Here is a 72,089-nt window from a genome sequence, read left to right as displayed (position 1 = left end):
ATTGCAGAATGGGTACAATACAGTACAGCTCAATACACACAATTGTTAAGGGGATGCAGACCAGAGAAAGACTTTCCTCTTGTTTACATCAGGGTCCCCCATTTCCAATTCATAATGCCATTTATGATATACACAACATACAGATATATATCATGACATTTATGACATGACATACAGATAGGCAGTACTGTATACATAACGCATATTTAGAGATCGTCTATATCAGTGGTTCCCAAACTTCTGTTATATGCGGACCACTAGATTGTTATCAAGAACATTTGCGGACCACCTCGTATGCAAACAGTAAAACCTAAATAAATAAACAACTGACTTAAACCCAGTAATACACGAGACCCTCTTCTTGGACCAAGTAAGGTTTTGTCGATAACCCAATGTACGGTTACCCCCACCCCGCCTACCCATCCCCCCCCACCCCACCCCACCCACCTCCAATGTACAGTCCCCCCCCCACACCCCACCCCACCTACCCAACCACCCCCCCCATCTCCTCCAATGTACAGTTTCTTCGTCAAATGTATATACTCTTTTTTTACTCTTTTTGTATCACAAACAGTACTGTATTTGTAAATCTGGTATGTGATAAATGTATAGATGTAGCAGTACTGTATCTGTATGTCATGTATGTCATATGTTATGATGAATTGAAAATGGGGGACCCTGATGTAAACAAGACGAAAGTCTTTCTCTGGTCTGCATCCCCTTAACAATTGTGTGTATTGAGCTGTACTGTATTGTACCCATTCTGCAATCTGTTAATACAATTTTCGATCAATCAATCAATCAAGACCCGCGTCGCGGGCACTGCATTCCGTTCTCAGAATGGATTTGACTCTAGAGAGATGTCAGTCATCAGCAGGCTATATATGCGGAGATATTCAGACTCTAGATCTATTTGCAGAGCCAGATGAGATGAGGCAACCTGTGGGATTGGCTCTTGACAACGCACAGTCGTTCAGTATATTGACAAAGCCTACAGTACTTTGCTGGAACGATTCATTTTGCACGTACTGTATACAGTACGTGTGTATGCGCGCACTGCGGGAGGTGGCCAGAAGCACGCAACTAGCCAACTACTATTATATTACTACTATATTAATACAGTTTATTCCATTATATAGCTATAGGTGCTGTATGATGACAATGCATTTGATTCCGATCTAATTTTGATCAATCGCAAAGCGCTCCAGCGCTTGAATATGGACGGGGGATCCGCTCAATACAATGCAGACCCACGGCTCTCGTATTATAATGAGCCCGCGAGGCATGTCTCTGTATGCAAATGACTTGCGCGAGAACGCGCATCCAGTTTAGAATGAGTGGAATTCACCATTAAAAAAACCTGGGTAAGAACAGATTTCGACTTTAAGAACAGCTTGATGAATGTGGCGGTGTCTTTTCTTATTGTTCTCTTAACAGACAGGTAAGCAAGAATATAAGAAAAATAATAAGAGAGTATTGTTGAATGAGGCCCATTGTTTCTGACCAGAGAGACAGCGCTGAACTCTGTCTGTCTTCTGTTTGCTGTGTCTTTCCTTTCTCTGCCATGTCTGTCCTCTCTGCTGTGTTTGTCCTCTCTGTCATGTCTGTCCTCTCTCTCTCTGCTGTGTCTGGCAGCGGTTTATTCTATAACAACAGGATACTGTAACTAAGTAAACAGAACACACAGTAGTACTAGTAGTAGTACACACTGATTGCAATGTGCTTGCATAAAAACATTATATAAAATCACATTCTGAGGTCAGTGTTAAAGTGCCACATGGAAGAGGTCTGGTTAGTGGTTAGAGTTAGAGGTGGTCTAGGTCTGGTTAGGGTAACTTAGGGGTAGTTAAGCATTCATTATAATTTATTATTATTATTTAGATAGATGGATGTAAAGGGCTAGGCCAACTCTTAACCCCTATCCAGACCTAGACCACCTCTAAGTCACAACCCTAACATAGGGGTTAAAGTTAGGTGGTCTAGGTCTGGTTAGGGCTTAGAGTTAGAGGTCTGGTTATACTGATCCGATACCAGTGCATAAATAATCTTTTTTTTAATATTATATAAATTATAAAACTTTTTTTTCTTTTCTTTTTTACAGCTACTGTTTTATATATACTGTTTTTGAGTAATAACTAGAAAGTAATGGTATTTATTCAACAACAGGTGATTGTATAGATTAGTATTAGTATCATTAATTGACAACTAAGCTCAATGAGTTTACCCACGGAAAAGTTGTTGGCACATTGGTTCCACACGGACGTTACACGTTGTTGCGCACTTCCTCCTATCCAGTCGGCTCCGTTTAGGTTAGCTACTGTAGTAGCAGAGGCTCTGTTGTGATTTTTAATGCTAAATAAATATTCAACATTCTCTTTTGAGACTCCGCCTCAGACTCTTATCATTTGGCACTAAAAGCTAAACATTGTCACCGGTATGGCTGTCTGCATTATGTCATTAATTGTGTGCGAGAAGTCGATCAGTGACCACGTTAGCGTGAGCTATCTTAGCCACTAGTTAATGCGAGCTAGATGGAAACAATGTAACGTCACTGGTGAAAAAGTGATTTACCTTGGAATACTCCTTTGCCAACTTGCTGTAAATTGCTTGTAGGTCTGCAGCTGGATTATGAATAGTCCCAACTTTAGCCAAGGTAACGTTAAGATAAAACTAGCTTTGCTAATGCTAATAACAGAGCTCCCCGTCACACTGCTCTACTCGGGACGATGGCATTAAGGAAAGTTATAATTATTTTGTCTCGTCTTGTTTTAGTCAACAATATCAACATACATGAAGAGAAATTTCGTCCTGGTTTTTGTAAAATAAATTTTTGTGTCCTCAATTGTGGTCTGTACAAGAACAAGTTACAAGACACTGTACAACTGTACAAGCAAAACTGTACATTGGAATATTGACAAGACCATACTTGGTAATTTACTGTACATTGGAAGTGGTTGTGTTAGGACATTTACAGGGGCCAGTTTCGAATTGCAGTCTCCCGTAGGTGTTTTTTGAGATTGTTTTTGAAAGTGGGTAGTTTTTCACATTCCTTTACAGCTTTGGGTAGGGCGTTCCACATTGATGTGGCATAATTGCGAAACGTGTTTAGTCCCTTGTTTGAGCCGAATCTGGGTTTAACATGATTTGTGGAGCTCCCTCTAGTGTTGTGATCGTGGTATTCACTGACCTTTGGGAAGTATTTTGACATGTACATGGGTACCTTGGTCGTGTAGTGTATCTTGTAGACCAGGCCCATTGCAAGTTGCTGTACTCTGTTGTCTACTCTAAGCCATCCTAGGTTGTCAAAGTGGGCAGGGGTGAGGTGGGTTCTAGGAGTAAGGTCAAGCAGTAGTCTGACCAGTTTGTGTTGAGATGTTTGTAATTTTGTTTTTAAGCGCTTTTGAGGTGCTTTGGTAGGTACCATGAGGTGCAAGCATAGTCGTAGTACCCTTGAATGAGTGCTCCTGCCAGAGTCTTCAGGGTATTCTTGTTTACCAGTGAAGAGATCCGGTACAAGAATGTAGTTCGTTGGTTGACTTTTTGTGTGTGTGTGTGTGTGTGTGTGTGTGTGTGTGTGTGTGTGTGTGTGCGTGTGTGTGTGTGTGTGTGTGTGTGTGTGTGGGCCTATTATGTTCTCACACATAGAAGAACCCTAACTCTAACCCTAAAGAACATGTACACGTGTAGAGTACTGGCGGGGTGGACCTAGCACATTTGGCACCCTAGGCGAGGTTCACCACTGCACCCCCCCCCCCCCCCCCCCCCAAAAAAAATCATTATAATTATTTATTTTATTTTATTATATTTTATTTTAAATTTAAAAAATAATTGCTCAGCGCAGTTTTGGCGCCCCCCTCTATATCTGCAACCATTATTTTTACATACAAAAAATTCTAACATAAGGGAAAATGAGCCAAAAATCTAAAACGGTCGGTCGGTCTGAGCCTCCCCCCCCCCCCCCCCCCCCAAAAAATCAAAACATCGCAGCGCTACCAACCGATTAACCCTTTTCACTGCAACAATACACCGAAGGTCAACCCTTTCACGACCGTTGGTTGTGTGATAGTAAAGCGTTAACCCTCCGTCGTGTGGCAGTGAAAGGGTTAACAGTTATTCAGTAAAGTACTGCACCTTTATTTTTTACAAGCAAGAACAAGAGCTAAGAATAAATGTAAAGTGCACACTAAATTATTAAAACAAATAAACAACTTAGCTAACACACAATAATAATAATAATAATAATAATAATAATAATAATAATAATAATAATAATAATAATAATAATAATAATAATAATAATAATAATAATAATAATAATAATAATAATAATAATAATAATAATAATAATAATAATAATAATAATAATAATAATAATAATAATAATAATAATAATAATAATAATAATAATAATAATAATAATAATAATAATAATAATAATAATAATAATAACAAACAATAAAATAACATGCAAATTTGCTTTAAAAGAAAATTATGTATTGTAAAATATGTTACACATATATAATCAAAATATAATATGCTAAATAAACAAACAAATAAATAAAAATTACAAATTCACTTTGTCTAAAGAACTATTTACATTCCACTCCCTATCATCACACTTCAAGGTTAGCCTGTAGCTCCTACTGGTTTCCATTTACAGTGCAATCCTTCTGGCCTTCCTCGCTGCAAAGTCATCAATCACATCAAATTGTCCAACTCCTGAGCCAGCTCCTTCCCATCCAAATCAGATTGCCCTCCATGGTTTAAGGCAGGGGTGGGCAACTTTGTATATGGTGAGGGCCACAAAATGTCCACAATCAATCTGGGGGGCCGCATTGTTTATCGGCAGTCCCGCCAGTAGTACCCCATCACTCAAATAGCCCATAATAGTCACAGATGTGATAAATAAGGTATATAAACAATTATAATGTGTTGTAACTTTGTTTTTATTCCATTTCAAATGCATTTAGTAATGCAATTTCAACTTTATGAATTTATAAACAGCTGAATTTAAAAGTATTGCTGTAACCCCAAATATATACAAAAATGATCAATTATAATTAAGGCTTCTAATAAAATAAATGTATGAACTTAAAGCCCACTGCTCAACAAACACAAAGCAGCATTCCTGCTGCATTTCACTACAACAGTAAATCAAAAGTGCAATAATAAATGATTTTGTTAAATGTATAAACGTTTATCCTGCTACTAAACAAAACATTATAACACTGAAATGCATGTTATGGATATGAAGCACTCAGGAATGTTTTGTTTAGTAGCAGGATACAAGTTTATACATTTAACAAAATCATTTATTATTGCACTTTTGATTTACATGCCTCCCATTGACCCTTTATCAAACTGGCATGACATTCACCCTCGCCCCACAGTGGGTCAATAATGGTTATAATAATAATAATAATGGTCCCCTCTCTACACCTCTCCATCATCTCCCCCCCCCTCTCTACACCTCTTCATCATCTCTCCCCCCCTCTCTACACCTCTTCATCATCTCCTTCCCCCCCTCTACACCTCTTCATCATCTCCTCCCCCCCCTGTCTTTAATGAGACACTTGTGGTCTCTCCATTTGGCGCACAATAGCAGGAATGTCAACTTCAATGTTTGTGCATGCAATCTGTATCAGATGAAATAATGTTTCATCCGACAGCCTGTTTCTCTCCTTTGACTTGATGTGCTTCATGTTTGAGAAATTGCTCTCACGTATGTATGTGCTCCCAAACATACTGGCCATAGAGAGGGCAAAGTCCCTGAGGAGTGGGAAGCGGGGCTCAGGTAGCAGTTTCCAAAACGAAATTCCCCTCTCATTTCTCTTTGCTTGAAAAAAAGGATCTGACTGTAGCTCGCACAGTTCAAGCTGCAACGGTGGGGGCTGCTCTGACACCGTAGCGGTGAGGGGGCCGGCAAACAGCGCTATCCGTGACTGCATGCCGTTGAAATCTTCAAACCGATCATTGAATTGCATTTGCAGTGTTTCAATGTCGCTCCTGTACTTTCCGACGGCTCAGCCATCGGATTTCTGTGTGTAGCTGCAAGTCGCCATAATCAGTGTCCATCTCTTCCAAAAAGGAGACAAACTTTCTATGGTTTAGTGACCTGTTGCCTCCACGAATTAGATTGGTAACCTTGGTAACCAAATCCATAACATGGCTGTATTCAAGCTTCTTGGCACAGAGAGCCTCCTATATCAGATAAAAAAAAAAGAAAAACGATTTAACGACTCTCGCATATAATTTGACTACACTCGACTCGCATTGGTCATTATAGTGACGCACAATAGATGGAAATTATGTTAGCGAACTTACCTGATGTATAATGCAGTGCAGTATTGGACACTCAACGCCACTCTGCCTTAGAAGCCCGGCGAATCCATCGGTAACAACAGCCGACAGTTTATCAAAACCCCCATATTGCTGCACGGCACTTTCAACAGCGTTGAATATGTGCACACTAGGGCTGACCCCTATTAGTCAAATAGTCGACTAATCGATCGAAAGGAGCCATAGTTGACTGCCAACTCTTCTTAGTCGAATACAATAAAAAAAAATAAAAAAAATAAAAAAAATAAAAAAAAATTATACTTTTTTTTTTTTTTTTTTTTTTTTTTATATTGGCCTGGGGCCGCATGGAACGTCGGTGAGGGCCGCATGCGGCCCGCGGGCCGCCAGTTGCCCCTCCCTGGTTTAAGGTGTGTAAAAGTGCCTCTGCTTGCTTCATCAGCTCTTGGTGTGGCAGGCCTTGGAAGTTGTACAAAATTGCATACGTCTTTAGTTCATCCTGATCAGACTGGCTTCATAAGAGGCCGCTTGATCACAGATAATATAAGACGGTTACTACATGTGCTAGATGCCAGCAAGGATGACACCACACCTATAGCGATGCTGTCCCTGGATGCAATGAAAACCTTTGATAGGTTGGAATGGTCTTATTTATGGGCAGTTTTAGAAAGGATGGAGTTAGGAAAAGGATTCATTGATATGATTAAAGTATTATACAAAGACCCATCGGCCATGATTACAACAGGTATAATCACCTCCGAAATCTTTCCGGTATCGCGCTCTTCCAGACAGGGTTGCCCGCTTAGTCCCGGACTATTCGCTTTATCATTAGAGCCTTTAGCACAATATATAAGACAATCCCAATCCATAGAACCAATCGCAATTAAGGGCACACAACATCATATTAGTTTATATGCGGACGACGTAATATTGTTCATGCAAAACCCTAACACCTCAATGCCTCATCTTCTCAAGTTGATTGATGACTTTGGCAATCTATCGGGATTTAGGATAAATTGGCCAAAGTCGGCTTTCCTTCCACTTAATGCCCTTGCAAAGAATTATACTCCTTCCAGAAAAAATACCAATGGTTAAACACTTCAGATGTTTAGGAGTTGAAGTATTCCCTACTATAAGCCAAACGGTGAAGTACAATTACATAAAATTCCAAGATAAGATCAAATACGACTTTGACAGGTGGTCCAAACTTAAAAACTCAGTACAGGCACGGGTATCAATAGTTAAGATGGATGTTTTACCTAGAATCAACTTCATTAGCTCAATGTTACCGTTACCCCCTCCTGATGGTTACTGGAAACAATTACACTCCACCGCATATAAATTTTTTTGGAATAACAAACATCCACGTATAAAAAGATCCACCGCACAGAGAAACAAAGCCGACGGAGGTATGGCATTTCCAGATTTTTACCACTATTTTAAAGCGTACTCTTTAAGACCACTGACAACCTGGTTTGACTCCCAAGCATCTGTATCCTGGAGAAACTTAGAAGTAAATATAGTAGCACCACATAGACTGCAGGACATAGTATACACCATATTATCAATTAAGCAATGCGAATTGAAATTTGGCCCCCTTATTACTCATGTGATCCGAATATGGCGTGAAACACAAAACAAATATTCTAACCAACATAAATGGCATAGTCATACTCCCCTATTCAATAACAATGCACTCCTGATTGGAAAACGACCTATAAGATACCCTAAATGGGAAAAGCAAGGCATACACACATTAGGAGATGTTTTCAACAAACAGGGTTTTTGTAGCTATAAAGACATACATAAACATTTTTATCTCACCAGTTCCACATATAATTTTTACGCACAGTTATTGGTTTGTTTGAAGGCTCATGGAGTCCCATTAAGGATACCAATTGAGCACCACAGATATCACTAATTCTTCTATGAAAGAGAGACATCGAGAGGTTTCGTATCTGATTTTTATCATCAATTACTAACGTCCTCGTATGGAATCCTCCCCCTAGACTCAGTCTGGAGGAGGGATATACCAGACCTGGAAATAGATTTTGATTGGCAAGAAGTCTGGGCAAACGTTCGAATTGCTCACGTAACCCGGACCATCAACAAATTAATCTTAATTATATTCATAGGACATACCTGACTCCTATAAGATTGAACAGAATGCGACTTAAACAAGATTCCAGATGTTCCTTATGTACAAATGGAGATGAGGGTACATTTATGCACATGTATTGGGATTGCCCACCAGTTAAGATATTCTGGAAAGAAGTGGCCCAGCAATTATCAAATTTCTTATTTCTGAACATACCTGTACACCCCTCTGTATTGCTGTTGAATGATGTTTTTCAGTTTGCAGCCCCTATACAGCTAAAGAGATTAGTTTTATCTGGTCTCACAGCGGCTAAAAAGCTGATAGCATCACGATGGTTTCAACCGGAAACAATTTGTCGGAAGGTATGGATTCTTACATATCTCGATGTGATCTATCTAGAAATATCTACAGCAAGAATTTTAGGTGTCAGTGAAACCAAAATTGCAATCTGGTTAGAAGTGGTGGAGAGAATAAAAGCTAGCATATGAATTGTAGTGTCTGGTTAGGAACGAATGATAATGGATGGATTATCCAAGTGGGGGTCCGGGGGGGGTGAGCGAGCGAGAGCATATGTATGTAGGATATTAGATAGCAAGTATTAGGTGTATATCTCGTATACTACATTTTTTTTTTTTTCATTTCATTAAAAAAAAATTATTTGTACATGGAATTTCTTTTTTGTATTTTTTTTTGTATTATTTTTTAAACAAACATTAAACATTAAACAAAGATGACAACACACGATTAGATATACAAGCATTGTAAAACAGTGTACATCAGTTAACTCATCGTTTGGATAAATGTCTTATATAAGATATACTGTGGTGTCACATTATGGGAGTCTTTCACGCCAGAGTTGACGCGTCACAGGGGAGGGGATATAGGGGAGTAGTAGGTGTGTGTACGTGGTTGATTCTGTGAATGAATAAAGTAGGAAGTCACTGAAGGACCTGTCACGCGCGTTATTGATTCGCCTCTTCCTTCAACTTCCCACATTGGTGACCTTGATCGTTGGATTATTATTGTTATTGTTATTATTATTATGAGTGATAACGAAGAAAACGCTGTTCGGCCCGCTGCGGTGGCGGCTGCGGTGTCTGTCAAGTTGCCCGAGTTTTGGCAGCACGACCCGGACCCATGGTTCCAACATGTCGAGGCTCAATTCCATCTGCGAGGTGTCACAGTGGACGACACGAAATACTATCATGTCGTCGCTGCATTGGATGCACAGACCACCCGTCGCGTCATGGGATTTTTACGAGAGCCGCCGGCCATGGGGAAATACGCCGCTCTCAAACAACAGCTGTTACGGCTGTTTCAGCTGTCAGATACGGAGCGGGCGGAGCGCCTGTTGTCACTGAACGGTTTAGGTGACAGTAAACCAACCGAGCTCATGGAGAACATGTTGGCGTTGCTCGGCTCAGGTGACGCATCATTTTTGTTTATACAGTTATTTCTGCGTCAGCTCCCACCTCCAGTACGCACTGCCTTGGCCAGCTCGCCGCTCGTGAGAGCCAAGGATTATCGGGGGATGGCAGAAGAGGCTGACAGGATATTGCTGGCAACCCGCCACTACAGCGTTAACGTTAACGCTGCGCTGCCGGCGGGGGAGATGACGGGAGCTGCGGTATCGGATCGCCGGAGGGAGAATGAACTTTGTTTTTTTCATCGGCGTTATGGTGCCAAAGCCAGGCGATGTGAGCAGCCTTGCTCTTTTTCCGGCCAGGGAAATGCCAGAGCCGGCGCTCATTAGCAGCTGTGAGTGCTGGCGATACGACGAGGCTGCTGTTCATTGAGGACACGTTGTCCAGTAGGCGCTTGCTGGTGGATTCGGGAGCCCAGCGGAGTATCCTGCCAGCTTCAGCTGCGGACGGCTTGAGTGGCAGTCACGGCCCCCCGCTGGACGCCGCCAATGGAACTCCGATTCGCACCTTCTGCACCAGGTCAGTGACTGTTTGTTTCAATGGACATGCTTTTAATTGGGATTTTGTGATCGCTTCTGTGTCAATGCCTATACTAGGCGCGGATTTTTTATGTGCTCATAGACTTTTGGTGGATGTGGCGAACCGTCGCTTAATTGACGCAGTGTCATTTGCCACTTACCCCTGCACTCTGGGGGGGGGGGGGCGGCTCGCCCTCGCCAACATCCTCGCCACGGGGGACGTGTACCAGCGGCTTCTCGCTGATTTCCCCGCTCTGACTGTGCCCACGTTTTCTGCTATGGTCGCAAAACATGGGGTGGAGCATTATATCCCCACGGCCGGTCCGCCAGTTTTCGCGCGCGCACGCCGCCTTGACGCCGCTAAACTGGCCATCGCTAAAGGGGAGTTTGACACAATGGAGCAGCTCGGCATTGTGCGGCGCTCCGACAGCCCGTGGGCCTCGCCTTTGCATATGGTTCCGAAGGCTGATGGGAAGTGGCGCCCGTGTGGAGATTTCCGGCGCCTCAATAGTGCCACGGATCATGACCGCTACCCTGTCCCGCACATCCAGGACTTTTCTGTTCACCTGGCCGGGACCACCATTTTCTCCAAGGTGGATTTGGTGCGGGGCTACCACCAGGTGCCAGTCCATCCCAGAGACGTGCCCAAGACCGCCGTTATTACCCCGTTTGGACTTTTCGAGTTTTTAAGGATGCCTTTTGGACTCAAGGGGGCAGCGCAGACCTTCCAGCGGTTGATGGACTCTGTGCTGCGAGGGTTGTCGTTTTTGTTTGTGTATTTAGACGACATCCTGGTGGCCAGCACATCTGCTGAGGAGCATTGTTTGCACCTCCGACAGCTGTTTCAGCGGCTGAATGAACATGGGCTGATTGTTAACCCAGCCAAGTGTCAGTTCGGCCGGCCAGACATAGACTTCCTGGGCCATCACATCTCTTCACAGGGAGCTGTGCCTCTGCCCACCAAGGTGGAGGCGATCACTGCCTTCCCACGTCCTCGCACCATCAAGCCCCTACAGGAGTTCCTCGGTATGGTCAATTTTTATAACCGATTCATACCAGGAGCGGCTCTCTTGATGCACCCCCTGTACGAGGCACTAAGGGGCAAGAAGGACAATCAGGAGGTGGACTGGTCCCCTGAGAGGGTCCAGGCGTTTGATAGTGCTAAGGCTGCTCTCGCTAACGCTACTATGCTGGCACACCCGTACCCGGCCGCTCCAATAGCCCTCACGACCGATGCCTCGGACTATGCTGTGGGGGCGGTGTGTGATCAGTGGGTGGCTGGCGCCTGGCAGCCTCTGGCCTTTTTCAGCAGGACACTGCGGGACAATGAGAGGAAATACAGCACGTTTGACAGGGAGCTGCTAGCCCTTTTCCTCGCCACGCGTCATTTTAGGTTCCTGTTGGAGGGCCGGGAGTTCACCGCTTTCGTGGACCACAAGCCTCTGACCTTTGCCATGGCTAAGACCACGGAACCATGGTCGGCACGGCAGCAGCGCCAACTGTCCGCCATTTCGGAATTTACCACGGACCTGCAGCATGTGGCGGGCAAGGACAACCTGGTGGCTGACTGCCTCTCCAGAGTGCGGGTCAACACTGTGCACCTGGGTGTGGACTACGCAGCCATGGCAGTTGACCAGTGCACGGACATGGACATCCAGGCATTCAGGACAGCCACGACAGGACTGAGACTGGAGGATGTGGTGTTCCAGGACAGTAAGGCCACGCTCCTCTGCGATGTCTCCACAGGCCGACCTCGCCCGATGGTCCCCGCTGGCTGGCGCCGCCGCATTTACGATGCTATACATGCTTTGTCGCACCCGGGGGTGAAGGCATCAGTTAAGCTGGTGGGGGCTAGGTTCGTCTGGCCGGGCCTCAGGAAGGACGTCAAGGGGTGGGCTGCCTCTTGTGTAGCGTGCCAGCGCGCCAAGGTGCATCGGCACACTAAGGCCCCGCTGGGGCCATTTCTCATCCCGGAGAGACGGTTCGATCATGTTAACGTGGACCTGGTGGGCCCGCTGCCCCCCTCCCAGGGGTTCACTCACCTGCTGACCATGGTGGACAGGACCACCAGGTGGCCGGAGGCTGTGCCCCTGTCATCCACTACATCGGCGGACGTGGCTCGGGCGTTCATCTCCACCTGGGTGGCCCGTTTCGGTACCCCTGCGGATCTAACTTCGGACAGAGGGCCCCAGTTCACGTCAGAGTTGTGGAGCGCCGTGGCGGAGAGTTTGGGGGTGAAACTCCACCGCACCGTGGCATACAACCCGCAGGCAAATGGTCTCTGTGAGCGTTTCCACCGCACTATGAAGGCTGCTCTCCGGGCGGCTCTTACGGACAGTAATTGGGTTGACCGTTTGCCGTGGGTCATGCTAGGCCTGCGCTCGGCCCCAAAGGAGGATTTGCAGTCTTCTTCGGCTGAGCTCGTGTTGGGTCAGCCGCTGAGAGTCCCTGGGGAGTTCCTCCCAGGTGCCACAGCCCCCTGGTCAGCTGCGACTCATCGCTTGGCCATCCGAGACGCCGCCAGCACTTTCGCTCCCGTGCCCGCACATCACTGTCTTCCCCTGTCCTACATCCCCAAGGACTTGATGTCAGCCCCGTACGTGTTCATCCGCCGCGATGCCCACCGATCTCCACTCCAGGCTCCATACGATGGGCCCTTCCGGGTCCTGGAAGCGGGACCCAAGAGCTTTATGGTGGACAGAGGGGGGCTTCAGGAGCGGATATCGGTGGACCGTTTGAAGCCTGCACACGTGGACCCGGTCGGGCCGGTGGAGCTGGCTCAGCCCCGACGGCGCGGCCGTCCACCCAACCCCACTCCTGCCGCAAGTTTGCGGCCCATGTCTGCCTCTACCCCGGCAGCAGACCCGGACTCTCCCCCAGTCCAGCCTCGCCGCCGGCGCGGACGGCCGCCGGCTCGTGCCCTTCCCCCTTCCCCCCTGACTGTTAAGCGCAGTCGTTATGGTCGGGTAGTCAGGCCTCCTACGAGGGGCTGAGTACTTTGGGTTTTTTTTTTTTTGGTATGGGTTGGGGTTGCAGGGTATGTCTACTCTGGGTGTTCGGGGGGGGCCTGTGTGGTGTCACATTATGGGAGTCTTTCACGCCAGAGTTGACGCGTCACAGGGGAGGGGATATAGGGGAGTAGTAGGTGTGTGTACGTGGTTGATTCTGTGAATGAATAAAGTAGGAAGTCACTGAAGGACCTGTCACGCGCGTTATTGATTCGCCTCTTCCTTCAACTTCCCACAATACCCCTAATACCTGCTATCTATTCCCCTACACACATATGCTCTTGCTCGCACCCCCCGCCCTGGACCCCCCCATGGATAATCCATCCATTATCCTTCGCTCCTAACCAGACACTACCATTAAATGCTAGCTTTTATTCTCTCCACCACTTCTAACCACATTGTCAATTTGGATTCATTGAGACCCAAAATTCTTGCTGTAGTTATTTCTAGATAAATCACATCGAGATATGTAAGAATCCAGACCTTTCGGCAAATTTTTTCCGGTTGAAACCATCGTGATGCTATCAGTTTTTTAGCCACTGTAATACCAGATAAAACCAATCTCTTTTGTTGTATAGGTACTGCATATTCAAAAACATCATTCAGCAGTAATATAGAGGGGTGTACAGGTATATTCAGAATTAAGAGATTTGATAATTGCTGGGTCACTTCTTCCCAGAATATCTTAACTGGTGGGCAGTCCCAATACATGTGCATAAATGTCCCCTCGTCCCCATTTGTACATAAGGAGCATTTGGAGTCTTGTTTAAGACCCATTCTGTTCAGTCTTATAGGAGTCAAGTATGTCCTATGAATATAGTTAAGATTGATTTGTTGATGGTCCGGGTTCCTTGATGCAAGTCGAACATTTGCCCAGGCTTCTTGCCAATCAAAATCTTTTTCTAGGTCTGGTACGTATATCCCTCCTCCAAACAGAGTCTAGGTGGAGGGTTTCATACGAAGCCGTTAGTAATTGATGATACAAATCTGATACAAAACCTCTCGATGTCTCTCTTTCATAGAAACATTTGTGGTATCTGTGGTGTGCAATTGGTATCCTTAATGGAACACCGTGAGTCTTCAAACATAACAATAATTGTGCGTAAAAAAGATATGTGGAACCGGTGAGATTAAACTTTTTTTCTATTTCATCATAGCTACAAATACCCTGTTTGTTGAAAACATCTCCTAATGTATGTATGCCTTGCTTTTCCCATATACTACATTTATTTAAATGGTGATTTCATTGGATGTTTACTGTTAATGCTTGTATGTTAATGCTTGTTGTTAAACTTGCTAAGAGGACATATGCTGATAAACTGGAGACACAAATGGCACAAAACGACACAAGAGGCTTGTGGCGGGGACTGAAGACAATAACTGACTACAAAGTCAGCGCCCCCTCAATGGGGAGCGACGACGCCTCTCTCGCGGACAAACTCAACTCCTTCTACGCTCGGTTTGGTGTAGACAGTGGCGCTGCTGGCTTGCCGGCTAGTGACGTCACTGGCGCGCCGGCTGTTGTGGAGGGGGGGGGGGGCAACCGCGGGGGGGCGGGGACGCTCTCTCGTTGTCGGAACACAGTGTGAGAAGAATGTTTATGCAGGTGAACACCAGGAAGGCTGCTGGCCCAGATGGTATAACAGGACGCATACTTAAGACCTGGGCCAACCAGCTTGCCCCGGTGTTCACCGCCATATTTAATCAATCCCTGGCGGAGTCAGTGGTCCCTGCCTGCTTCAAGATGTCTACCATCATCCCTGTACCGAAGAAACCCTCCCCAACATGTCCAAATGACTACAGACCGGTGGCACTCACCTCTGTGGTCATGAAATGTTTCGAGAGGCTGGTCAAGGACCACATTTGTGCCTCCCTCCCCAGTGATATGGACCCTATGCAATTTGCATACAGGACAAACAGGTCCACTGACGACGCGGTCTCCCAGGTACTGCACAGCACTCTCTCCCACCTTGACCGTCAGAAGGGGGGCTATGTGAGACTGTTGTTCATTGACTACAGCTCAGCGTTCAACACCATAGTCCCCACCAGACTGGTGGACAAGCTGATCGAGCTGGGTCTGAGCTCCGCCCTGAGCGCCTGGGTACTGGATTTTCTGAGTGAAAGACCCCAGGCGGTCAGGGTGGGGGGTCAGACCTCCAACACCATCACCCTGAGCATCGGGTCCCCCCAGGGCTGTGTTCTAAGCCCCCTGCTGTACTCACTCTACACACACGATTGTGTGGCCAAGTTCAGCTCCAACTCCATAGTGAAGTTCGCAGACACGGTGGTGGTGGGGCTGATCTCGGACAACGACGAGAAGGCCTACCGGGAGGAGGTTGAGGTACTGGAACGCTGGTGCCAGGACAACAGCCTGCTCCTGAACATTGGTAAAACCAAGGACCTGATCGTGGATTATAGGAGAGGACAGCAGGAGACACACACACCACTGAGGATTAACGGGGCTACCGTGGACAGGGTGAGCAGCTTTAAGTACCTGGGGGTCCACATCTCAGAGGATCTGACATGGTCAACACACATAGACACAGTAGTAAAGAAAGCGAAGCAGCGCCTCTACCACCTGAGACAGTTAAGGAAGTTCAGAGTATCGGGGAAGATACTCCAGTCCTTCTACTCAGGAGCCTGTAGAGAGCATCTTGACCGGAAACATCACTGCCTGGTATGGAAACAGCACGGCACAGGACAAGAAGGCCCTACAGAGAGTGGTGCGCTCAGCCGAGCGTACCACGGGTATTGCGCTACCTCCCCTGCAGGCTCTATACAACAAGAGGTGCAAATCCAGAGCCTGCAGGATAATGAAAGACCCCCACCACCCCAATAACAGCCTGTTCCAGCTGCTGAGGTCAGGCAGACGCCTGCAAACCCCAGCTACTAGGACGGAGAGTGTTGTGAAGGATCAGATTAAACCGAATATATATATTTATTTATGGATATATATTTAATAGTATTTGTATATCGTTTGATATCCCTTGTATATTCCTTGTACATATACACGGAATATCCCTTTATTCTACTACAGCCCATAATAGTTAATTCTCTTATTGGACAAAAGGACCAGGCGCCAGGGACAAGCCCCTGGCGTTCAAGTTCAAAGGTACCGACGAGACATGCCCTTACTAGCCTCAGCTCCGCGCAGGAATACGGCTACCGAAGACAGAGCGGCACTACTTGTCCACTGTGCATATAAATATGGCGCTAGAAATGTAGAATTCCTCTTAGTCCTTTACCCTTCTACCCAACTAAGTAACAAGACGTGAAGCCTCACCCCACGATACCGCGTGCGGTGTAGTACGGCCTGTTTGGCCTTAGAATAGCAGTGAGACCTCGTGCGAATTAATAGCTGAATTGCCAGAGTTTGGCACCGTATTTCTATTAAGTAATAATAGTCTATTATGTATGGTGCATCGTTCGGTTAGAGTTCTAAAGTGAGCAGCACCCCCATCGTTTCCTCGCGTTATCTAGAGTCTTAACCAGGTTGGGCAGACCACGCGTGGTGCTTTCATCCGAGGAGTTCTAGGCGAGGACGAGTGGACCTGCACATTGGATTACCTACCCCGACGACTGCTGAGCCCTATACGGCATGGAATATCTATTTGCTTTGGTGCTTTGATTTGTGGAGCGGATAATCGCCAACACCGGTGAGTGTTGGATTTACCCCGAGAGGAGCCAAGGTGAGACGGCGCTCAGACCAGACTGAGGTCGCCACGCTTCTTCTTCGTTGTGGACCTAAAGCTACAGCTACAGCTATCGTCTACAAGAGAGCCCAAGTGTATTCATCTGCGGATCAAGGTTCTACGGGCACTGTGTTCTGTACCTGGACTCTCCCTAGAAATCGTTGACCAGACGGGATACAGCCGACGGCTCTCCTACCCCCCCTACTGGCTTACAACCGGCGGGACCCCTTCAGTATATTATCCAGCTATAATCATTAAGTGACCATCGCTATAATTCCTTAAGAGCCAGGTTGTATACTTGCTTCCTGTGTAACCAGAGATTGGACATTCAGTGTTGATTTGCATACGAGTACTCATTTGCCTTACAAGAGCATTCAATTCAAATCATAAATGTAATAAGTAACTATTATATGTACCCTTTGCTATATATTAAATATTTGACTATTACCTTTGTGTGGACCTGATTTCATATGTGGGAAAGTGTTCATCATACTTAGATATCGTGTACTGTATGGCCAGTAATTAAAGTACATAAAGCGGTACTGGTTTAATGATACCATACTTATCAATACAGTCAGGGAATTGTACCCCTCAGTTACAATTGGTCCTTCGAGCCGGAGGGTAATTAGTGTAATATTAATATAGTGGTATTAATATTGAAATGGCCTATGATGAACACTCCACGAAACGGTCCTCCTAAAGTAGAACGCCCGCAACGTAGACGACAGCCACCTCAGTACTTAGAGGATTACGCTGTCAGTAAACTACCTAGCCTTCTACAAACAGTAAACGCAGTAAAAGCAGAAAGTAAAATTATGTCCGACCCTATCAACCAGGATACCCCGACCACAGAGGCCCTAGTGGGTTCTAATGTAACTGACCAAGCTCACGGTGGGGACCAGGAGGGAACTGACACGACTTTACCCCCCGCCAATACCGAAGAAGTAGTCCCCCCAGAGCTCCGGGAGGAAGACAACCCTCCAGAGGTGGAACTCTGCACGGAACAAGATGAGGAGAGCGCCGAGGAGATAGAGCTCCAGGACTCCCCAACGAGTACAGCCAGGAGCGGCTCACCTCTACAAGCGTCTTCCCCCAGCGAGGCGGAGAGGATGCTGTCACAGGCGTTCTTCGCCAGCCTGACAGCCTCTACCGAACGCGATCGACTTCAGGGTGAACGCGATCGACTTCAGGGTGAACGCGATCGACTCCAAGCACAGACGCTTAGCGAGCGCGAACAACTCCAAGCGCAGCAACGGAGCGAAGGAGAGCACATACGTCTGGAGCTGAGACGCCTTCAGACGGAAGAGAATATGGCAAGAGAACGGGCCGACGCCCAGCGCGCCGCTGCCGGTGCCCAAAGAGAAGCAGATCTCACCAAGCGCGACGCCGAGCGCGACAGACTACAAGGCGAGCGCGACAGACTACAAGCCGAGCGCGACAGACTACAAGCGCAGCTAATGGAGCAGCTGATCACCAGGGCAACACCCCCTCCCTCCACAAGGGGTTCCAGGGCCTCGTCAAGACACGTGTCAATGGCACCCTCCCCTGACCGAGCAGGCGACCTTGAACTCGACCACCAGAGAGTCTACACCCCCCTCCGAACTCCTTCCCCGACCGGTCCAAGTGAGACCCAGCTACAAGGAAGGAACGGCGGACACCGCGGAGAGGCTAAATAAACGACTACAGGATCTAGATGACCTGGCAGAAGAAGAAGAGGGAGAAGAGGAGAGTCAAGCCCGACAGCAGCACATTACTCCACAGGACCAGGAGGTCCAGTACAGCCCAGGCTATACCCCCGCGGCTCTGCGCTACAGACCCCCGACTCGACTCACGGGTGAGCATGACGCACGACCAGTCCCGAGGAATAGCACCTGGACCAGCGGGCCATGGTACCCTGCCAGTACCAGCCCACCGAGAGGCGTAAGAAGAGACTCGCCCAGGAGGCCTCTCTCCCAATGCTCACCGATGTGCCAGCCATCCATGGCATCATACATTGGCACACCGACGTTTCCAGACTTCACCCATGAGAATCGAGCACAGTACACGGAGCTCCGGATGTGCTTAGAGACAATGATGGTGGATGTCGCTGACGAACGCCACAAGTATGCAATATTATTAAAGCACCTGAAAGTGCCCCGAGCGCACAACATAGCGCTGGCCACCTCTACGACCCCATACACCGCGGCTCTAGCAGCGCTGGACCAGAGATATGGACGTATATGGGATTACGTAATACAGGAGATAAGGCATATTGACCGCCTACCCCCAGCAACAGACAATCGCTCACTAGACGACCTGTCTATAAAAGTACAATCCCTGGTAGGGATGCTGGGGGCGCAACGAGAAAAGGGTATGCACGAACTATACGCAAACTCGAACGTCGAGAGGATTTTAGAGAAGCTGCCGCCCGCCCGACAGGAGCGCTTCAGGCGGCAAAGAGACCACCGTGATCCTAACGGTCCCGAGCCATCCCTCCTAGATTTAGCCGACTTCCTGGCGAGAGAAGTCAGCAGCCTACGGCTGGATACGTTCGTGCCGAGCACGCCAAGCTCCAGAGAGGGACCTAGGAGAGTAAACGATGGCCGAAGATCGGTGACTGTCATGCACCAATCAGAATCAGTACCGAGCAGCAAGAACCACAGTACCCCCTCGACGAAAGAGAAGTGGAAGATGGTGTGCCCGTACTGCGAGAAGGAACACTGGTTGTCACAATGTGACCAGTTCAAGAAGATGACCGCTGAAGAAGTAAGTCACTGGATAAAGTCCAACAGGCGCTGTTACCGATGTGCGCGCAGTCACATGGCAGCCGAGTGCCGCCTAAAGAAGAGGTGTAGTCGGTGTGACGGAGCCCATCTGGATGTCCTACACGACAGTAACAAAAGAAAGCCTGCACCATCCAACAGCACAAAGGCAAGTGTTATGTACATTGACCCCGCTAGCAGCAGCGGCGCCCAGGTGCTCTTAAAGGTGGTCCGTGTAACACTGAGTTACCAAGACAAGATCATGGACACTTACGCCGTCCTTGATGACGGGTCAGAGAAGACCCTTCTCCTTGCGTCCGCTGCGGCCCAGCTGGGGCTACGGGGGAGCGAGAACCAGATGACTATTTGGACAATAAGACGAGATCTAAAGACGATAAAGGGCGAGAACGTCTCCTTCACTATCGCAGCAAGCGGGCAGCCAGAGAGACGGTACAGGATTACTAATGCTTTCACCAGCCAAGAAATAGGACTATCGCAGTACACCTACCCCATCGCCAAGCTGATGGAGAAATATGTGCACCTGCGTCAACTTCCTATCCCGCTCATAGACGGCGCCACCCCGACCCTGCTGATAGGCTCCGACCATGCAGACCTCATAGTCCCGATAGACCGGGTCCATACAGGACCCAGAGGTTGTCCTGCAGCAGTCGAGACCCGCCTAGGATGGACGTTACAAGGCCCCCTCGCCAAGTCTCTTAACCGAACAGCAGCCACTAGCTGCCTCCACTCCAGAGCGACAGAAGGAGACACCACACTCCTGCAGCATGTCGAGAGGCTATGGACACTAGAGACAATGCCCTTTAAGAACGAAAAGAAAGACATTCGTTCTAAGGAAGATATCTACGCTATAGCCCTCCTCGAGCACGGGACAAAGAGAGTCAACGTCAACGGAGTGATGAGATACGCAACTCCACTCCTGAGGCGAGAGGGAATGCCCACCTTTCGTGCTACAAAAGAGGCGACGGAGCGGTATCTATTGAACACAGAGCGGCGCCTAGCCAAAGACCCCGCTCAAGAAGCTGTGTACCGCGCTGAGATTAACAAATTAATCACAGCGGGACACATAAAGAAAATTGACATTAAAGAGGCCGATCAGACGACCGAATCATGGTACGTGCCGCACCACAAGGTCCACCACAACGGCAAGGATCGCATTGTGTTTAACTGCAGCTACCAGATCGGATCACAAAATCTGAATAAAGAACTCTTGGCCGGCCCAACACTCGGCCCCTCCCTACTAGGCGTGCTACTACGCTTCCGCCAGGACAAGGTGGCTATCAGCGGCGACATCAAAGGGATGTTCCTGCAGGTAAGGCTAGTGGAGGAGGACAAGCCCCTGCTGCGGTTCCTATGGAGAGAGAGGATCGGAGATGAGCACCCAACCATCTATCAATGGGAAGTCCTCCCTTTCGGAACCACATGCAGCCCATGCTGTGCTACGTTTGCACTGCAAAAGCACATCGCAGAGGACCCAGCAGCAGATGAAGAGGTCCAACAAAGTGTGACAAATAGTTTCTACGTGGACAACTGTTTACAAAGCGTCTCGACGCCAGAAGAAGCCGAGGCTCTCCTACTCAAGCTCCGCGCCTCCCTGATCAAAGGCGGCTTTGATCTCAGGCAGTGGGCCAGCAGCGACCCGCAAGTACTGCGCCGCCTCTCCCCCGAGGACAAGGCCGCGAGCAGCGATACCTGGATGGTGACCATCCCAGGAGAAGCCCAAGAAATGACACTAGGACTAGTCTGGCGCTTCAAAACAGACTCGCTCCATTATAGACACAAACCCCTGATCAAAGAGCAGGGAAGGTCGACGGCAATACCGACCACCAGACGGAGTGTATACAGAACACTCGCCAGACAATATGACCCGTTGGGATGTATTCTACCTTACACCACCAGGGCAAAGATGATTGTAAGAGCGCTATGGGACAAAGACCAGGGCTGGGACGATCCCATACCCGAACACCTTGCATCCACATGGAGAGAGTGGGAGACGGAACTCCGCTTACTCCCAGGTGTTAATATACGCCGCAGCTACTTCCCACCCACAGTGAGGCCAGAGACATGCAAGATCGACCTGCACGTATTCAGCGACGCCTCCGAAGTAGCCTACGGTTCGGTGGCTTACTTGCGTGCCCAAGAGGAGGACGGAGAAATACATACTGCTTTCATCCTGGCTCGCTCAAGAATAGCCCCACGCAAGCAACAATCTATCCCGCGCCTAGAGCTCTGCGCAGCCCTAGCAGGAGCGCAGCTCGCCACGTTAATCCAACGTGAACTCACCATCCCGGTGCAAAGAACAATCTTGTGGTCAGACTCCACGACCGTACTCACATGGATCCGGTCTGATTCGTGCAGATACAAGGTCTTCGTGGGAGTCAGAGTCACCGAGATTCAAGAGTTAACAGAAGTAACCAGCTGGAGGTATGTGGACACCAAACACAACCCAGCTGACGTCATCACCCGGGGAATGTCCCTGGATGACCTCACCCGTCCCAACCTCTACAGTGACGGGCCAGAGTTCCTCAAGCTCCCCGAAGAAGAGTGGCCTACACCCACCCCACGGGAGGCGAGCAAAGAGGAGGCAGAGAACAAGAAACCTATGTTCTGTGGGTTGACACACACACTCGTCCCCACAGACCCGGTTCTAGACGATTGCCTCACCCTAGAGAGTGCGCAGCTAAAGACATTTCTGTGGCACCACCCAGAGGTTCAGCCCACAACTGACATTTCAGCAGCTGACTACGAAGAAGCAGAACTCCTTCTACTACAACGAGCCCAGAGAGACTCGTTCCCCGATGAGCTAGCCTGTCTACAGGGAGCAAAGCCCGTCCCATCAGACAGCAGACTGCTTCACCTGGCCCCCGAGAGCGACGCCCATAATCTCATCAGAGTGGGTGGTCGTCTGCGGAGAGCCCCAGACCTACCGGATGACGTTAAGTACCCGATAGTCTTGAACAGCCGACACAAGGTCACAGAGCTGATCATAAAGAAATACGACGAGGATGTGCACCACGCAGGGGCAGAGAGAGTCTTCGCGGAGATCAGACGTCGTTATTGGATACTGCAAGGGAGAGAAGCAGTGCGGCGCTTCCAGCGAACCTGTCTAGACTGCCGTAAGTGGCGCGCGCAGCCCAGTATACCCCGGATGGCTGACCTACCTCCCTGTCGCCTCCGACTCGGCGACAAGCCCTTCCACTCCACCGGTATGGACTGTTTTGGCCCGCTGTATATAAAGAGAGGAAGAGGAACCGAGAAGCGGTGGGGTATTGTATTCAAATGCATGACCACCAGAGCGATACATATCGAACTCCTTCCAACCATGAGCACAGACTCATTCCTTATGGCCTTCCGAAGATTCACATCACGGAAAGGAAAACCGTCTACATTGTTGTCTGATCACGGGACAAACTTCAAAGGCGGAGAAAGAGAGCTGAGAGAGAGCTTCCAAGCTATGGGCCCAGAACTTAAGACCCACCTCGCTCCATCCCAGATTGACTTCCAGTTTAATCCCCCGAACGCACCTCACTTCGGTGGAACCTGGGAACGAGAAGTACGTTCCATAAAGACAGCCCTGTACGCCGTGCTTGGGGCCCAGACTGTGGCGGAAGAAGTCCCAATGACAGTCCTCACGGAGATCGAGGGAGTATTGAACTCAAAGCCCCTCGGTTACGTCTCAAGTGATGTAGCAGATGTCGACCCAGTCACCCCCAACACCCTCTTGATGGGGCGGCTGGACCCCGCGCTACCACAGACAATGTACAGGCCTGAAGAAGCGAACGGCCGAAGAATGTGGAGGTACAGTCAAGTACTGGCTGACAAGTTTTGGAACAGCTTCCTACTCCACTACCTACCGTCTCTACAGACCCGCCAGAAGTGGGTAAAAGAGAGAGACAATTTGACAGAAGGAACAGTCGTCATGATCATCGACCAGTCACTACCCAGAGCTATGTGGCCGGCTGGCCGCGTAAGCAAAGTGATCACCGGTGCCGATGGAAAGGTCCGAGCAGCTGAAGTGCTCGTCCAAGGACGGACTTACACCCGACCCGTGGCGAGGCTAATAGAACTGCCAAGGCTCCCTGATACTATTGATGACGACCATGACCCCATGACTTTGTGAGTTGACTGACCCTTACAGCGGACATTGAGTAGTGGACAGTGCGGTTAATCTGTCTCTGCTCAGCTAATTAGGTGGGACTAATTAGGGGTGCGGCTGTTGTGAAGGATCAGATTAAACCGAATATATATATTTATTTATGGATATATATTTAATAGTATTTGTATATCGTTTGATATCCCTTGTATATTCCTTGTACATATACACGGAATATCCCTTTATTCTACTACAGCCCATAATAGTTCATTCTCTTATTGGACAAAAGGACCAGGCGCCAGGGACAAGCCCCTGGCGTTCAAGTTCAAAGGTACCGACGAGACATGCCCTTACTAGCCTCAGCTCCGCGCAGGAATACGGCTACCGAAAGCAGAGCGGCGCAAGAAATGTAGAATTCCTCTTAGTCCTTTACCCTTCTACCCAACTAAGTAACAAGACGTGAAGCCTCACCCCACGATACCGCGTGCGGTGTAGTACGGCCTGTTTGGCCTTAGAATAGCAGTGAGACCTCGTGCGAATTAATAGCTGAATTGCCAGAGTTTGGCACCGTATTTCTATTAAGTAATAATAGTCTATTATGTATGGTGCATCGTTCGGTTAGAGTTCTAAAGTGAGCAGCACCCCCATCGTTTCCTCGCGTTATCTAGAGTCTTAACCAGGTTGGGCAGACCACGCGTGGTGCTTTCATCCGAGGAGTTCTAGGCGAGGACGAGTGGACCTGCACATTGGATTACCTACCCCGACGACTGCTGAGCCCTATACGGCATGGAATATCTATTTGCTTTGGTGCTTTGATTTGTGGAGCGGATAATCGCCAACACCGGTGAGTGTTGGATTTACCCCGAGAGGAGCCAAGGTGAGACGGCGCTCAGACCAGACTGAGGTCGCCTCGCTTCTTCTTCGTTGTGGACCTAAAGCTACAGCTACAGCTATCGTCTACAAGAGAGCCCAAGTGTATTCATCTGCGGATCAAGGTTCTACGGGCACTGTGTTCTGTACCTGGACTCTCCCTAGAAATCGTTGACCAGACGGGATACAGCCGACGGCTCTCCTACCCCGCCTACTGGCTTACAACCGGCGGGACCCCTTCAGTATATTATCCAGCTATAATCATTAAGTGACCATCGCTATAATTCCTTAAGAGCCAGGTTGTATACTTGCTTCCTGTGTAACCAGAGATTGGACATTCAGTGTTGATTTGCATACGAGTACTCATTTGCCTTACAAGAGCATTCAATTCAAATCATAAATGTAATAAGTAACTATTATATGTACCCTTTGCTATATATTAAATATTTGACTATTACCTTTGTGTGGACCTGATTTCATATGTGGGAAAGTGTTCATCATACTTAGATATCGTGTACTGTATGGCCAGTAATTAAAGTACATAAAGCGGTAGTGGTTTAATGATACCATACTTATCAATACAGTCAGGGAATTGTACCCCTCAGTTACAGAGAGGCTTAGGCTCAGCTTCTTCCCCCAGGCCATCAGAGCCTTGAACAATGAACATTGAGTGCCACAGAACACTGAACTATCCACACATGAGCACACACACGACACGCACGCTGTGCACGCGCACACACTAGCAGCCACTTTAACACTTTAACAAGAGCGGGCACACACTCATGCCGCACACACGCACACTTATGGCCAAGAGGAAAGGCCACTTTAAATTAGTATAACAACAGGAACAGTGTATTGCACTACTAAAGCTACCTAGCATGTCCTATATGCTCTGTAAATAACTATGTACAGATACCGAGATGTCACACCATGTTACCTGTTACCTGTTTATTGCACAATGTTTTTTTTTTATTGGATTCTATTATATGTTGTACCACTGTATTGCACATCGTCGCGGGCAAGACCACCCGCATTTCATTGTATACTTGTATGCCGTGACAAATAAAACTCTTGACTTGACTTGACTTGACTATGTCTAATTTTATGTCATGTTTAAAAAAAAAAAAAAAAAAAAAGAAAAAAAAAAATTGCATACCTTTCACCTTGGCACGTTTCTCATCTTCTTCTTTTCTTCTCTTTTTATACTGGATGGCCGGATGGCTTTTGCCTCTTCATAGTTCTCTAACGTTAGTCTTTCTTTCCTAAACGCTCAATTCTATAAACACTTGACAGATAGCCTACCCATCAATGCACAGCGCTCTAGCATGTTCTGACTGTGAACACCTAAAGCTGAGGCTCAGACCGACCGACCGTTTTAGATTTTTGGCTCATTTTCCCTTATGTTCGAATTTTTTTTATGTAAAAATAATGGTTGCTGATATAGATGGGGGCGCCTCTGGGTGGCGCTCTAGGCGACCGCCTATATCGCCTGTAGGAAGCTCCGCCCCTGAGTACTGCTGTGTGCTACATGTACGTGACAGACGTGTTCTCACATATAGAAGAACCCTAACCCTAAAGAACATGTACACGTGTAGAGTACTGCTGTGTGGTGCAGGTTCGCCACGGTTCAAATACAAACAAAAGCGAAGGTCCACACGAGTAATATCAATAAATCAAGTATTGATTAGGCGGTAAATCCAAGTGGGTAAAGCAGTAGAATGGTCGGGTTCCGTTCCGGGGTCGATACACGATACAGGCTTGCCGACAGAAAGAGGGATATTCCAGGGTTCAGGGTCGTCGTCCGGTCCAAACAAGGTCAGTACACAGGGGGGGTTCTCAGCCGTTCCAGGGGTCGTCAACAAGGCACACCTATCCTCTCCTCTACTTCCTCTCACCGTCACAACTCTGAACACTAATAACACTAATAACACTCGCTCTACTCCAACACTCCAACACCAAACTCCGCTCAACTAACCTCTGTCCCTCCCCTGGTTAATGTACTTGTGCTTGTGAGTGCACGTGGGGTGTGTCTACTAATTATGTGCAGGTGTACTATATCAGCGCAATCAGCCAGTGTGTGTGTGTGTGTGTGTGTGTGTGTGTGTGTGTGTGTGTGTGTGTGTGTGTGTGTGTAGGTGTGTGTGGGTGTGTATGTGTGTGTGGGTGTGTGTGTGTGTGTGTGTGTGTGTGTGTGTGTGTGTGTGTGTGTGTGTGTGTGTGTGTGTGTGTGTGTGTGTGTGTGTGTGTGTGTGTGTGTTGTGAACAGTGTTGGGACTAACGCGTTACAAAGTAACGCGTTACAGAAACGAAGTTACTTTTTGCCGCAACTAGTACTCTAACGCATTACTTTTGAAATTCAGTAACGCTACTTACGTTACTGAATGGTTTGTTAGTTCGTTACTGCGTTCTTTTTATGTAGATTCATAGCGAGCGTCCTTATTTCGCCTGCGTTTGTTTTGTTTACTGTAGACTGAAAGGCGCTATATAAAACGAAGTATTATTATTATTATTATTTCTTTCCGTAGCCTCATTCTGGTTTCGCACTTCTGATTGGCCACTGACGTTCTGAAAGAAATAGGCGCTCTCTACAGTAAACAACAAGAGGACGCTCGCTATGAATCTACATAATAAGAATGCAGTAATAATAACGAACTAACAAACCATTTAGCAACTACTTGGAGAGATAATTAATATACAACATGGAAACGAGATAAAGAACATGTTTGAAGGGCTGCTGGAGTCGACTGGACTAACGTTACATCTCGACCACCGCAGACTGGTGACGGTGAGTGCAATGTGTTCACTGAAACTCAAGATCAACGGATTTTGACTGTACGAAATCTGCCAGGGAATCTCATAATACTAATCAAACAATATAAATATAGTCCTTTCATGCACAATTGATATCCTAACTATTCTAACGTTGCAATGCTTTGATAACAACGCTGCAAGATGGTTATGAATGAATTAATGAATGGATGAATGAATGAATGAATGAAAACTTTATTTAACAGATTGCAGAATGGGTACAATACAGTACGGCTCAATACATACAATTGTTAAGGGGATGCAGACCTGAGAAAGATGTTTGTCTTGTTTCCATCAGGGTCCCCCATTTTCAATTCATATAGACATTTATGACATACACAACATACATGACATTTATGGCATAGGGACATATAGGTATTTAGTACTGATACATTTGTGACATAAGCGGTATTCAAATATACAGTACTGTTACCCCTAGATCCTGACAGAGTATATACATATGATGGGGAAGGGACTGTACATTAGGAGGGGGTGGGTGGGTGGGAGAGAAATATACATACAGCGGGGAGGGAATATATAATGAAACGCTCTAGACCACATTGCTTAGCAGAGTTCGGTGATGTGAATGGAAACTGTCAAGTTGATCAACCGATTTTGAGTATATGGGGCATGGGACTTGAGCAATTTTTTTTTTAATTTTTTTTTAAATAACTAAATAGTTACTTTTCACAGTAACTCATTACTTTTGGGTGTAAGTAACTAGTACAGTAACGAAGTTACTTTGAAATGAAGTAACTAGTAAAGTAACTGAGTTACTATTTTTCAGTAACTAGCACAACACTGGTTGTGAATGTGCCTAAATGCTGTGCAGGTGTGCTACATCAGTCCTAATCATCTACCCACGTGACGGATATATCTTCCTTCCCTCACATATCCCAAGGAGGGGGGAGTAGATCTGTCACAACGTGTTCTCACATATGGAAGTACTCTGCTTAGTTTAGACGAGGGCTGATGCCTTGGTAGAGCGAGCAGACAGGGCATGGTGCAATAATAACAATGTTTTATTGTTCATAACCTCTATTATGAATTTCTACTAAATGTATACTTGTTTTACATATGTATGGTTTTAGTGCCACCTGGTGGGTTAATAGCGCAACTGCATAGGTAGGGTTTCTCTTCGACGTGCCTCACAAAAGGAAAATATACCCAAACTGGAGGTGGGTGCACAAGAACATTGCTGTCATCAATATTTCAATGTTTAATGACTTTAAATATTTTTAGCAGTTTTAGCAGCAATCAGTAACATGCATTCTGACTTGTGACAGAGCGGCTTTAACCTGCCAGGTAAAAGTGCGCCTGTCCCTTTATGTCTGTCAATTACGGATGCGCTCATCTGGGATCTGATAGCGGATAAGAGGTGAGACGTCAGACGGTGGGGGGTTGGCCTGGTGAGACGTGAGACAGGAGTGAATGAATGAATGAATGAAAACTTTATTTAACAGATTGCAGAATGGGTACAATACAGTACGGCTCAATACATACAATTGTTAAGGGGATGCAGACCTGAGAAAGACGTTTGTCTTGTTTCCATCAGGGTCCCCCATTTTCAATTCATATAGACATTTATGACATACATAACATACATGACATTTATGGCATAGGGACATATAGGTATTTAGTACTGATACATTTGTGACATAGGCGGTATTCAAATATACAGTACTGTTACCCCTAGATCCTGACAGAGTATATACATATGATGGGGAGGGGACTGTACATTAGGAGGGGGTGGGTGGGTGGGAGGGGAATATACATACGGCGGGGAGGGAATATATACATGCGGTGGGGAGGAGACTGTCTATTAGGAGGTGGTGGGGGTTTTGGGCATTTACGGTGGCCAGTTTCGAATTGCAGCCTCCCGTAGGTGCTCTTTAAGGGCGGTTTTGAATGTGGGCAGGGATTCACATTCCTTTACAGCTTTGGGTAGGGCGTTCCACATTGTTGTGGCATAATTGCGAAACGTGTTTAGTCCCTTGTTTGAGCCGAATCTGGGTTTAACATGATTTGTTGAGCTTCCTCTGGTGTAGTGGTTGTGGTATTCACTGACCTTTGGGAAGTATTTTGACATGTACATGGGCACCCCGGTCGTATAGTGTATCTTGTAGACCAGGCCCATTGCAAGTTGCTGTACTCTGTCGTCTACTCTAAGCCATCCTAGGTTGGCAAAGTGGGCAGGGGTGAGGTGGGTTCTGGGGTTCAGGTCAAGTAGTAGTCTGACCAGTTTGTTTTGTGATGTTTGTAATTTTGTTTTAAGCGCCTTTGAGGTGCTTTGGTACCATGAGGTGCACGCATAGTCATAGTACCCTTGAATGAGTGCTCCTGCCAGAGTCCTCAGGGTATTCTTGTTTACCAGAGAGGAGATCCGGTACAAGAATCTAGTTCGTTGGTTGACTTTTTTTATTACATTGGATGCCATTTTGTCACAGGAAAGATTTGCCTCTAGGATGGAACCCAGGTAGGTAATTTCGTCTTTCCTTGTGACAATATTGTCACCCACTGTAACTGAGAAGCCGTCGGTCTTGCTGAGTTTGTTATTTGAACCGAAGAGAATGGACTCTGTTTTGCCCATGTGTAATGATAGTTTGTTATCAGCGAGCCATATGCAGATTTTGCCTAGTTCCGTGCTGAGGGTTTTTTCAACCTGCAATTTGTTCTTGTCAGAGACCAGCAGGGCTGAGTCGTCCGCAAACAGGAACAAGTTGCAGTCACAGGCTGACGACATGTCATTTGCATAAATTAGGAAGAGTAGCGGTCCTAGTATGCTTCCTTGTGGAACACCACAGCTCACTGTGAGGGGGGGGGGATAGAGTACCGTTTACCTCTACCATCTGTTCTCTCCCCTCCAGGTAGGATTGCATCCAGCTCACTGATAGGCTATCAAAACCAATTGCTTTTAGCTTGTCCATTAGAATGGAGTGATTGACAGTGTCGAAGGCCTTTTGTAGGTCCAGCATGACCATGCCGCAGTATTTGCCAGCGTCCACCTCTTGTTTGATGTGGTCGTTCAAATAGAGGAGGCATGTGTCAGTGGAGTGGGACGTTCTGAAGCCAGATTGGAATTCGTAGATTAGGTTTTTTTCCGCCAGGTACTTTTCGACCTGTTCGTAGACTATTTTCTCCATGACTTTCGAGATGGAGGTAAGAATAGAAACAGGGCGGTAGTTGCCTGGGTCTAATTTGCTGCCCTTTTTGTGTAGAGGGGTCACTCTCGCAATTTTGAAGTCCTTGGGGACGTGCCCCTGTTTTATAGAGAGGTTTATTATGTGTGTGATGACTGGGGTGATGGCGGCTGCTGCGTCTCTGAGGAATTTGGAGGGGATGTTGTCATGGCCAGTGGCCTTGTTAGGTTAGACGTGCGAAGTCATGACGCGGAAGTGAGAGCGGCGAGTTTGAATGTTGTTTACCTGAAAGAAGACGTGCAGCCGATGTGAGGAGCAGGAGAACGTGAACCGGAGTTAGAGAAGTTGAAAACGCGCCAGTAAACATTACCTAACACGGGATGGATGAGAAACGGGGATAGTCCGGACGTCTACGACCTGGTCATCTTCACCCAACGCGGACTTCGGTGCGGTAAAGTACACGCTGCACTGTTGGTCGCGCTCCTGTTCTGAGGCTGTGACGCAAGCGTCTCCGACTCAAACATTCCCCTCTCCAAGCTTCCTAACGACGGCGACACATAGCCGAGGCCAAACGCGCCTCTATCGCTCTCTCTCTCCCTTCAGCCCAAGCCAAACATCTCTCTCTACCCCTCCAGCCCAAGTCCAACGCCCCTCTTTTTCCCTATACTCTCGCATCACACACCCACACACACACACACACGCACACACACACACACACATATTTTCGTTAGAGACTTTCTATTTTTTCGTTCATTCACACAGTTGCATGGTGGTCATCACGAACTCTTTGACATTTGGAACTATTGGCAAATGCCTATACCTGTTCACCCAATGCACTGAACTGCGTGAACGAACTGGTCTGTAAATGAATTGTTTTGTGTTCTAAGAGTTTTCTTATGATTTTGACTAATATCCAATACATGGACATTTTGACTGAATTGGGCATGACTCCTGAGTGTTTCTTTGTTATCAAACTCACCTAGTAATTATCTTGGCCATTAGTCCAGACCTATAAATCAAATTATTATATTATTTGTCTAATGAAAATTATTATATTATTTGTCTTATGTGGTACAGTCTTATGCCGGAGCTATAGGCCTAATTAACCAAATCAAAAAGGTATTTTTATCTTCATTGGCAGGGGTTAGACCTGTCTGGCGCCCAACGGTAAAGCTTATAGGCACTATAAGTGGACACCGCTACAGACTGTAAACACTACTAGCATGTAATCAGGGTTGGGAGGATTACTTTATAAATGTATTCTGTTACAGCTACAAGTTACCAGTTGAAAAATCTATTCAGTAATTTACTATTAATTGTCACAATGTAAAAATGATCTAATCTAGTTACTTTCAGTTACTTTTGGATGACCTTAAAGGAAAACTCCAACATTTTGGGAAATTAGCTTATTTAACATCTTCCCTGGAGTTGGACAAGAAGATACATACCTTTTTTGTCTGTGCGTGCATTTAGCTTAGGGAACAGTCGCTCCGTTAGCGTAGCTTAGCTTCATCACTGGAAGTGGGGGGGTTTTAGAGCCTGACGTTCCCTACAATGCCCTACAGTCACCAAATACACTCCAAATACAACTCCAAAACGTTCCTGTAAACATGTTGTGACCTGTGTATTTACCACGTGGAGAAATAAAAAATAATTGAATTTGACAATTACGTTTTCTAAGCAGATATACTCGAAAAATTTTTTGCCGAACGACTCCTCTCTGAGCGCAGTCAGTGATTTCTACGTGGAAGCCGTGTTTGTTTACATTCTCATTCATTCAGAGGATCCGAACCGATTGAAGTTTATGGATACCATGACTTAAAATCCTCTTACCTTGACGATACAGAGGTAGCCCATATTTTGTGATTGGAGGACGTGTGTCAGTGAATATCACGTGATGAATTCTGATAAATAGAGCGCTGCAAGTCCATGTAGTCTTATGTTACCAGTAGCACTTTAAAGTCAGAATGGGCGTTGTAATATCACATTTTCTGGTTTTGATAATGATTCTGGCAGCTGCATTTCTTATGAGTTGAAGACTTTTCACAGTAGAAAGTTGTAGTCCATATAATTTATTACAGTAATCAAGTCTGGACAAAACAAAAGCATGTACTATGGTTTCAGCATCAGACACAGTTAACCCTTGTGTGGTGTTCTGGTTTGAGGGATGTTTACTAAGATAAATTATACAATGAGTCATATCTAGTCAACTATGTGCCTTCTAGAATATTACGATCATCTACTACTGGTCTATTTGAAGGTTCCAAACCACAGCCTAAAGAAAATCATGGACGCAGCCTTCGCAAACTATGCACCAACGTTATGGACATTAGGGAAGCTAGATCTCTAAATATCTTCAAAAATAAGCTAAAAACGTATCTCTTCACCTTAGCCTTTTAATACACTCCACTGCTGATTGTACTGTCACGATTTTACTCTGTCCATTCTATTTGACTCTTTTATTACTTTTATCACAGGTTCTAAACTGTCAGGTATCAAACTATGTGAGTATCAAGCAGGAAGAAAGACTCAGGTTTTTAAAACTATGTGGACCCAGGCCTAGAACTGCGCCCTGAGGGGGAGGTTTGAAGGGTCAAAGTGGGTATCAAACAGGAAGGAAGACTGTCGGGTTCTAAACTGTGGATATCAAACAGGGAAGGTAAAGACGGTTTAAAACTGTTAAACAGTCATTCAGAACTACCCTATTGCAATGCACTATTGCGTAATTTTACTCTGCCCATTCTATATTACTTTTTATTACAGGTTCTAAACTGTATGTCTGCACTTTATGTGCTCATTTTATGTCTATTATATTTTACTATTTGATTGCACTATTTAGATCCTAATGTGAAAAACTGTGATTTTATATGTCTGCACTTTATGTGCTCATTTTATGCCTATCTTTTTCTTTTGTAAAGCACTTTGAGCTGCAATTCTATGAAAGGTGCTATACAAATAAAGTGTATTATTATTATTATTATTATTATTATTATTATTATTATTATTATTATTGGCCATTGGCCTTGTCTCATTTTCTGTGAAGAACATGTAAAAGAACACACTGCACCCCTACACATCTATCATACTTACATACGTGGTGTAACCAGGGGCGGATTTAGGATTATAGGAGATCCGGGGCTTAGCCCAGATAGGTGCCCGCCTTTTTTTTTTTTTTTTTTTGCAGGCAAGGGGCAGATTTCTTTTGAATTTAATTAACCTGTACGTGCAATTTCCTGCAATATAGAGCCTTCAATCTTGACCAATAAAGCTGCTCTTTTCACTATAAAACTCAGTTAACTCAGTAGTTATGGTTAGATTTATATATTGGGGGGGGGGTATATCATATTTTTCATATGATCAAAAAGTGGTGGAGCAAGAGCATACCTTTGCTCCCCCAAGTTCAATAGTGGGAGAGCAGAGATGCTCCGAATGCTCTTATGGCCAGGCGTCTATGATTCACTGATACAAAGTAAAATAGTGCAGTGCAATAAAATAGTTAGTAAAATAGAATAAAATAATGCGATAGTGCATTGCAATAAAATAGTTATCATCGTATTTCTTCGGGAGGCCGGTAAGGAGTGCATTACAGTAGTCGAGTTGGCTTGAAATAAAGGCATGGATCTGGTTTTCAGCGTCCTTTTGATTTATAAATGGCTGTACTTTAGCTATGTTTCTAAGGTGGAAGAATTCAGTTTTTGTCAACTTGTTGATTGTGATTTAAAGCTTAGGTCTGAGTCTACCATGACACCAAGACTTAACTCACTCAAATACAGTTAGCAGCTGGATAGACCACAGATGGAAATTAGCTTCTGCTAAATCTGGTGCAAACATATTTTCATGTAACAATGATGAATTGTCAAAAAAAAAAAAAAAAAAAAAATTTTTTTTTTTTTTTTTTTTTTTTTTTTTAAATAGATTCGGGGCTTTTCAGAAAACATTCGGGGCTTGAGCCCAAGTAGCCACCCCCTAGCTCCGCCCCTGGGTGTAACGACCCCAGACTGTGGAAATTGTTGATGAAAACAAGTAAACATGGTAGAAATGTAACACAAAGGTTCACTGTGTTCCTTCACTGTCTGCTTCCACCTTGTTTCATTCATATTTTTCAAGATAAACGTGATTTATTAAATTAATCTCTCGATTATCATGGATTTACTTTTTACAGACATCACATTTGATCACAAAAAAAGAAATATCACTTTTATTCATAATTGTGATCTAGCAGAGGTAAATGGGAAACATTAAATTGCTTGAAATTTGAGATAAAGTTAACATATGTCATAATTTTTACATAAATTGTTATGGATTTATTGTTTTAAAATCCCAATAATGTTGTCGGTCCACCAGAGTAACCCCTACAAGGGTTAATACTATAGAGATCAGATGTTTTAAATATTACGAAGATGAAATAAGGCCATTCTGGTCATATCTTTGATGTGTCAATCAAATGAGAGAGAAGGATGAAAAAGCATGCAGAGGTTTTTAATGGTGGAGCTTCTGTGAAATAAGACAATTCTCACATTTCAGGGAGGTGTCCTTAAACATACACCTCAGTCTAGGAGGCCAACAATTATCATCTCAGTTTTATTAGTATTTAGGAGCAACACAGTTGATGACATCTCATTTTTTATTACAGATAAACATGCCTCTAAATGTAGTTGTTTCTCTTGTTTCTGTGCAGAGCCTGATGATGTGAGGTTGGTGGAAGGAGGCAGACGCTGTGCTGGAAGAGTGGAGATCAACCACCAGGGAGTCTGGAGACCTGGAGGATACAGTATGTCATCATCAGGGACCATTGAGGCAGCAGCTGTAGTGTGCAGACAGCTGAAATGTGGCTCTGCTGTTTCAACAAAAAGGCCGCGTGGTTCTCGACGAGCTGTGTGGAGGTTTCACAGTGTCTGTTCTGGCTCTGAGTCTGCACTGAGGGATTGTGCATCGTGGTGGTCTACTGTTTCCTCTCACAGCCTGAACGTGACCTGCTCAGGTAACTCTAAACAATAACATCACATTCAGCTGCTGATCTTTACAGTCTTCACAATGACTGTCAGTGGTTTACATCTGCATTGTTAATTCATTAGGTGACTTAGGTTGTAACCAGCTTGAAATAATAAACAAACCAGTCGGCAATAAAGAATGAGAGTACTGGAACAGTGTTAAATTCAAGTGTAGACGGGAACATGGAGTCATACATACGTTTTGGTAGGTCTTACACCATGTACACTATAATGCTCGGATACGGAAATACATCACGTATACATCTCTGTAGTGCTAGAAATAATATCCCTTAAACGATAACTCCCCCTGGTGGGAACACAGATATTGCATCTCAATATAAATCCTAGGTATAATGCTCACATTATAACAATACTGTACAACTAAATCCTATCAAACCAATAAGAACAGTCCTGTCAGCATGACAGTCCATTAGCACCAACATACATGTACAGGCCTACCAGACCATGCAGCCCTGCTCTTTAGAGCCAGTAGTGTCCAACCACACTCAACCCTTTGAGTGTCCAGAAGGAGATCAGTCCTGGGTTGATCCACATCTTCAAAAAGGAAAAGAACTAAAGTTCAGTTCAGTTCAGTTATTTTTTATTTCGGGCTTTGGACACATAACAACGGTCATTCCACAAATCACCAAAGATTTACCAGCTGCTATTGCAGCATTGTTCAATTGTCCGAGAAGGGCTAGGGAGCAGCACTAGGCTTGAAGACTTACGTTTCATTTTATTTTAAATGTTTTTCATTTACATACATGCATACATACATACATACATACATACATACATACATACATACATACATACATACATACATACATACATACATACATACATACATACATACATACATACATACATACATAGTAGATACATATAGTACACATTACAGTACACACATATAGTACACATTACAGTACACATTACAGTATAGTATACCTGCAGTATATAATAGTATATTGTACATAATAGTGTATACAGCACATATATAATGTGATGTGAGATATATAGTACATGATATATACAATATAATATAGTACCATAATATAATAGCATATACTGCAAATATAGTTCAATATAATATAAACATTTATTATAATATGATTATATAATGTGATATGATATAGCATACAATACAGTATCATACGTTTTTTTTTAAATGTATTAATATGCAATTAAAGCTCTTCTTCCCTTCTGTACCTATCAAAAATAGATTTGTTTAGTCTAGATTTGAATTGATTTATGTTTTCACAATATTTTAGTTCATCCTCTAGCCCAGCGGTTCTCAACAGGGGTGCCGCGGCACCCTAGGGTGCCTCAGAGCTGCCAGAGCTGCCAGGGGTGCCTTGAGATTTAAAAAATAATAATAAATAAAATATATATATTTTTTTCTTTTTAATTCTTTTTGGATTACAGAAAATTATCACTAACGTGGTATCTGTTGCAGCTGCACTGTTTTCCATGAAAATACCATATTTGGATAAGTTTGACCATTTCTCAAAATCTGAAAATCATTATTTAATAAAACACAGAAAAGGATCACCAAATTACTCTGGATTAAAAAAAAATTTACAGACAACATTGAGACAAAGCTTCCTGACACATCTCCATCCAAACTCTTGGAAGAACTCATTGAAATCTCATCTGATACCACCTGAAGAGCGTTAGCATGTTGATCAATTCTATTCATGTCTCCTCGACTTCCACTGTTTGTTGATAACTGTAACGCGGCTCTCGCCTTATGTAGTAGCGAAGCAATAGTATCTACTGTGTGTGTGCAGTCACAGTGCACTGCTGACAAGTGGATGAGAGGAAATTATATGAATGCATCGGTTTTTGACCGATGCAAAGACGCTACAACAAGATGCATCGCGAGTTCAGCCTGACATTTTGCCGATGCTGACTTATTCCACCGGTGCACTCGCATCGTGAACGTGTATGCCGGCGCACCGATGCAAATCGATGAATCGTCACATCACTACTGAGTACCAAGTATCTCATGATGCAGCAGTTAAGGTGTTGATACCATTCAGCACCACATATCTGTGTGAAGCTGGCTTTTCATCCATGACAGCTCTGAAAACAAAATATAGGGCCATGTTGAGCCTTGAGGATGACATGCGTGTTGCCTTGTCAAAGATCTCCCCACGTATTGACCGTATTATTAGCCAGCAGCAGCAGACCTCGCATTGAGCTAGAAATGTCCACTGAGTGAACATTCTGTATTTATTTATATTTTTTGAGAAATGGTAACTTGGTGATCCTTTTCTGTGAAATGGTCACACTTATACAAATATGCTAATTGTATGGAGAACAGTGCAGCTGCAACAGATAGCACTTTAGTGATCCATTTCTGTATTTAAAAAAAGACATGATACATATACATACATGATTTTCAGTTTTTGAGAAATGGTCACACTTATCCAAATATGTTATTTTTATGGAAAAGAATGCAGCTGCAACAGATAGCACTTAAGTGATAATTTTCTGTAATTTTATTTAAAGAAATATGCTATTTGATTTACTACTACAAGCAGTGTAATGTCAACAGTACTAAGCCATTTAGACCTGAAACACCTGTTAATAATGCATTATATAGCCTGCATATTAGGGCTGACCTTTGATTTTTTTTGGAATTCGAAGCTTCGGGGCCAAGATTCGATTTTAATTCGAAGCTTCGAAATAAAAAAAATAAAATTTATAAAAATTATTAATATTTTCTTTTTATTATTATTTTTTTTTTTATGTTGTGGGACTTGTACAGCACTTTGTTCAACTTTGTCAGTGCTGTAAAGTTTAAACCTTTTTAAATCTTAGACAAACTAAACACTTTGCTTTCATGAAAGCCATCATTTGAGGCTTTATAAAAGCAGCACAATGAACACAAATCGGTCAGTGCCGAGTCCGACCTCATCTTAAATAACAAACAGCATTGCTTGTTGTAGTTAACAAAGAGAGGCAGAGTTGATTTTGATTTTTCACGGTTGCAAACATTTTGCTCCCATAGTTTACAACAGACCGCTATTGAACGTAACGTTACCTCTCTTCCTCAGCCTCTATGCTGCTTCATGGCTAGTAGCTGACGTGCTCTCACTGTGGAGGACAAAAACACATTTCATTCTGGCAACATTGATGATGAATAGTTTATTTTCAGTCTTTTTTTACAGATAAATCAAAAACACACATGTGTGGACTTTCAAAAGAAAAAAAGAAAGAAAAATCACTAATGTACATATTCAAAGTAAGCTCACACACGAAATCCAAACTCAATGACCGAAAAAAGGAATAGGCTGAAGCACATGCTTATTTTTGCCTATCCTTTACAATTCTTAAAAACTAAATATACTTTAATAGTAAGTATTGTGTTACGTTGTAACACAGTAACACAACGTTACTTGGATTAGTAACTAACTATAATATAATTTCTATTTTGAAAATTGTAAAGTCTTACAAAGTTACTGGGAAAGTAATACAATTACTAAGTAACGTGCTACTGGCCAACACTAATGATACGTGTGAACTGGACCACTGGCAATGATGTTACTTCAGACACATTTGGGTCTCATTCTCCAACAGACTTGTGACAAAAAGGGCTTTCTCTTAGGGCCATTTGAGACCTTTTCGGGCAAGACATGAATATAGACAATATATTATAATTAGGGCTGTCAGTTTATCACGTTAATTAGATTAATTAATTACACAGCAAATTATCGCGTTATGAAAATTAACTCAAAATTAATTTTTTTTTATATAATAAAAATACAAAATCGTATTCATTCCATAATAACGTAGAATACACATTTACAGACTTTTTTTAATATGGTTTATTTGCATGTTCTTGGTATCTGATTCTAGGCACATCTATGGATCTCCAGCTTTGAAGTACAGTTGACCGTGGTTGACTCGGACAAACCTCCTAATCGCCCTCGTTTATCGGCCCCCTAGCAGCAAGGACTTTATTTCCCAATTTTCCGAGTTTCTGTCAAATACCATGTCCATCCATGACAGAATCCTGATTCTTGGTGACTTTAATATTCATGTGTGCTGCCCATCCAAGCCTATGGTGTCTGATTTCATGGAATTGATCGACTCATTCGAACTCACTTTGCTTACTACCACCGCCACCCACAAACTAGGCCATAAGCTTGACTTAGTTTTAACCCATGATTTCTCAGTGTCAAATGTGAATATTGATAAATGCATGCTCCTCTGATCACTATGCTGTAATGTTCACCTCCTCTCTTTCTCCAATGATCGAAGGGTTGGTGATTCGAATCCCGCTCAAGCCCATGTCCATCCCATCCCCGTTGTGTCCTTGGGCAAGACACTTAACCTACTTGCCTCGTATGAATGTGTATGCATGTGAATGAATGTTGGTGGTGGTCGGAGGGGCCGTAGGCGATGATTATTCGCCACGCTTCCGTGAGTCTGCCTGCAATTGTAGCTTACCACCACCGGTATGACTGTGTATGAACGAATAATGGACTCTGTGAAGCGCTCTGGGTCAGTGAAGAGCGCTATATAAATCCAAGCCATTATTATTATTATAACAACCAGTAAGTTTTCCTCCGCCTTCCTAGCTGCCCCTAACATCTGTACTATTGAAGCCTCTCCCTTTTGTCACTCATTCCATAAGGATGTAGAATAAACATTTAATTTTTTTTTTTAAATGGACCATTTGCATGTTCTTATTATCTGAATCTAGGGACATACTGTATATGGATCAGTGTCAGAAATAGTGTGTCTGTTACTAGGCTTGAGTAAATTGTAATTAACCAAAGGAGAATATCAATTCTATTTAATTTTTTTTATCTTTGACTGTGAATAACACCATGCTAAAATTGACCAGACTTGAAAAATCTAAGCAAATGAAATGAATGAATAAAGGGAAGATGATTAAACAGAAGGTTTTGTAGAAACAGTACTGAATTCTGCCATATTTTTTATAATGTAAATTTCTCCACCATTTTTCATCGTATTGCAAGACCGTTTTTTGCAAGACGTTCTGTTTTATGGCAATAACGTTCAGGTTTGTGGGAGATAATCCCAAAAAGCCATTGTCGCTTCCTGATTCTACTGCGCAGGCGCACCAACCGACCTGTAGGAGTCGCTGTCCACAACGTCCGATCCCCACCCACCAGCCCACCCCCTAATACTGCCAATTGTATTAGTATGAACGACCAGCCAAGCTGGTAGCAACGCCAAGAGCTGGGCTCGAACCCAGCATATCCTGCGTTGGTGGCGAGCGCCTTGCCCACTGCGCCACCTAGCCGCACGGCTGTGCCACTTCCTCCTGTCAATATGCGCCAGTTTCCAACTCAATGCCCTGAGATTTCTATAATCTTATATTTCAACAAAACTAAAACTAATACTATGCTCTTTTGGACCACCTGTAATCTTGCATCCAAAACCATTAATCAACCATTTAATATCACTTGTCTGGACGCTACACAACTGCATAGAGTTGATCACATTAAATACCTTGCTCTATGGCTTGATTCAGAACTCATATAAATGTCACATGGATAATATTGTTCTCTACCGCAACAGAAAATGTTTCACACTCCCTGTCAGAAAGAAACTGGTTCATCAACTAATTTTACCCATTATGGATTACGCTGATGTAGTTTACCAAACTGCATCTAAAACCAACCTTCTTCCACTAAACACATTATTCAACCGTCTATGCAGATTTGCTCTTGGCTACCCATATTTGACACACCACTGCACCATGTATGAAAACCTTAATTTGCCATCTCCCACAGTAAGACGACAGCAGCACTGGTTACAGTTCATTTTTAAATGTATTCACTTCAATTATCCGCAATATCTCAAACAGTATATGGACCCTTTCACCTCTAGACATCAACTGAGACACTGTGCACAGCTATTTTTTAAAGTTCCAACTAAATTTAACTACCTCAGTTGGCAAAAAAGCATTCATGTTCAAAAGTCCATCTGACTGGAATAATCTTCCAGTTCATATTCGATCTATAACATCCTCACAACTGTTTAAAACTGCGCTGTCCTCTCACCTTGATATTACTTGTTCATGTTTCCACCAATAATAGCATAACAGATCTTTGAAGCAATCACTTGAATATGTGCTCTGTTTTTTGTTTGTTTGTTTGTCTTATAATTATAATTACAAGATAATTACAGGCTAATCTCCAAGCTCCCATTCCTATCAAAGGTCCTTGAAAAGGCTATTCTCTCTCAGCTGTCTCCCTACCTGCACTTGAACAACATCCTGGACACATTTCAGTCAGGTTTCAGAGCCAACCACAGCACAGAATCTGCCCTGCTTAAGGTCACCAATGACCTGCTCCTCACTACCGACAATCGGGACTGTGTTGTCCTTATGCTCTTAGACCTCAGTGCAGCTTTCGATACAATAGACCATGCTATTCTCATTGACCATCTTCACCAGGCAGTTGGTGTCAGTGGCACAGCCCTATCATAGTTCACCTCCTACCTCAGTGATAGAAGCTTCTCCGTTAATATCGGAAACTGCTCCTCCCCCTCTGCCTCTCTCTCTTGCGGGGTTCCACAAGGCTCCATCCTTAGCCCTATCCTATTCTCCCTATAGAGTATATGCTGCCCCTTGGTCTGATCATTAAAAAACACAACATCTCTTTCCATTTTTATGCTGACGACACTCAGGTCTATCTCCCCATGAAACCCAACAATATAAACAATCTCGACAGTCTTCGTTCCTGCCTAGACGACATCAAATGCTGGATGGCACACAATTTTCTACAGCTCAATCAGTCAAAGTGTGAAATCCTCCTTTTCGGCCCTCCGAACCAAACCAGTGTCATTGCCAGCAGCCTGGGTAACCTGTCTCCCCTAGTCAAACCCTTTGTTAAAAACCTGGGCGTGCTCTTTGACCCCGAGTTTTCCTTCAATAGGCAGGTAAACTCAGTGGTGAAGGGGTGCTTTTTCCAGCTCCGGTCCATAGCCAGGATCAAGGCCATTCTCTCCCCCTCAGACCTGGAAAGAGTAATTCACGCCTTCATATCCTCACGCTTAGACTACTGTAACTCCCTGTACCTGGGGCTAAATAAATCCACCATAGCCCGTCTACAACTCCCCCAAAACGCTGCCGCTAGACTGCTCACAGGTACCCGGAAGAGAGCTCACATCACCCCTGTACTTGCCTCCCTCCACTGGCTGCCGGTGCGCTTTAGAATAGACTTCAAGGTCCTTTTATTGGTTTACAAAGCCCTAAATGGTAAGGCCCCTGCTTACCTAGAAGACCTCCTCACCCCCGATACCAACGCCAGGGCCCTCAGATCGGCTGATAAGGGTCTCCTAACCACCCGTAGGTCTAACTTCAAGTCTAGGGGGGGACGTGCTTTTGCGGTCGCAGCCCCTGACCTCTGGAACAGCATCCCCATGTCCATTAAATCTGCCCCCTCCATCGAGTCTTTTAAATCTAAACTCAAAACCCACCTATATCGCCTGGCCTTCCCTGACTCACTTTGACTCTTGCCGTACTTGTTGACGTGTTGTTCTGTTTTTCCTTTGTCTATCCGTTGATTGGTTTTTTTCCTGTTTATTTTATACTTTTCATTGTTCTTAGCTTAGCTATGTGAAGCACTTTGGTTGACAAGCGTCATGTTTAAATGTGCTATATAAATACATTTGATTGATTGATTTATGTTCCTCTTGTTTGATGTTGTTTGAACCTGTTTATTATTAATTTTATCTTGTTTTGTGTTTGGTTTTTGTTTGTTTATTTTTGTTTTGTTATGTTTAATACAGATATGTAATTTATGTATTTTGTAAGCTGTGCACCCCCTTGAAAACGAGATGGTTCATCTCAAGGGGTCATTCCAAATAAAGAATTTCAATATATATATATAGATTTCAATGTAACGCGGAAGTGCAGTGGTCTATCTGCCCCCCCCCCCCCCCCCCCCCTGATGAAGTGTGTGTTTCCTCAGGTGTTGGTGAAGGAGGGGACGCTGATGAAGTGTGTGTTTCCTCAGGTGTTGTTGAAGGAGGGGACGCTGATGAAGTGTGTGTTTCCTCAGGTGTTGGTGAAGGAGGGGACGCTGATGAAGTGTGTGTTTCCTCAGGTGTTGGTGAAGGAAGGGACGCTGATGAATTGTCTGTTTCCTCAGGTGTTCATGAAGGAGGGGACGCTGATGAAGTGTGTGTTTCCTCAGGTGTTGGTGAAGGAGGGGACACTGATGAAGTGTGTTTCCTCAGGTGTTGGTGAAGGAGGGGACGCTGATGAAGTGTGTTTCCTTAGATGTTGGTGAAGGAGGGGACGCTGATGAAGTGTGTGTTTCCTTAGATGTTGGTGAAGGAGGGGACACTGATGAAGTGTGTGTTTCCTCAGGTGTTTATGAAGCAAGTGTCGGTGAAGAAGACTCAGGAAAAGACTCAGAAGAAGACTCAGGTTGCTCAACAAACAACACTATGCAACACCCATCAAATGCACTCACAGCACACACATCCACACTCACACACCCACTTTAAACAAACAACACACTGCAGCACCCACTTTCCACACTTTAGAACACCTAAACACACTTTATATTATATATTACTATATTTATTGGTAAAGGATTTGCACTACAACCCATACCTCAGTACACCTTACTGTAAATTGTACCTAAATTGTACCTCATCCCTTTTCTGCTTTGAGAGGAGGGGGATGAGGAGGAGAGGAGGGGGAGAGGAGAGGAGGGGGAGGGGGAGAGGAGGAGGAGGAGGAGAGGAGGGGGAGGAGAGGAGGAGGAGGAGAGGAGGGGAAGATGAGGAGGAGAGGAGGAGGAGGAGAGGAGGAGGGGGAGAGGAGGAGAGGATGAGAGGAGGAGGAGAGGAGGGGGAGAGGAGGGGGAGAGGAGGAGAGGGAGAGGAGGAGGAGGAGTAGTAGTAGGAGAAGAAAGAGCGATGTAATTTGTAAAGCAATGAGTCCAAATGGAGTAACAGCTTGAGACAGGTGGTTCTTTGCTGCCCAGGCAGGGAGAGCCGTCGCCAACTATTTAAACAATGAACTCATGTTATGAATCCATTTCTGCTTTGAGAGGAGGAGAGGAGGGGGAGAGGAGCGGGAGGAGAAGAGGGGGAGAGGAGGAAGAGGAGAGGAGAGGAGAGAGAGGAGGAGGAGGAGAGGAGGGGGAGAGGCAGAGGAGGAGGAGGGGAGGAGGGGGAGGAGGAGAAGAGGAGGGGAGGAGGAGAGGAGGAGGAGGAAATGAGGGGGAGAGGAGGAGGAGAGGAGGAGGAGGAGGAGGAGGGGAGACGAGGAGGAGAGATGGGAGAGGAGGGGGAGAGGATGAGAGGAGAGAGAGGAGGAGGAGGAGAGGAGGGGGAGAGGCAGAGGAGGAGGAGGGGAGGAGGGGGAGGAGGAGAAGAGGAGGGGAGGAGGAGAGGAGGAGGAGGAAATGAGGGGGAGAGGAGGAGGAGAGGAGGAGGAGGAGGAGGAGGAGGGGAGACGAGGAGGAGAGATGGGAGAGGAGGGGGAGAGGATGAGAGGAGGAGGAGAGGAGGGGGAGAGGAGGATGGGGAGAGGAGGAGGATGAGAGGAGGAGAGGAGGAGGAGAGGAGGAGGATGGGGAGAGGAGGAGGAGGAGAGGAGGAGGAGGGGGAGGAGGAGAGGAGGGGGAGGAGAGGAGGGGTAGAGGAGGAGGAGAGGAGGAGGAGGAAGAGAGGGAGAGGAGGAGGAGTAGTAGGAGAAGAAAGAGCGATGTAATTTGTAAAGCAATAAGTCCAAATGGAGTAACAGCTTGAGACAGGTGGTTCTTTGCCGCCCTGGCAGGGAGAGCCGTCGCCAACAATTTAAACAATGAACTCATGTTATGAATCCAGAGAGAGTCTTCTTTGACCTTCCCCGGGTTTGACCTTTTTCCTGCTAAGAATTTGATGTCTAGAAGAAAAACGCTACAAACTCCACCAGAGGAACACAGATAGCCGCGGTCATGCAACTAGTGGTTGTTTAGCAGGTGGTGGTCAGTAGTTAGTTACCATAGTAGGGCCTACCATATTCCTTAACCCTTTCACTGTGACAATACAGAAGGTTAGCCCTTTACCATCACACAACCGACGGCGATGCTCCATCATTAGCATCATTAGCTCCGCGGAGCTAATGATGCTAATGATGGAGCATCGCCGCCGTTTGTTTGAAGGTAAAGGGTTAACCTTCTGCCGTGTGGCAGACTGGCAGTGAAAGGGTTAATTGTATGTTAATGTTGATGCACCAAACGACCGTATGTGCAAACTTACTTTCTTACTAAGACCTTTCTGATTCTGATTCTAGTTATCATCCAAGGCAGAGACACCCGGTCACAGTCTTCTAACTAAACAGAGTCAGAGCAGGACCATTCACTCAAATCATGCATTTGAACCATATTTTACAAAAAGATAAACTGGGATCTTTTTCAGAGGCCGATGTTGGCCTGATTATCCACTTACATCGCTGTCAGGATCATGTAACGTAAAATCATTGGTAAACAAATGTAATGCTGAAAATATACACTTTTACTGTATATCTCGGGCTTAAGAGGTTAACCGCGTGAGGCCCAAATTAAAAAGACATTAGCAACTTCAGAGGCCAGAGGGTGGGACATATAAACACATTTACTATCAAATAACATTGTGAGGCTGAACAACAGGACTATACATGTGGTTAACATTTTTTAAATAAACATTCTTTTTTTAAATGGCTAAAAGTGATTTCGTAATTGTGCAACCGTGGGTCTCACTTTTAACCCTGTGAGGCCCAAATAAAAAAGACATTAGCAACTTCAGAGGCCAGAGGGTGAGACCTATAAACACATGAAGGGTGCCGTGGCTGAAAAAAAAGGTTGAGAAACGCTGGTATATGGTGTGGCTCTTTGTGGTGCCACAGTAATTTTGGTGGCTCTTAGCCTCTGACTGGTTGGCCACCCCTGACATAGATGAACTCACATCCCTGTTTAATTCCACCTGCCTCTCCATTCTGGACTCAGTAGCCCCCCTTAGACAAAAAAAACAAACGAAGTCTAAAGGCCAGCCATGGCTAAATGACACCACCAGAGCCCAGAGGAGAGAGTACAGGAGAGCAGAGCGTAAGTGGAAAAATGATAGACTCCATGTCTCTCTCGAGATGCTTAGAGACACTCGTATCAGATATCAGTTAGCAGTTAAAGCAGCGAGAGCCGCATACTTCTCAGACCTCATCTGTAACTCTCAAAACCCCAGGACCCTCTTTGCCACCATTAACTCTTTCATCAGCCCCCCACCTAGAACTAGCCTGGATGTGTCTCCAACCAAATGTGATGAATTCTTAAAATTCTTCATAAACAAAGTTGAGGTAATCAGAAACAACATCACACCACCTACACGTAGCTTAGATGTCTCGCCGCCCTGATCATCCACCCTGGCCTGTTTTCAACCCATCACCCTCTCTACTCTCACAGATATAGTCTCAGCCATGAAACCGACCACCTCCCCCCTTGACATAGTTCCCTCTGTTCTTCTCAAAGAAGTATTTCCCACAACTGGCCCCAGCATCCTCTCTATCATAAACACCTCCCTAGTCACTGGTACCGTTCCAACCTGCTTCAAACATGCAGTGGTCCAGCCCCTTCTGAAAAAACCCAACCTAGACTCCACTCAGCTCAATAATTACAGGCCAATCTCCAAGCTCCCATTCCTATCAAAGGTCCTTGAAAAGGCTATTCTCTCTCAGCTGTCTCCCTACCTGCACTTGAACAACATCCTGGACACATTTCAGTCAGGTTTCAGAGCCAACCACAGCACAGAATCTGCCCTGCTTAAGGTCACCAATGACCTGCTCCTCACTACCGACAACCGCGACTGTGCTGTCCTTATGCTCTTAGACCACAGTGCAGCTTTCGATACAATAGAATAGACCATGCTATTCTCATTGACCGTCTTCACCAGGCAGTTGGTGTCAGTGGCACAGCCCTATCATGGTTCACCTCCTACCTCAGTGATAGAAGCTTCTCTGTTAATATCGGAAACTGCTCCTCCCCCTCTGCTTCTCTCTCTTGCGGGGTTCCACAAGGCTCCATCCTTGGCCCTATCCTATTCTCCCTATACAGTACATGCTGCCCCTTGGTCTGATCATTAAAAAACACATCTCTTTCCATTTTTATGCTGACGACACTCAGGTCTATCTCCCCATGAAACCCAACAATATAAACAATCTCGACAGTCTTCGTTCCTGCCTAGACAACATCAAATGCTGGATGACACACAATTTTCTACAGCTCAATCAGTCAAAGTGTGAAATCCTCCTTTTCGGCCCTCCGAACCAAACCAGTGTCATTGCCAGCAGCCTGGGTAACCTGTCTCCCATAGTCAAGCCCTTGGTTAAAAACCTGGGCGTGCTCTTTGACCCCGAGTTTTCCTTCAATAGGCAGGTAAACTCGGTGATGAAGGGGTGCTTTTTCCAGCTCCGGTCCATAGCCAGGATCAAGGCCATTCTCTCCCCCTCAGACCTGGAAAGAGTAATTCACGCCTTCATATCCTCACGCTTAGACTACTGTAACTCCCTGTACCTGGTGCTAAATAAATCCACCATAGCCCGTCTACAACTCCCCCAAAATGCTGCCGCTAGACTGCTCACAGGTACGCGGAAGAGAGCTCACATCACCCCTGTACTTGCCTCCCTCCACTGGTTCCCGGTGCGCTACAGAATAGACTTCAAGGTCCTTTTATTGGTTTACAAAGTCCTAAATGGTAAGTCAAGTCAAGTCAATTTTATTTATATAGCACATTTCCAGGCAGCGGCAGCTGGCACCAAAGTGCTTCACGGGCAGGTTGATAAAAACAAAATAATGTGATGCAAGATATAAGATTAAAAACATAGTAAAGCAATGAAAGTAATAAAAACGAAGATATAGATGGGGGTGCCAAAACTGTGCAGAGCAAAAAAATAAAAAAAAATCGCCTATAGGAAGCTCCGCCCCTGAGTACTGCTGTGTGCTACGTGTACGTGACAGACGTGTTCTCACATATAGAAGAACCCTAACCTGTTACGAATAGGGGGGAGAACAGAACCCAAGGCAGCAGGATAAGAGTAAGCAGGGAAATGAGGCAGGAGTCGACGGTCACAATTGAAAGTCTTTACTTAGCAATACAAGCATAAATAATGGGCACAGCCGTGCTGGCACTAACTACAAAACAAAACCTAACCAGAAGACGGACTGAACACACGAAATAAAAGATGACAAAACAGAATACTAATATACACTTACTTTAGACAGAGCACAACGTTTGACACAGACATCACAGGAACAGGTAACAAGGAGGAACAGGAAGTATGTCGCCACACAGAACAGAGGAAGACGACCTACTTAAATACAATGCTAATTATAAGTGACAACACCTGGTGAGGCCAGTCCAAACATACAGAAACAATAAACCACAAACTAGACTAAATCAATACACAACAATAACAAAGGCAATATCACAAACCACAACCAGACAAGGGGAAGACCATTACACAAGGAAAGGAAAATGCAAGGACAGCAAACATGAAGCAATCAAATCAACAATAACAAAGAAACACAAAATGGTGGCTTGTCTCATCTGGCCCATCTGATGCTGACCACTAGGAGGTAGGAGACCAATGTTAGGAGGGAGGACATGTTCACTGTTCCTTTCATAACCGGCCCAGCCAGGGCCGGCCCTAGGAACGTTACACTAACCCTAAAGAACATGTACACATGTAGAGTACTGCTGTGTGGTGCAGGTTTGCCACGGTTCAAATACAAACAAAAGCGAAGGTCCACACAAGAGTAATATCAATAAATCAAGTATTGATTAGGCGGTAAATCCAAGTGGGTAAAGCAGTAGAATGGTCGGGTTCCGTTCCGGGGTCGATACACGATACAGGCTTGCCGACAGAAAGAGGGATATTCCAGGGTTCAGGGTCGTCGTCCGGTCCAAACAAGGTCAGTACACAGGGGGGGTTCTCAGCCGTTCCAGGGGTCGTCAACAAGGCACACCTATCTCCTCTCCTCTACTTCCTCTCACCGTCACAACTCTGAACACTAATAACACTCGCTCTACTCCAACACTCCAACACCAAACTCCGCTCAACTAACCTCTGTCCCTCCCCTGGTTAATGTACTTGTGCTTGTGAGTGCACGTGGGGTGTGTCTACTAATTATGTGCAGGTGTACTATATCAGCGCAATCAGCCAGTGTGTGTGTGTGTGTGTGTGTTTAGGGTAAGGGGTGGAGGCAGGGGTCAGGATATGATCTTAAGGTAAGGGGTGGAAGCAGGGGGTAGGATATGATCTTAAGGTAATGGTGATCCTGGTTTAGGGTAAGGGGTGAAGGTGTAGAACAGACAGTTAATCAAGTGCAAAAAAGTCAACCTAACTATGTTCCATCAGCTTTTCCCGACACTAACAATACATGAACTACACTTTCTGAGTGGCTGAGTTTATCCCAGACCAGGCATGGCTAAGGTATGACATAGGAGAGAGAGAAGAGTTTGGATTTGAAGATATGAACAGAGCTTGCCTCCCTGACTATGGCATGGAGTTTATTCCACAGATAGGAGAATTCTCTGTTATCTGCTGATTTCTTTGAACCCTACGGATACAGAGGTAGCCCATATTTTGTGATTGGAGGACGTGTGTCAGTGAATATCACGTGATGAGTTCTGATAAATAGAGCGCTGCAAGTCCATGTAGTCTTATGTTACCAGTAGCACTTTAAAGTCAGAGTGGGCGTTGTAATATCACATTTTCTGGTTTTGATAATGATTCTGGCAGCTGCATTTCTTATGAGTTGAAGACTTTTCACAGTAGAAAGTTGTAGTCCATATAATTTATTACAGTAATCAAGTCTGGACAAAACAAAAGCATGTACTATGGTTTCAGCATCAGACACAGTTAACCCCTGTGTGGTGTTCTGGTTTGTGGGATGTTTACTAAGATAAATTATACAATGAGTCATATCTAGTCAACTATGTGCCTTCTAGAATATTACGCTCATCTACTACTGGTCTATTTGAAGGTTCCAAACCACAGCCTAAAGAAAATCATGGACGCAGCCTTCGCAAACTATGCACCAAAGTTATGGACATTAGGGAAGCTAGATCTCTAAATATCTTCAAAAATAAGCTAAAAACGTATCTCTTCACCATAGCCTTTTAATACACTCCACTGCTGATTGTACTGACACTATTTTACTCTGTCCATTCTATTTGACTCTTTTATTACTTTTATCACAGGTTCTAAACTGTCAGGTATCAAACTATGTGAGTATCAAGCAGGAAGAAAGACTCAGGTTTTTAAAACTATGTGGACCCAGGCCTAGACCTGCGCCCTGAGAGGGAGGTTCAAAGGGTCAAAGTGGGATCAAACAGGAAGGAAGACTGTCGGGTTCTAAACTGTGGATATCAAACAGGGAAGGTAAAGACGGTTTAAAACTGTTAAACAGTCATTCAGAACTACCTTATTGCAATGCACTATTGTGTAATTTTACTTGGCCCATTCTATATTACTTTTTATTACAGGTTCTAAACTGTATGTCTGCACTTTATGTGCTCATTTTATGTCTATTATATTTTACTATTTGATTGCACTATTTATATCCTAATGTGGAAAAACTGATTTTATATGTCTGCCCTTTATGTGCTCATTTTATGCCTATCTTTTTCTGTTGTAAAGCACTTTGAGCTGCAATTCTATGAAAGGTGCTATACAAATAAAGATTATTATTATTATTATTATTATTATTATTATTATTATTATTATTGGCCATTGGCCTTGTCTCATTGTCTGTGAAGAACATGTAAAAGAACACACTGCACCCCTACACATCTATCTTACTTACATATGTGGTGTAACGACCCCAGACTGTGGAAATTGTTGATGAAAACAAGTAAACATGGTAGAAATGTAACAAAAAGGTTCACTGTGTTCCTTCACTGTCTGCTTCCACCTTGTTTCATTCATAATTTTCAAGATAAACGTGATTTATTAAATTAATCTCTCGATTATCATGGATTTTCTTTTTACAGACATCACATTTGATCACAAAAAAAGAAATATCACTTTTATTCATAATTGTGATCTAGCAGAGGTAAATGGGAAACATTAACCATACAGTATATGCCGTTTAAATTGCTTGAAATTTGAGATAAAGTTATTATGTTAACCAGAGTAACATAAATGCAAACACCCTACAAGGGTTAATACTATAGAGATCAGATGTTTTAAATATTACGAAGATGAAATAAGGCCATTCTGGTCATATCTTTGATGTGTCAATCAAATGAGAGAGAATGATGAAAAAGCATGCAGAGATTTTTAATGGTGGAGCTTCTGTGAAATAAGACAATTCTCACATTTCAGGGAGGTGTCCTTAAACATACACCTCAGTCTAGGAGGCCAACAATTATCATCGCAGTTTTATTAGTATTTAGGTGACATCCCATTTTTTATTACAGATAAACATGCCTCTAAATGTAGTCGTTTCTCTCTTGTTTCTGTACAGAGCCTGATGATGTGAGGTTGGTGGAAGGAGGCAGACGCTGTGCTGGAAGAGTGGAGATCAACCACCAGGGAGTCTGGAGACCTGGAGGATACAATATGTCATCATCAAGGACCATGGAGGAGGCAGCAGCTGTAGTGTGCAGACAGCTGAAATGTGGCTCTGCTGTTTCAACAAAAAGGCCGCGTGGTTCTCGACGAGCTGTGTGGAGGTTTCACAGTGGCTGTTCTGGTTCTGAGTCTGCACTGAGGGATTGTGCATCGAGGTGGTCTACTGTTTCCTCTCGCAGCCTGAACGTGACCTGCTCAGGTAACTCTAAACAATAACATCACATTCAGCTGCTGATCTTTACAGTCTTCACAATGACTGTCAGTGGTTTACATCTGCATTGTTAATTCATTGTACTGTACTGTACTGAGCTCTGTTAACCCTTGTGTACCCCTGGTCCCTTTTTCTACTTTTTTGAAATATTTTGAGTGTGTGTGTGAGCACAGCGGTGTCTGTGTTTATTATTATTTCATGAAATTGGGTAAATATCTTAATTTTACATATATGTTCATTGTGTGAAAAGCTTATAACATGAAACACTCTAGAAAAATAGTTACAGATTTAGTGCCTTGTTTACCCTTAGTCCCTTTTTCTACTCTCCGTCCGCGCCAATGTTAAAACGGCATTTTTAACCATTTTTAAATATGCTCTTATTCGTTCAATTCTCGATATATCTTCCAACCCTTTGCATATTCCACGAGCTAAGGACCTCGTCTAGGCCGGGATGTGCTGTTACCGATGTAAAACGCATGGTGGCGTCATCGCTCCACAGATAACTTTGCCACAATTCAGGGGAGGTGAGATATGCTGTACCGGGCTGATAGTGATTGAAACGCCGGAGACATCGTTTGGGGTGGTGGGGGGGGGGGGGGGGGGCGAGTGGATTTTCTGAGACAGAACCAGATACGAACCGGGCCGCGCAGTCGACAGAGCGCCATACGCCGAAATACAAGCCCCCCATCGCCATAATTTTTTTTTTTTAAATAGTAAACAGTTAAAATTATATGGCTTTAAACATGATGTATCATTTCATCTCCCAAGCCCAGTGAGTTCCACCATTGCTAGGCATGCACAAGGGGGAAGGACAGGACATACTCACTGAGAAACATTGTTTTATACTGAAACCTAGGGTAAGCCATTTTAAGTTTATTAGTGAATCTTAAAAGTGAGGAATCAGCTGACTTGATTAAAGGGGCGTGTTTAAAACAGCCATTTTGTTTAGTTAAGTGCCCCCATTGAGGGACTGTTTCCTGTTTACCAGCAGCAGCTCCTGTTTTGCTAAGTGAGCCATTAAGGGCCTGTCCTGTTTAAAAGCAGAAGTCCAGTCTGTGTTGAAATCACTCTGTACTGAGCTCTGTTAAGGAAGGACAGGACACACTCACTGAGAAACATTTGTCCCTAACTAGTCCCTATCTCATTTCATCAAATGCGATATCCTGCCCATCCTCTCTTGGCATTCCGCAAATTAATGTCGCCGTCTAATACCCTAACTCACCCTGGTACACACAAACTGGATTTGCAAGCCACTGACAGCGCACGTTTTGACCAATTGAACCCCGTCATCAACCTAGGCTTGGAGCAGGGATTCCCCACCGAGTGTCCGCCTGACAGCGTCGGCGCGACCCTGCTCCACCCCTGTGTCGGACGGCCGGCGCCCTCGCCCCACAACATGCTCTTACATTAGACTACCTACGTTACGTTGCCCCGCTTCCCCGGTCTTTTTCGTCTGGCCTCCCACCCCAGGCATCTCATACTTACCTGAGTTTGAAGATCTTCTGGCCAGCTTGCAAGGGTCCGTCGCGTTCAAAGACGTCGCTGGTCACTGCACCATTATTGTCGTATATTTGGGTCAGTACTCTGCCTCTTCTGTGGCTATGTGTGGTTCGACCACCGGTCTGGTGCAGGTGTAGTGCAGAAGAATCGGGAGTCCACACGAGCAAGTTGGAGTGGTATTCTATAGAGCTTTTATTTAAAAGATTCCCTGGAGGTGGTAGTCTTAAAGCTCTCTGAAATATCATAATACACACTCTCTCTGGATGGTTTCCAGTGTTAAAATCATTATTTCAGCTGGTTGGTCTTCGCTTGGCATTTTGCATAGTCGCAGTCATCATTGGCATGGCGGAGCAGAGGGCCTTCATCCTGTGTTCAGTTCTGGTCATTTCTCCTCGTCATCTTCATCATTCTGCATTCTGTCTGTTGTGTGTGTGTGTGTGTGTTCCCCCGGGCACAGACATTTAAACTGTCCAGGCCCGCCTCCCTACTCGCCGTGTCATCAAGAAGGACACACACCGTCAGCCAATCAAAAACAATCCTGAGGCCATGTCTGGCCTCAGTCAGAAAGAAGATCCTCCCTCTAGTAATTTCTCTAAGAGTAGTTTTCTAATTAAAGCCTTTTTGGATTAATGCTTTCAAATTAGAATCAAGAGCTTTGTCTATAATTATTAAAGACAAATGTACAGATTCTTTCCTTAATCTTTGTACTGTTGATTTTGAACTTAAAACAGTTAAAAGAATATTATCCAGCCAACCAGTATTCTGAAGCCCTCTTTGGAATGTGTATCATGAAATAGGAAACCTCCCTCTTGGTAAATGCAACTGTGTTCGTCACACAAGGTCTTTGATTGATTAAAATACACTTGTTTCAGCAGTTGGACTATAACAGCATATTTGGACATTATGTCCCAGTGCTGGAGTAAAGTTTCAGCCCCTCTTATCCACTGAATCAAACGATACCAAACGATCTGCTCAATAATTCCAGTTATAATATAAACCAAGCGTTTGATATCCTTTTATTCAGATGGACAAGCCACCAGTCCTACATTTTGTTAGCTTTTGTTATTGCTTAATTTTAACTAGATAATTGCTTGTAATCAAACTGCTCTCTGTCTTTTTGTTGGACAGAGTCTCTGAAAGTAGATGTGGTCTGTTGCTTATCTCACCGCTGTGGTTTAGCCCTGACACAAAATAACATGATCGAGTTACATCCTGCTGGTTTTGGCAACCGTCTCTCTAGGACCAAGTTCAAGTTCAAGTTTCTTTATTAGTTGACATGCAAAAATACAGAATACCTTCACATGGAATAAACAAGGTTATACCTTTTGATCTTCCGTGCCTGGCTGTTGGCTTATTTGTGGTCCTCACTTTCGTTGTTGCAACGTTGATCTAAAGCCGTATCCTCTGAGATAATCTACTGACCTCCGTCCCAACTGAGTTCAGTTGAGTGCTGTAGTATATTTCTACAGAATCCTACAATAATCTAAGGTTATTGTACAGTACAACGAGATTGCTATCTGGAAGGAGGAGAAAGGGATCATACGTGATAGAATTGTTGGTCTCCTCATCTGACTTAAGCAGATGAAGAATAAACGTGTACGCCAGACAACCAGAACTGTAGTTCAACTCAACTGATTTATTTGAGCCAGGGCCAAGAGTGAATAAAAGGTTGCCCTTCACATACAAGGATTATCAGAAAACATTAACATGTCTGCTGTGTACAGGAATCAACAAGGTTTGCATCTCAAACCCCAACAGGTACATAAAACAGTCATTTGTTAACATAATTTGAACATACATTGACAATACTGTAAGCCCTTTTTGCATATAAGTAAGCCTGGTTTCTAAGCTAAGTTAAATTCTATTCTAACCAAACATACGGGTTCCATCCGGCTTACTTACATCAAAAGCAGTAGTCTCTCTGGTCGGGAGGGGTGGAGCCGCAGACCTGGGTTGGTTTGGTCTGGGCTCCTGAACTACCAATATGTTCGCTCTTATATACTATAATTTCTGGCCAATAATAGCACATTTTACTAATACAGTTGGTCCAATCAGGCGTCTTCTGTGGTCAGTTGGTTCTTGTCCCCGGGTGGGTTGGTGTCGTCTTCCCTCAGTGAACAGAAGGGGGGGTCTTGATGGCCCCCCCTCATTGGTGTGATCTTTTACTGCGTACAGAGGGGTTCTGCTGATGGCCCCCGTCATGGTCTTCCTGTTGGGGACAGAAGGGGGGTCTTGATGGCCCCCCCCCTTGGTGTGGCCAAATCTCCTCTAAATGAATCTATATGGCTATAGATGTCTAATATCATCCAAGTACAGTCAGTGCTTTCTCAGACTGATAAAAGACATCCTATGAAACCCCACAACCTTTATTCACCAGACTGACAAGCTGTCTATCTGTGATAGATATACCAGGCTTCCATAACAAGAGTGTAATACCACTTGTTCCTCTGCTATTTAAAGTGAGCCTGTTTACTGTGGGGTGTGACTTCCCCTGTGGCCTTTTATGACCGGCAACTGTCGTTCTCTCCACTCCAGTCTTCCCCCTGATCGGGGGTTTGTTTGGCCTGCACTTTTGGCTAAGCCCTGTTTTTACATTATGGATTCATTTATTTTATTCACACATATTAGTTATGGAATTCAAGGTCAATATTTACCACATTTCCCCACTTTGACAATTCACATTGTCATATACTGTATATTGACTTGATTTTCTATACATACTAACCATACAATATAATAATAAAAATCATTTTTTCAAATTTCTCAATTTTTTCTTTCTTCTCACATTTCTTTTTCCATTATTCTTTGGTACATATCATCAATGAGTTTTTTCTTCTTAAGGCATCATTAGCCAGAGGCCCACCTTTTAAACAACAACTTTTGGGTTTGTTGAAAACAATAAAACAATTCAATCTAATCATTATATCTTAAAATAAAACAAATTTTTTTAAAAACCCATTTTTCTTAAGTTACAGAACTTTTGGTTCCACATTCCTTTATAAGATCTGGGGGAGACAACATACATTAGTATTCATTTTTACATTCATTTGTTTTTTCTCCTGTTAATTCCTTTTCTAAGACAGCACAATCACATCTGCATAATCCTTCAATTGGTCTTCTCATCTATCCACCCCCCTATGACCATATCATGGTCATAAAACCTTACCACCTCGTCGTCACAGCACAGTCGGGCAGGGAAGGCGGAGAATCACTCAAGGAGAAAAAAAAATGGCCATAATCTATGTCTAATATTCCACCTATGTGAATGCGTCTAAGCTTCTTACCCCGCGTTGTGTCTTACTCTATATCAGTTGCTACCGTTCAGTTACCTCCCGTCCTCCATACCAATCAAATTTCACATTCCATAGAGGCCCTCGCTCATCTTTCTTGCACAGTCCCCGACCGGCTTCGCCTCCCCCTTCTCCCCATGCTGGCCAGCCTCAGCTGTAGCCACTGTTTGTAGGCCTGTGATCTCGTCATATTCTGACCCATGACCGTTCTTCCTTGGATTTACAGACTGCTCTTTCTCAGTCTGGACGTTTCCCAAACCTGCGTCTGTTTTGGCCTCTGTGCTCGGGGCTATGATGAAGGAGGGGCTAGCGTCCACAAGCGACCTCTTTTCACAACCTAATAATTTCCCACAGGAGACAACTGAACAGGTTCACTCCTCTGTGTCGTAATGTAATGAAATGTATTCCTACCCATCATCTATGACTCCTCTACACGTGACGGTCCGCTTCCCCCCTCGACTGAATCTGTGAGGGAAAAAACACAAATCAAATCCTTTTCACATAATATGTCAAATATTTTCAAGAGAAGCCAAATGTTAATCATATGCAAACGTGATAGGCCACTTAGCTTTTGTTGACATTCCGCCCTGACGCCACTTCCTTCAGCCACCAGCTCTCTCCACTCACACCCAGACCATAAAAAAAACAGATGAGAAATAAGAAACAAAAGGCAAATAATTAACAAATATCCCAATAGACCACATCTTTCAACCACTTGTTCTGCACCGTTTACATGTGAAATTACTAGGGATGCTCGATATTGGCTTTTTTACCGATTCCGATATTGTCCAACTCTTAATTTCGATACCGATACCGATACCGATATCAACCGATACCGATATATGCAGGGTTTCCCCCCAAAGAAACTGAATAATTTCAGGTAACTAATAATTTCACTGGATGCATTCAAAAGGCTTTCTAAATGTAAGCATTATCTGTGCAAAATATAATAATTAAAAAAGTAAAAATTAGCATTACATATCTCTTGTTGTTGAATTAAACCAACATGCATACTTTTGACAATAAATAAAATAAGAATTGGTTCTTACTTGGTTGCCTGGGTAAATAAAGGTTAAATAAATGTAAAAAAAATTAATTTTTTTTTTTTTTTTTTTTTTTACCGATACCGATATTTTCCGATATCACATTTTACTGCCGATATCGGCCGATAATATCGGTCGGCCGATAATATCGGACATCCCTAGAAATTACCATTCATACCTAAAACAGTAAATCAATAAAAACAACAAGCTCCAAACTCCACACCAAAGGTTATTAGAAAGGAAAGAAAAACCAAAAATAAACAACACATTCTCCTATCACCCCTATGGCAGACCACTTGTGAGCACAGTCCCCCTACAGGCTCCATTCAAACACATTCAGTCCACACAATCAAAAATTTAAATAGACACATGTACCGACAAACCATTCTAAAAGAAACAAACCATTCTAAAAGAAACAATATCAAATGAAAGTAATAAAATAAAACTCCTTCCCTCCAATATCTCTGGATATGGTAACTTAGGTGAATAAAATCACTTTAACTCTTATTGCTCTGCAAATGACTATGTGTTTCTTTAATTCTTCTAACCTTTCCTTCTATGTGTAGCTTTATTTATTCCTATCTGAGAAAGCCTAAAAATATATCTCTCGCTCACATCACAGTTTCAAGCACCCACTGAAATCAAGACATCCAGACATGCACTCACATTATCAGATAACCACTTGAAGACAAAGTCATTCACGCCCTGCTTCACTCTTGCATCAAAAACCTTTCATACAACATACTCTCTCAAACACACAAAATAATCAACACTCTCTCAATTATTCACAGCCACTCTGATCATTCCAACCATGTCCTCTCCAACATACATCACTCATATTATAAACAAATACTTTCAACCTGCTCCCACACTTGTTAATCAACCAACATACAGACACACAAGGTTAGTTTGTTCCTCCCTCTTCTGCTCTCAACGTTCCTGCTCTCAACTTCAGGCTAATCTAATATTTCACTCAGACCCCTACAGTCTCCTTACTGTAGTGTATACCTACACTCAGAAGAAAACTAGAATTTCCTCAATTCAAAACATACCAATGCCTTCTAGTGCATCGACAGCTTCAAATTATTCCTTCAACCACCAGCTCATCATTCAAAAGTCATAAACCAATTGAATGATTACCTTAATGATTCTTATCGCTCGCCCCCCAGCTGTTTCCCTGAATTAGCCCTTTCCTGTCTCATCTCTCCTCTCTCACTTCCTGCTGCCTTTGATCCTGGTTCACGGCCCCTTACAACCACTCCCTGTGCCCCTGTTGTAAAAATAGCCGGTCATCTGTTATCACACTCTGACCCCCGCTCCCTTATCTCCACCAGCTGTGACCTCTCTCCTGTTGCATCTAATCTGCTGCCCCTTCTTGACCCCCCTTGGGCCGTTCCTAAATTGCTTAGTAAAGATAGCCTGGGTCACTCCCGTGAGTTCTCGTGACCTTTCCTAAATCGCTTTACCCCATGCCCCTCCTGTAACTCAACAAGAGGTTATCCATTATACACAAATCATTTATAATAACTGCTAAAACACAATCTCACATCCAAGCAGCACCTAAACAAGTCCCCTGTCACTAAATTATCCTATTGTGACCCAAGGATTTGCAATCAATCTTAATATAAAACATCAGCCTATGTAAACCAATGGCATTAAAGATCTAACAATCTAAAACAAGCTAAACAGTATTTTAACATAGCCACGCAACCAAATAATATGCCAACAAGCCTACATCCTTAAATTATCACCCCCCATGATCTAAAGACTTGCAGCAACATTAATTCAACAGCGTATTAAAATCTGACATCTTAACATCAATGCATTCTATACAGATTTTAAAATCGCCTATTTGCACAACACTAATCATGCATAACACAAATATAATCATTTCTATCAACCACCACTCATTAGAAATTAAACATTATTATTAGTTAAGTTCCAATCATGCTAAGACTCAAAACTGTAAACAGGATATTCTGGGAACGTTAGCCCTGTATATAGGTGACATGTGATCATAATGTAGATGTATTAATCAAATATAACGCAATCGATATGTCTTTTTCAGTGTAGAGTGCTTTCCCAACCCAGCTCTCAAACCCCACTTGGTCAAGACTCCCCTTGTGTAACATATTATTGCCCATTGTTACAGGTTCGATATGTAGCTGGTTTATGAATCCCAGTTTAGTTATGGGCATGTATATTAAATCATCTACTCTTTGTTTAATAGGCTCACTGCAATGTTTGCAGCCCAAGTAAACCTCTCATTGACTATCTTCCCCTGTCTAATCATCACATGCTGCACCTAAAACACCCTATTTTGCCACACAAACTTGTAGTAACGCACCCAAAACCACTCCCAGAACATTGTTTACAACCCACAGAATGCACAACATACAAACACAACCATTTTACACAATGCAAAATATTCCCTTACCCCGGTATTCATCCTCTGAGCGAATTAATATGAATGCAGTGATCCGCGTTGTACCGCACCTGCGCAGTAGCGCAAACGCCGCACACAGAACGATGTATCGCGACAAAGCATAACTAATATCATAAAACACTCCGTTTCAACTCAACACAATGCCACGACAACCACGTGTCCTCTAACACTTTCTAACCATCACTTTCAAAACCCGAACCATAACATACGTCGCCCGCAAACTCACAAAACAACCGCATGCAAGCTAACTAGCCTAGCCAGCCCCGACGCCATGTCCAATGTGCCGCCGCGCGCTATGTGCTGTTCGAGATCCGTACATTCATTCAATCCGCTCAGTACCAATCCAACTCTAAACAACTTACACATGTCCAAACAACAACCTACTTTAAAAGAAAAGAATTTACTAAAAAAAAAACATTCTCACATACCAACGCCGCATACACAGATCAACACGAATCATTTCTCCTACCCTTCTCCTCGCCCGGCTCACGCACAGCGGACGTTTCACACTCTCCATTCAACCCCATGACGTCATCAAGCAGCGACTTCTTCCTTCACCATAATAACGTACACAATTGTTACAGCATTAAATATAACCCTCAAAACGGCCACAATCACATCAACCTACGCCTCGATTCGCTTCTTAACAACAATTACCGCCACAGTGTTCAGTCAAATCTCCTACCTCGCCACCTTAACGTCCCTAGATTACCGCAGCTCTTCCACAGAGCTAAGCTAGTTAGCCCCAACTCCAATATGACTCGCTCCAGACCCGTATACCACCCTGATCCACGTTAAAACTACACAACAACCCGGCCAAGGCTGCTCTGCATACATGCAATGTACACTTCGAACAAACCGGCGTTCAACTATTACATTTCCCCACGGTTGTTGGTCATAAAAATTTCATAATAATACAACAATAAGCTCTTACGTTTCATCAACCATTCCTAACCACAGCAGTCATTCAAACATACATATCATTGCCACACCTAACAACAAATAAAAACACAAACATCCATTCAGATTTACATACTATTGTTATTAGAACGTCCGCGTGGCCATTTTAAAAAAAATGCACATTTCGATTTACTTTATTCAATAACTTCCGCGCGCCTATTAAAAACGAGATCAAGTGCAATCGTTCACTTTAACTATACCGAATGTTTAAGATAACAACCAGTCTTTCAACGGAATTGCTACCAAGTACTATATCAGTCTTTCAACCGAATTGCTACCAAGTACCATTGTTCACCGATTACACGGCGGACGTGCCTCGTAATATGTACCGGAGTATCACGCACTAAAAAAGTATCTCCATAGACTTTGGGGTTTGTGTAATCCACAAACTCAATTTGTAGACAACCCCTTCGTCGTCTTGATCTATTTGAAATACACCCTAAAGCGGGCATATTCTTCATTTAGTTCGGTCGATATTAAATGCATAGAGCACGATTCGTCGAATTGAAACAGAAACGGCTGTCTCAGCTTTAACACGTTACAACCTACGTATCTCTCCAGCTAGGACCTAACCTATCATATTACGCCATGGCTCGCTTATTTCCCCGTGATCCATAACAAGCCCCCTGTATCCATATCGATCGCCTCCGCACTCACATCTTCTGATTTACATGATCCAAACAATGTTGAATTAGTGTATTAACGACCCTATGTCCCGCCGATGGATCAGCCCCCCGCCGTTTGCCGTTTGAGTTACGGTTCCAGGCCGGACTCCGTTCCATCTCGCCAGCATAGACACACAACTCACCCATTGTCTCGACACGTAAAAAAAATTACCAACTTCGCTGCGTCCGGTTCTGAGTTAAATGATTAGGTCTTCATTTCCCAGAATACGCCCTGTCGAATCTTGCCAACAACAGTCTACCGGGTCCACGATTCAATAGACCTTCCAACTCGATGTAGTCTGACGCCTCGACCCGCACTATGAATACAGTAGTTATGCCCACCCAACGCTTCAACCCCCTGAGCTATTACTTATTCTAACCTAAACTAACCTAAACACTGCTCCCCATTCCTGTACGCAAAATGCCATATTCACCGTGGGTCCCACCTAGTGGCGTACACAACCAGCCTTCATCCTGTCCTTCTGTCCTCCATCCAGACAGCAAAACCCTGTACTGCACCCCTTATTGAAACGCAACAACCCCCGGCTCTTCTCCTGCATGTCCCCAACAACCAAGCAAGGTTATGGCTCTGAGCAGCCTGCCACATAGAGACCCCACCGCACATCTTTAGGGGGGGGGCACAACAGGGCGGGTGGAAAGGCACCACTTCTGTAATATATTTCTACAGAATCCTACAATAATCTAAGGTTATTGTACAGTACAACGAGATTGCTATCTGGAAGGAGGAGAAAGGGATCATAGGTGATAGAATTGTTGGTCTCCTCATCTGACTTAAGCAGATGAAGAATAAACGTGTACGCCAGACAACCAGAACTGTAGTTCAACTCAACTGATTTATTTGAGCCAGGGCCAAGAGTGAATAAAAGGTTGCCCTTCACATACAAGGATTATCAAAAAACATTAACATGTCTGCTGTGTACAGGAATCAACAAGGTTTGCATCTCAAACCCCAACAGGTACATAAAACAGTCATTTGTTAACATAATTTGAACATGCATTGACAATACTGTAAGCCCTTTTTGCATATAAGTAAGCCTGGTTTCTAAGCTAAGTTACATTCTATTCTAACCAAACATACGGGTTCCATCCGGCTTACTTACATCAAAAGCAGTAGTCTCTCTGGTCGGGAGGGGTGGAGCCGCAGACCTGGGTTGGTTTGGTCTGGGCTCCTGAACTACCAATATGTTCGCTCTTATATACTATAATTTCTGGCCAATAATAGCACATTTTACTAATACAGTTGGTCCAATCAGGCGTCTTCTGTGGTCGGTTGGTTCTTGTCCCCGGGTGGGTTGGTGTTGTCTTCCCTCAGTGAACAGAAGGGGGGGTCTTGATGGCCCCCCCTCATTGGTGTGGTCTTTTACTGCGTACAGAGGGGTTCTGCTGATGTCCCCCGTCATGGTCTTCCTGTTGGGGACAGAAGGGGGGTCTTGATGCCCCCCCCCCTTGGTGTGGCCAAATCTCCTCTAAATGAATCTATATGGCTATAGATGTCTAATATCATCCAAGTACAGTCAGTGCTTTCTCAGACTGATAAAAGACATCCTATGAAACCCCACAACCTTTATTCACCAGACTGACACGCTGTCTATCTGTGATAGATATACCAGGCTTCCATAACAAGAGTGTAATACCACTTGTTCCTCTGCTATTTAAAGTGAGCCTGTTTACTGTGGGGTGTGACTTCCCCTGTGGCCTTTTATGACCGGCAACTGTCGTTCTCTCCACTCCAGTCTTCCCCCTGATCGGGGGTTTGTTTGGCCTGCACTTTTGGCTAAGCCCTGTTTTTACATTATCGATTCATTTCTTTTATTCACACATATTAGTTATAGAATTCAAGGTCAATATTTACCACAGTGCCTTTATGGTTTTTAACTTCGTTATCTGACAAAACCATCCGTTTTAGCTTTTGCAGACAAACTGATTTGTCCTTCAGGGTTTTCCCATCTAATTCTGTTCAGGGTCTGTTCAGACCAATGGGTAACATATTTGCATGGAGTATTAGCCTGTACGATTACGGATACCATAGTAGTTTATTACACGCATTTCCAAGATAATCCAGCCTTTTTCCGTAGATCACGAGATAAAACGTGTTATGTGCCATAAGCCCAAATCGTTCTGGTTGATTCCCTGAAACCCCAAATACTCCCAAATCAAAGGTATATAACATGTACATATGTACCTTCACAAAAAGTATATTAAGTAGCACAGCAACTTCTGACTCAGCGCGCACTGCAGCAGAGAATGAGAACATAGTAGAAAACATGAAATGGACTTTTCAATCAGTCAGGACTGTGCTACTGGGGGTGCACCTTGTAGTGCTAACCATGTCTTTAATGAGAGTACTTTGTGATGTGATCAGCTGTGATGTCATGTGATCTGCTGTGATGTTGTGAATGTTGTCATATCAACATGTTTGTGTTGCAGACTCTCCTCAGCTAGCTGTCAACATCAGACATGTTGTTGTGATGCTGGCTGCAGTGCTGGCTGCAGTGCTGGCTGCAGGGCCGGATTAACGACCGGGCCGTTTGGATGACGAGGGGCCTCAAAAAACCTTTTTTTTTACTTTTTTTTTTTTAACTTTTTTTTTGGAGATCGATGTCATACTGTGACACTGAAATGAAAAAATATTTCATCAACTAAAATATTTAGTCAACTAAAATATACAGTACGTCACACCCCGTGCCTCTCCCTGCCGTCTGCAAGTGGCTAATCTTGAGTTTCCGACCCCCCAGTAAGCTAACCATGGATAAATCCAAAAAAAGGAAAGTCTGAGGAAAATAGAGGGTTTAATTCAGCGTGAACAGATTAATTTGCTTTCATGACTAACAATGCAGCCTATGCCTGATATGGTGCAAAATTTGCGAACAACGAAAAATTTACTTTTTATTTTATAGATTTTCCACAAAATAAGGGAAGGACTGAAATAGAGCTGCATAGTTCAGGGTTTTATTTCAAAGTAGGTCTACAGATGCCAGTGTTTTTTCTCCTTTTCTGTGTTTTATTTCAAAGTAGTAGTCTTTTTAAAGTGGACTACTTTTTATTTTATAAATGTTCCACAAATAAGCGAATTACTCAAATATACCTGAATAGTTCAGGGTTTTATTTCAAAGTTGGTCTACAGACACCAGTGTTTTCTCTCCTCTTCTGTGTTTTATTTTAAAATAGGTCTACACAGCCAGTATTTTTTTTCCTTGTTATAAAAAGTCAACTTGTCTTTTTGTTGCTTTATAATTCCATTAATGCAATAAGTATAAAGTATAATAAATCGCAAATTACTTTGGGTATGCAATTATCAGGCGTTTTATGCTAAATGTGGGGTATGCTTGGGGATATATAAAACGTTATACACTGTGTTATCTTCATTTTAAGGGTAAATAGGTTGTGCGGCTCCGTGAGCATTTTATTTTGTGGGAGGGGGGAAAAGTGGCTCTTTTGATAGTAAAGGTTGCTGACCCCTGGACTAGACGTATAGGGAGGGCTAGAAATCTATAGTGCTCCCTCTGTCCTGTGGAGGGGCGGCAATACGCCTAGATGCGTAGTCCACCGGAAATATACAAGAAGAAGAAGACTAGACGTAGAGTCTGCTGTCACGCCCGCATCTCCACATCCCAGCCCCGACACGAATGAGGCAGATTGGGATCATGACAGACAGCAGAGACCCGCCGGTGCTGATAGCGGATATCCTCGAGCTCCCCCTATTGACTAGGAAAAAAATAAAAAAAAAAATACGAAAAATAAATATATATAATCAGATCCAGCGTTTACTTTCACAGCATCTATAGTGACTACTAGTATCATCTCATCTCTTATCTATTTTTATAAAAAATTTTGTATTGCAAATTAAAATATGATTGATTGTTTGATAATGAGGGGGTGAGAGACATTGAGTCGACGTGACACTGAGGTCCAGGGGTCACTGTCAGGTCAGGTCAGGTGACCACTGACCGCGAGAATTGCACTTGCAAGTTGATCAAGTAGGCTAAGGCCCCGTTTAGACGGAAACGCTAGCAGGTGAATCCGCAAAAATATTTTTTCGGATGTGCCTTTCGTTTATACGGAAACGGCGTTTTTACGGGGTGAAACCGCAAAAAAGTGAGACTACCTTCCAGGGTGGAATTCCTAGAAACTATAAACCTTTGCGCTCTCATCTAAACTGTCAAACCGCATAAAACGATGACGAAAGGGTTGTCAAGGCTCTCGTCGCTGGTACTGCTTACATCATAGGCATGCGCCAGTAGCCTGGAAGCGTAAACAAAGCATGTCTGATTCTATCCATGGCGATCACCTGAAGGCTACATTGGCAGTACTTTTAAATACACAAGAATCTGTCCCGCGGCGTGACTGGACCCACTGTCTGTGAGTGACTCTGCTTTGGTCCAATCACATTCCCCACCCACAGTCTGCGAATCAGAGGCAGAGTAGGGCGGGTCTTCACAGCACGTCATGTGACATATGCGCCAATCGCGTGACAGCGGGGCTCCGTTGTCTTGAGTTGTTACAGCCTCGTCTGCACGGAGAATTTCATCCCAAAATGCTAGTCTAAATGCAAAATTAAAAGTGAGACCGCAAGACTACTTTTGCGGTTTCTGTTCAGACTCTCTCCGTCTAAACGTAGCCTAAGACTCAAGTAGTACTGTATCATATGAGACTAAAAAAACATGGATAAAAAAGTTAAACGGTGGGAAAGCGGAGCTGCTAAGTTAAAATCTAAACAGGAAAGGGACAGAAAGAGCGCGTTACTTCGGCAAAGCATACCGACTATCTCAACTTTTTTCACCCCGTCAGGTAAGGGAACTCTTTGTATATTATATTGTGCAAAATACAATAATAAAATACAATAAAATAGGCATAGAAAAAAAGAAATAGATAAGACACAAGATATGCATGGTAAAATGACATGCTAGGTTCCTGATAACTGGTTCTTATACTCTACTATGCAATATACAATTTACAGTGTTAACTCTTACTGTATCTATACTATACAGTACCTCCTTTTAAAGTGTTTCTAAATATTCAATTTTCTTTTAAAGTGACATTTTGTTTAGAGTGATTTTTATTTTTATTATAGCCACCAAGTCACAAACTGCACTGTTGCAGAACTGTTCTTTCTTTGTTTCTTTGTTGTTGAAATATTAAAGTTATTAAAAATGACAATTTTCTGGTTGTGTTTTCCTGCATTCAAACAAAGCCATCATGAAACTGACAGAATAACTTAACAATAAAGTATAATATATTGTGTGGTACCCCGTCAATAACTTTGGCAGACAGGGAATATAATACATTTTCCTCAACTATACTTTCTCTCTCTCTCTCTCGATAGCTGTTTGTTGACGTGTTAAAAACGCATCAGTAGCAAGATTACTATAATTTTGATCACTAGTTCGCCTGGTATGTAGCCTTGGGGTTAGTGGCTGCCCCACCAATGTTTTACATATAAAAACGCCACTGTGCGTGCGTGCACGTGTGTGTCTGTGTGGGGGCCTCCACAAGAGTCTGGCCCAGAGGCCTCTGAATTCTTAATCTGGCCTTGGCTGGCTGCAGTGCTGACCTACACTGCCATCTATTACACTGCCATCTACTACAAGGTACAAAATAAAAGATCTCCTTAAAGCGTTAGTTTTTGGACCTGGCAATTCAAGCTGTCCACTACTGGAACCTCTAGTGTAATTATGCACAGTATTAATAAAAACAATCTGTTTATGTATAAAAACAGGAGTTTTACTGCTCATGACCGACTTGAACAGCACAAGTGTATTAAAAGACAACCTATTGTCAACTTTAAGCCAAGAGAGGCGGGCATGCATACGGCTCACATTAGACCTTAGTGAGCAGCCCAGTACCAACCATGCTGCCCTGTTCTGGACCACCTGGAGCTTCCTGAGGTCACCACTGGCAGAAGAGGAGCTCAGGGCTCAGAGTAGGGTGGTTTTATGATGAAGAGGAACTCAGGGCTCAGAATAGGATGGTTTTATGATGAAGAGGAGCTCAGGGCTAAGAATAGGGTGGTTTTATGATGAAGAGGAGCTCAGGGCTAAGAATAGGGTGGTTTTATGATGAAGAGGAGCTCAGGGCTCAGAGTAGGATGGTTTTATGATGAAGAGGAGCTTAGAGTAGGGTGGTTTTATGATGAAGAGTAGGATCTCCAAGGAGCTCAGTTCACATCCAGATTGAACACTGGACTCCACTCAGTGGCGGTTGGAATTCCCCACGGGCCCTGAGGCGAGATTGACAGCTCAGGCCCCCCCCCCCCTCGATATTTATTGTATTATTAAAAAAAAGAAATATCAATTTTTTTTTCCAACATGAAACAAAACATATCACAATACAATAATAATACGTCAAATGTATATACTCTCTTTTCTGGACTCTTTTCGTATCACAAACAGTACTGTATTTGCAAATCTGGTATGTCATGTATAGATGTAGCACTACTGTATCTGTATGTCATTATGTTATAATGAATTGAAAATGGGGGACCCTGATGTAAACAAGACGAAAGTCTTTCTCTGGTCTGCATCCCCTTAACAATTGTATGTATTGAGCTGTACTGTATTGTACCCATTCTGCAATCTGTTAAATAAAGTTTTCATTCATTCACCATGACATGTTTAGGTATTTGGCCAGATCCAGCTTGTCTGTGATGAGAGTGTTTTCTGTCTTTATGATTGACTATCATCATTAGATATTTCAGTTTCGTTATTACAGTAGCTGGCTAACAGTACTAACTGGCTAACAGTACGTTAGTTGACTAATACCAGAGTCAGAATTGGGTAATAGGCCGACTACTGGCAGTGATGCGACCTATGTTACCACATAACTTTTGTCATCTCTGGTACTATGCAGTGCACAATGCAAAACGGCAAAGAGATAGGTAACGTTCGTTAAGTGCCAAATTACCATCATCATGATACACCCTCACATAATTCACAAAGTGTTCACGTGCGCCACCCATGTGGTAACCTAGAAATACCATAGATTGTGGCTAGGTGGTAACGTATATGTTTTCTATGATCACTATGAATTGAAAATGGGGGACCCTGATGTAAACAAGACAAACGTCTTTCTTTGGTCTGCATCCCCTTAACAATTGTGTGTATTGAGCCGTACTGTATTGTACCCATTCTGCAATCTGTTAAATAAAGTTTTCATTCATTCATTCATTCACATTACGTTAGTTAGCATCCAAGCTAGCGTGATAACGTTAGTAGTTAGCTTACCTGCAATAATGTTGTCATCGTCCTGGACAGAAGACTTGTTAAATCATAATATATCCACACTTTGTGCTGGTCCTCGGTAAATGTCCCCTTTAGCTGCTCGGCGTCGTCGGATTTTAATACACCATCGTAGCGGTGGTGATGTTTCAGGTGACTAGTATTATGTTGGATGTGTTATAGCTTGTTGCCCCTATAGCAAGCGATCTTTTTATCTGATGTCGCGTTCACGTTACGTGGGAAGAAGCGGAAGAACCAGAGGACATCTCGTTGCTACAACTAGGAAGCCTTCGCGCATTGACTCGATCAAAACGCCCACATCCATACTTCCGCAATTCGTAGGGTGGTTTTATGATGAAGAGTAGGATCTCCAAGGAGCTCAGTTCACATCCAGATTGAACACTGGACTCCACTCAGTGGCGGTTGGAATTCCCCACGGGCCCTGAGGCGAGATTGACAGCTCAGGCCCCCCCCCCCTCGATATTTATTGTATTATTAAAAAAAAGAAATATCAATTTTTTTTTCCAACATGAAACAAAACATATCACAATACAATAATAATACGTCAAATGTATATACTCTCTTTTCTGGACTCTTTTCGTATCACAAACAGTACTGTATTTGCAAATCTGGTATGTCATGTATAGATGTAGCACTACTGTATCTGTATGTCATTATGTTATAATGAATTGAAAATGGGGGACCCTGATGTAAACAAGACGAAAGTCTTTCTCTGGTCTGCATCCCCTTAACAATTGTATGTATTGAGCTGTACTGTATTGTACCCATTCTGCAATCTGTTAAATAAAGTTTTCATTCATTCACCATGACATGTTTAGGTATTTGGCCAGATCCAGCTTGTCTGTGATGAGAGTGTTTTCTGTCTTTATGATTGACTATCATCATTAGATATTTCAGTTTCGTTATTACAGTAGCTGGCTAACAGTACTAACTGGCTAACAGTACTAACTGGCTAACAGTACGTTAGTTGACTAATACCAGAGTCAGAATTGGGTAATAGGCCGACTACTCGGCGTCGTCGGATTTTAATACACCATCGTAGCGGTGGTGATGTTTCAGGTGACTAGTATTATGTTGGATGTGTTATAGCTTGTTGCCCCTATAGCAAGCAATCTTTTTATCTGATGTCGCGTTCACGTTACGTGGGAAGAAGCGGAAGAACCAGAGGACATCTCGTTGCTACAACTAGGAAGCCTTCGCGCATTGACTCGATCAAAACGCCCACATTCATACTTCCGCAATTCGTGACGCGAAGTGGGAGATATCGGGGTCTATAAAAAATCCCATATGTCCTAGTAGGAATTACCACTAGGAGGCTGACGTGAATGGTTTTTCCCAGTCGGAAGCTGGTTCTTCCGATTCTTCCCACGTAACGTGAACGCGGCACCTCCGCGCTGCTTGTGAGACTTACGTGGCTACGTCACAGCCAAGAAAGGGAGCGCTGGATTTGTGCAAAACGCCCTGTTCCTAAACCACACGATATCAGTCGTACTCGTACCACAGTACTGGCAAAACGGGAGGAGCCTACAGTCAAAACAAACGCACCAGTCCCAGTTGCCGTTACCAGTTGCCGTTCGATCCAGTCCCACACGCGAACGGCAACTCCATTCAGTCCCGGGCCTGGGCCCGGGCCCCCCTCCCCCTAGACGGGAGGCGGGCCCTAAGGCAGCTGCCTCTGCAGCCTCGCCTATATCGCCGCCTGTGACTCCACTTCATTTAAGGCTTTGACAGAATGTTCCCAGAAATGTTCCCTTTGATACTGTGTTATTCAGGTGATCTCCTTTATCACTAGTTTAAAAAAGCCTTGTTTAGGCGCAGCGGGCAAGGCGCTCGTCACCAACGCAAGAGACACTCGTATCGAGCCCAGCTGTCAGCGTTGCTTCCGGCTTGGCCGGCCGTCATACTAACACAATTGGCAGTGTTAGAGGGTGGGAAGCCGGTGGGTGGGTCTGGGTCGTTGTGGACAGCGACTCCTACAGTTCGTTTGGGGCGCCTGCACAGCGAGGGAAGGATCTAAGAGAGGTAGTGTGACCCTTCCACACGTTACACTCTCTCAGTGAGAGTCCGCGCTGCCAGGTGAAAAGAAGCGGTGGGCTGGCTGGACATGTGTTGGATGAAGCATGTGATAGTCTCCGCCCTCCCAGACCAACGGTAGGGGGTAGAGTGCGCAACGACCAGGAAGGGGATTGGGAATTGGCACAATGACTAACAGTGGGAGGGGAGAAAAACGGAAAAAGAAGGAGGAAAAAGATAATTCTTTTTTTAAATGTAAATACTTGTTTAGTTCAGACTTAGTCTAGATTAGTTTCATATAGTCTTTTGTAGTTCAGTCTTAGTATTAATGGTATTTTACTATCAAATGCTGCATGGGAGGAGAAGCCAGACAAATCCAGGCAACCTGAGGCAGCGACATTGAAATGTCAACAGTA

At 44.1% G+C, this 72,089-nt stretch overlaps 1 long non-coding RNA gene across 1 annotated transcript; it reads left to right on the top strand.

The window, feature by feature from the left end:
* Positions 1 to 44,052: 44,052 nt before the first annotated feature.
* On the top strand, positions 44,053 to 66,087 carry LOC311230145. The gene is made up of 3 exons (XR_014619776.1): positions 44,053 to 44,117; positions 52,183 to 52,488; positions 64,853 to 66,087. It is a non-coding gene; the product is annotated as an uncharacterized lncRNA (long non-coding RNA).
* The last annotated feature ends 6,002 nt before the right edge of the window (positions 66,088 to 72,089 follow it).

The sequence above is a fragment of the Notolepis coatsorum genome, assembly GCF_963971535.1.
Source record: "Notolepis coatsorum genome assembly, chromosome: 6".
Classification (NCBI taxonomy): Eukaryota; Metazoa; Chordata; class Actinopteri; order Aulopiformes; family Paralepididae; genus Notolepis; species Notolepis coatsorum.
This window is presented reverse-complemented; position numbering and strand designations above follow the sequence as displayed.